Raw genomic sequence first — 72,089 nt, 5'->3', positions numbered from 1 at the left:
ATAGCGTGCCTGGTACAAAATGGTACTTTATTTGCCAATTAGTGTTTCCTGTACATTCTTGTTCTACCATATATGGTTAAGCCTAATCATCCTACAACTTACTATGGAGTTAGTTAAAGCAAACGATACAGCAAGTTAATACAACAATGTGCTCAGAAGTCATCTTAAGAAAAGTCTCAGGGTTATTGTTTTTCTAATAGTTTTTCCAATAGTCATTTAATAAACATTTAAAACTTTTCTAAAACCAACCTATCTAATTCTACTACATAATCCTTTCTTGTTAGAATGACAAGTCCCCCTCCGTTGTCGGCAGGCCGAACTACTGTATCCTTCCGTTTTTCACGTTTTTTTAATGCCCTGCCATACTCTATCTTGTTTGTTCGTTTGGGTTTAATACCCTTCATTTCCTTTTCTACAATTTTTAAAAAAAACTTCTATGTACTGGTTAGAGTTAGATTTTGGGTTGAATGTTGATTTGTTTCGCAACTGACTATGAGTATAGTTTGTGTTAGTTTCTTGTTATACTGCATCTCCTTTTTCTAAAAAGTGCTTTTTTTAAATTCAATTTTGTCACAAATTTTTGTAAGTGTATAAAAGCTTTAAACTGGTTAAAAAGTTTTGTTGGTGCGTATTTAATCCCTTTATCTAAAACTAAGGGTTCTTCCTGGGTAAAAGTCATATCTGTTAAGTTGAATATGCCCTCCCCTAATTTTCTCTTTTTCTTTTTGCTTCCCCCTCTGCAAGCTCTCCTTCTTGTGGGTTTTTGTTCCAACCACCCCTGCTCATTTGGAAGGCTGGCATAGGTGGCTTGTAGGGCTCCCTCCAGTCCCTCCATTCTTATTTTTATTTTATTTTTATTATTCGCCTCTTTTTAACAAATGAAACCACCAAGCTCCTCATTCAACTCCCTTCTCATTGGCCTGCCTCTCCATAGGCTCCTCCCCTCTTCATTCTATCATGAATGCTGCTGCCAGACTTCTCCACCTTACCAACCGCTCAGTGTCTGCCAACCCTCTCCTCCAATCCCTGCACTGGCTCCCAATCACCCAGCGAATTAAATTCAAAATACTAACCACAACATACAAAACTATTCACAATTCTGCCCCGAGCTACATCACCAATCTTGTCTCCAAATATCACCCAAATCGTCCTCCCTGCTCTTCTCAAGACCTCCTACTTTCAAGCTCTCTCATCTCCTCCTCCCATGCTCGTCTCCACACACATTCACTTATATTTGTTTAGTACAGGGTTAGCGCGGTTTATCCATTAAAAACAGCATGAAGCAAGTGGTTAATACCTATCCTTCCACTTGCCACTTCGTTGAGGGGAAAACCCTGGCTAAGAAAAGTTCAGAAACCGACATTTCCAGGCAGTGGCGGCTGGCGCTAAAATTTTTTTTTAGGGGGGGCGCAAACAAACTGAGAAAAAAACCCATCAATTGCAGCCACTGTGCCCATCAAGCACAGCCACTGTGCTCATCAAGCGCAGCCACTGTGCTCATTAGGCGCAGCCACTGTGCCCATCAAACGCAGCCACTGTACCTATAAATTGCCGCCACTGTGCCCATCAGTTGCCGCCAGTGTGCCCCATCAATTCACTTACCTGTCTCGGGTCACGGTGCTGTCCTCCATGCTCCGAGTCCTCGATGTTTTCTCCCATCCTCTTGCCGTCCTCTGCGATGATTGAACGCCTGATAGGCATCCAATTACAGCGCCTGTCGCTTCAGCCAATCAGGTGACAGGTAACCAGACCCAAGCACCTGATTGGCTGAGAGGTGGGTCAGTGTTAGGAAAGTGATTTATTTAAGCCTAGTAGAGTCTATGGCTCTAATCAGGATGCCTATTAAAGCCGACAGCTCAGGCGCTTCCAAAAATACCCCGGGTGCCCGGCGCCCGACAAGGGGCCATACACCTTTAAAGGGGGTGGCAGCGGCGACCATAGATAGATTTATGCAATGCCTGTATCTATCTATTGGTGATAGACAGGTGCAGGAGAGAGGGGGCGGCACTCCTGCGCCCTTTATGGACGCACCGCCACTGTTTCTAAGTGTCAGAAGCCTGGTCCCATACTGCTCTGTGTGGTTCCTTCCGCCGGGTCCTACATATCATGGCTGTGGTCAATTATATTTGTTACACTTCTCTAGATGCAGGAGGAGTGGTTGCCGACATCACCTGTATATGAAACTGCCTCCTGAAAGAAGAGTTATTATACTTGCCTTTCTAGCAGCCTGTGCCATAAAATGCCGTCACTTTGCTGGTCCCAGGCTGCTGCAGATATTCAAAGGTTTGGGTGGGACCTGTTTTCCTCATTGCATGCTGTGGTTCCTCTTGCCAGCTCATTTTCAGTCATTCATTTCATATTTGTTCTTATTTATAAATTTAGTCTATATATATATCTATCACCCTTTAGATATGCTGATAGGAATTATCAAATGGTATGTATCTTGATGAATTTATAATTTGTACTTTTTAGTGTAATTATTTTGTGTAGTGATCACAATAGGTTATTTTATTTGATGTCACCCTTTATATAGTTATTAATCAATTTTTTTACCATTTATTACAAAATACTATCATAGATATGTTGGTATGCAGCCATTCACTCGGATTAGATGACATTTTTATAATTTTTATGAATTTTCTGTAATCATGCCCATTTTCATTTAATCTATTTTATATACTTTTTAATACTTTTTAGCTCATTGCCCGCTGTGCTATAGGTACACTCAGGGGCGGACTGATAACTCATGGGGCCCCCGGGCAATAGGAGATTATGGGGCCCCCAGGCAATCAGAGATTATGGGGCCACACAGTATACAATCACACAGTATACACATACATGTACACACAGTATACACAGACAGATGTAAAAAAAAAAAAACACAGATTTATACATACTGTCCCTGGTTTTACTGAGGCTGGCAACCCTGATGGGGCCCCCTAGTGGCCCATGGCCCTCGGGCAGTACCCTAATCGGTCAATGGTCAGTCCGCCCCTGGGTACACTTGTGCCATGTTATGACAGTTATACACAATAGAGATTGGATCGCAGCTATAAAAGCTGGCTAGTATTACCCTGTTGATCGGGCGACTAGCCATGCCCGGTCTCCGTGCTGATTGGCTGTTTTTTGATTCCGTACAGACAGTATAAAGTTTCCCCTCTGGAGGGGGGCAGGTTTGTCTATAGAAGGAGGTGGCGCCTTGGAAATGCGTTGCGGCCTGCCCCTTTCCTAATTTGGTCTCTTGTCAGCTCTGTGAGAGCCGGAGACGCCACCAGTTTTATACCTCCATATGGCGGGTCCGAGCTTATCCACACAGCAGTCTTCTCAATCCTTCTGACAACTGGCTGCTTGATTGATGATCCAAATCCACCCTGTGTGCGTTTGCAAGATACTTTTATGTAAGTGTATCTAAATAAAGTGTTATGCTGCGTACACACCGGCAGACTTTTCGACCGGACTGGTCCGACGGACTTTCCAACGGACTTTTGCGTCGGACTTTCTTACGAACGGACTTGCCTACACATGATCACACCAAAGTCCGACGGATTCGTACGTGATGACATACGACCGGACTAAAATAAGGAAGTTGATAGCCAGTAGGCAATAGCTGCCCTAGCGGGGCTGGACTCGAGTCCGTCGGAATGATTTGAAACATGTTTTATTTCTAGGTCCGTCTGACTTTTGGGAAAAAAAAGTCCGCTGCAGCCCACACACGACTGAATTGTCCGATGGAGTCCGGTGCGCCGGACCAAGTCTGCCGGAAAGTCAGCTCGTGTGTACGCGAAGTGAGTTGTTTTTACTATCACACTCACCCAGGCACCCTCTTTCTGCTGTTTGTTTATATACTCCATGCTGTTTAATGACCACAATCCCAAATCCAATTTAGCTAGCCATAGATGGGAGCAAGGGCTATCTATAGACCTCTTGGATAAGGAGTGGGAAAGCATTTACACGTGTATCCATAAGGGGTCAGTTAATGTGTCCACACAGGAAAATGCTTTTGAAGCCTTTTCAAGATGGTACAAGTCCCCGCTTAAACTACACAAAATCTCCCCTGCAATTTCCCCCCGATGTTGACATTGTAAGGAGGAGATGGGTTCGCTTTTACACATATGGTGGTCATGTCCATCGAGTTACCAACCAAATTACCACCTACTCGCTTAATTATTCACTAGCTCAATTTCGGCTACATCATTCAACCACTCCAACATCTGGTTATTTGCGATCCCTAGCCATGCATCTTGTGAATGCGGCCAAGATGTGCATACCGACATGATGACATGCATCTGCCCCACTGACAACAGCAGCGTGGTGCCATCGTAAACAGAAGATCACAGAAATGGAAAAACTGGTACACCAAGCTAGGGAAACACCCTCTAAGTTCAGAACACATGGGCTTGTTTGCATCACATTGTAATGACATATGCAGACATATGGAATTTAATGCAGGGTAAGTGAGGAGCGGGGGTGGACCAGGCTGACCGTTTCCTGGCTGAAGCGATTAGCCAGGAAACTGTCAGCCAGAGGGCACCGCTTTGAGCTGAGGCTGCAGCGCTCCCCTCCCTCCCTCTCTCCTACTCCTTGTCTTGTGTATCACACACACAGCGGGAATGTCCCAGTGTGTGTCGCGGAGCTGTCTGGGTCTGTGTTTGGTGCATGGTGTAACAAGGTCTCGCCCCCCCTAGACCGGTTTTCTGCCAAGAAAGTTCCCCTCGGCGGATAAGGACCCCCCTCTACTGTGCAGGCGCAGCGCTTGCGCAGTAGGAGCCGGCGGAAATAGCCGAAGCCGATCAGAATAGAAATCAGCTGTACACGGCGCCTGTAAGAGGGCCCCTCGTGGGCTCGCTTCGCTCGCCACGCTTCCGGCGCGGCCTCGCTTCGCTCGGCACTTTTTTAATCTCCCTCTAGGTCCGCTTGGATGGTGGGGCTTGAACCTTGACCTAGGGCGCAGACGACGTGTACAGCTGATTGAAGTTTTTCAGCTTCGACTATTTTCGGCGGCTCCTAGTCGTTCGTACTGTATCAGTGTTCCGCCTATGAAACAAGCCGGTCTAGGGGGTGGGACCTTGTTACACCGCGCGCCGAACACAGACCCAGCCAGCTCCGTGACACACAGCGGGACATCCATCCAGGGGAGTCCAGGTGAGTCTCTATTGATGATGGAGCACAGTAAAGCTGCATTAATGGGGCACCGCATTAATGGGGCACCAAAAAGCTACATTGATGGGGCACAGTAAAGCTGCATTAATGGATCACAGTCAGTCTGCATTGATGGGGCACAGTGAGGCTGTGGGCACAGAGAGGCTGCGTTCACAGGCACAGTGAGGCTTCGTTCACAAGCACAGTGAGGCTGTGTTAATGGGCAGTGAGGCTGCATTAAGGGGCAGTGAGGCTGCGTTCATGTACACAGTGGGGCTGCAATGATGGGCACAGTAATAGGGCGTACACACGGTCGGACTTTGTTCGGACATTCCGACAACAAAATCCTAGGATTTTCTCCGACGGATGTTGGCTCAAACTTGTCTTGCATACACACGGTCACACAAAGTTGTTGGAAAATCCGATCGCTCTAAACGCGGTGACGTAAAACACGTATGTCAGGACTATAAACGGGGCAGTGGCCAATAGCTTTCATCCCTTTATTTATTCTGAGCATGCGTGGCACTTTGTCCGTCGGATTTGTGTACACACGATCGGAAATTCCGACAACGGATTTTGTTGTCGGAAAATTTTATCTCCTGCTCTCCAACTTTGTGTGTCGGAAAATCCGATGGAAAATGTCCGATGGAGCCCACACACGGTCGGAATTTCCGACAACACGCTCCAATCGGACATTTTCCATCGGAAAATCCGCCCGTGTGTACGGGGCATATGAGTGCATTAATGGGCATAGTGAGCCTGCATTCATTGGCACCGTAAAGCTGCATTTGATGGGCACAGTGAGGCTGCATTGATGGGCACCATAAAGCTGCATTTGATGGACACCATAAAGCTGCATTTGACGGGCACAGTGAGGCTGCATTGACGGGCACAGTGAGGCTGCATTGACAGGCACAGTGAGGCTGCATTGACAGGCACAGTGAGGCTGCATTCATGGGCACAGTGAGGCTGCATTCATGGGCACAGTGAGGCTGCATTCATGGGCACAGTGAGGCTGCATTCATGGGCACCATAAAGCTGCATTTGATGGACACCATAAAGCTGCATTTGAAGGGCACAGTTAGGCTGCTTTGACGGGCACAGTGAGGCTGCATTGACGGGCACAGTGAGGCTGCATTCATGGGCACAGTGAGGCTGCATTCATGGGCACCGTGAAGTTGCATTTGATGGGCACAGTAATGCCCTGTACACACGGTCGGATTTTCAGACGGAAAATGTGTGATAGGACCTTGTCGGAAATTCCGACCGTGTGTGGGCTCCATCACACATTTTCCATCGGATTTTCTGACACACAAAGTTTGAGAGCAGGGGCCCAAGTTTCCCTTCTTTCTCCACCCCCCACCCTTCCTCATTTCTGATTCTTCCATTCTCCCCCTCCCACCCCCTCTTCTTTTCTTGACCCCTTTTTTTACTCCCTCCCTTTACATCGGAGTCTTCTGTTTATCTACTTGAGGATTCCCCAATATACCATTTAACCTCATAAGTAATTATACTATTTACCAGTTTCCACTTAACAATCAATATACTGTACATCCACATTCTAGATCAGGGGTCTCAAACTCAAATTGCCTGAGGGCCACATGACAAGTTTTCATATCCCATGGGGGGCCGCATGCAAACTTTTAAAACTTCAAAAGCAATAAACTATACCAGCAATAATATACTATACTATACCCAGAATTGGTGTCAGCAAACGCATTATTAACCCAGCACTGGTGTCAGCAAACGCATTATTAACCCCCAGCAGGCCCGGATTGGCCATAGGGCAAACCGGGCATTTGCCCGGTGGGCCGCGGCCGCTGGGGCCGCCAGGCTGCAAGTCCTTGCATGGCCCAAGGCTTGAGCTTGTGCCGCTCATCCAGCCTCTCCGCGGCCGCCCGGAGCTCAGCCATCGGCGCCGGGGGGAGGAGATAAATGAGACGCCTTCGGCCTCACCACGGCTGCACGGCCGCACGTATAGGTCAGCCGTCAGTGCCGGGGGGAGGAGCCAGAGCAGACACCTTGGAGCCGGTGTTATGTCGAGAGGTGCCGGAACAGAAAACGTAAGTTCAGCCTCCCCTGTGAACTAGATAGGAGGATCGGTGGGGGTGGCTGCATATAGAACAATTATTTTCTCCATCTTCCTCCTGCAGTCTCGGAATGCCTGTGAGAGGTAGAGGAGAAGCAGGCATTCCGAGACTGCAGGAGGAAGATGGAGAAAATGATTCTTCTATATGTAGCCACCCCCACCGATCCTCCTATGCTGCTTCTCTCTGCTGCTCCCGCAGGGCTCTCCACCGCACCCATACTCTCTGCCAACCCCGTGCTCTCCACATCACCCCCATGCTCTCTGCCACCCCCCATACTCTCCACCCCCCCATACTCTCCACCCCCCCCATACTCTCCACCTCCCCCCCATACTCTCTGCCACCCCCCATGCTGTCTGCCTCCCCCCATGCTGTCTGCCACCCCCCATGCTGTCTGCCACCCCCCATGCTGTCTGCCACCCCCCATGCTGTCTGCCACCCCCCATGCAGTCTGCCACCCCCCATGCAGTCTGCCACCCCCCATGCTGTCTGCCACCCCCCATGCAGTCTGCCACCCCCCATGCAGTCTGCCACCCCCCATGCACTCTGCCACCCCCCATGCACTCTGCCACCCCCCATGCACTCTGCCTCCCCCATGCTCTCTGCCACCCCCCATGCTCTTTGCCACCCCCCATGCTCTTTGCCACCCCCCATGCTCTTTGCCACCCCCCATGCTCTCTGCCACCCCCATGCTCTCTGCCACCCCCCATGCTCTCTGCCACCCCCCATGCACTCTGCCACCCCCCATGCACTCTGCCACCCCCCATGCTGTCTGCCACCCCCCATGCTGTCTGCCACCCCCCATGCACTCTGCCAACCCCCATGCTGTCTGCCACCCCCCATGCTCTCTGCCACCCCCCCATGCTCTCTGCCACCCCCCCATGCTCTCTGCCACCCCCCATGCTGTCTGACACCCCCCATGCTGTCTGCCACCCCCCATGCTGTCTGCCACCCCCCATGCTGTCTGCCACCCCCCATGCTCTCTGCCACCCCCCATGCTCTCTGCCACCCCCCATACTCTCCACCTCCCCCCATACTCTCCACCTCCCCCATGCTCTCTGCCACCCATACTCTCCACCTCCCCCCATGCCCTCTGCCACCCCCCATGCTCTCTGCCACCCCCATACTCTCTGCCACCCCCATACTCTCTGCCACCCATACTCTCCACCTCCCCCCATGCTCTCCGCCACCCCCCATGCTCTCCACCTCCCCCCATACGCTCCACCTACCCCCCATACTCTCCACCTCCCCCCATACGCTCCACCTCCCCCCATATGCTCCACCTCCCCCCATACGCTCCACCTCCCCCCCATGCTCTCTGCCACCCCCTCATAGTCTCCACCTCCCCCCCATGCTCTCCACCTCCCCCCATGCTCTCTGCCACCCCCCATGCTCTCTGCCACCCCCCATGCTCTCTGCCACCCCCCATGCTCTCCACCTCCCCCCATACGCTCCACCTCCCCCCCATGCTCTCTGCCACCCCCCCATACTCTCCACCTCCCCCCATACCCTCCACCTCCCCCCATACGCTCCACCTCCCCCCTATGCTCTCTGCCACCCCCTCATAGTCTCCACCTCCCCCCATGCTCTCTGCCACCCCCCCATACTCTCCACCTCCCCCCGATGCTCTCCACCTCCCTCCATGCTCTCTGCCACCCCCCCATACTCTCCACCTTCCCCCCATACTCTCCACCTTCCCCCCATACTCTCCACCTTCCCCCCATACGCTCCACCTCCCCCCCATGCTCTCCGCCACCCCCTCAAACTCTCCACCTCCCCCCATGCTCTCCACCTCCCCCCCATGCTCTCCCCCTCCCCCCCATGCTGTCCACCTCCCCCCCATGCTGTCCACCTCCCCCCCATGCTCTCCACCTCCCCCCCCCGTGCTCTCCACATTACCCCCACGCAATCCGCTTCCCCCTGTGCTCTTCACATTCCCCATGCTCTCTGTTGCTCCCCCCATGCTCTCCACCTCCCCCTATGCTCTCCGCCACTACCCCCTGTGCTCTTCCGGTCTTCCCATCACCCCATGCTCTCCGCCAGCCCTCCTGTGCTGTCCACATCCCCCATGCTCTCCGTTGTCCTCCCTGGGCTCTCCACCTCCCCCCATGCTCTCCGCTGCCCCCCTGTGCTCTCCTCTTCCTCCCTGTGTTCTCTGCCTCTCCCCTGTTCTCTCGCCCCACCCCATGTTCTCAAGGTTCTTCCCTGTGCTCTCCAACCCCCATGCTCTTTCCTGGTCGCACCCCCCCCCTCCACACCTCTGCTGGGTTCCCCCCTCCCCTCTCTCAGGGGATCTGTCAGGGTGGAGAGTGGGGAAGGGGCCGGTTAACATGTCATGGGCTGCTTAATCCAAAATGCCCGGGCCTATTTTTTGTCCCAGTCCGGGCCTGACCCCCAGCATTACCCCTCCCACACTGCACAAATAGCCACACACTGCACAAATAGCCCCACACTCCATAATTACCCCCACACTACACAATTACCCCCCACACTGCACAATCACCCTCCACACTGCATAAAATACCCCCCACACTGCACAAATTTCTACCCCAGTCACCCTACTAAGGACTTTGCCTCAGTGTGATGCTCACTCACCTCTCCTGGCAGTCAGGATCATCTGCCTCCCGAGTCCTCTCCTCCTAGCTTCCATACAGGCCTAGTGACAGGGGACCCAGAGAACACAATCTCCCGCCCTGAGGTGGCAGCAGGACCCTGGTTTGGGGCTCTGGCACCTCCCCCTCTGCGGTGCCTGGGTGCAGTTCAAAAAGACGTCCTGGATAGAGGTGGACCGATATGAGTTTTTATCTGGCAGATGCCTATATTTAGAAATCGGGGCGGCCGATGGCCGATATATGATGCCGATTTTTGTGGCCGATATTTTAGGCCGATTTAAAAAAAAAAAAAAACCTCACCCACTCCACTCCTCCCTGCTTGCTCCTGTCACTCTACCACACACTTGATGTCCTCAGTACAGATGGCACTGGTTGGCTGTGGCAGGTGGCACTGGTTGGCTTAGGCAGGTGGCACTGGCAGGTGGCACTGTCTGTCACTGGCAGGTGGCACTGGCCTGTGGCATGTGGCACTGATTGGCAGGTGGCACTGATTGGCACTGACAGATGGCACTGATTGGCAATGGCACTGGCAGGTGGCACTTATTGGCAGTGGCACTGGTTGGCACTCGAAGGTGGCACTGGCAGGCATTGGCAAATGGCACTGGTTTGGAACTGGCAGGTGGCACTGGTTTGGAACTGGCAGGTGGCACTATTGGCACTGGCAGGTGACACCGATTGGCGTGGCACTGGCAGGTGGCACTGACAGGTGGCAGCAGGTGGCACTGGTTGGCACTGGCAGGTGGCACTGATTGGCGTGGCACTGGCAGGTGGCGGAAGGTGGCACTGGTTGGCACTGGCAAGTGGCATCGATTGTCAGGGGCACTGGTTGGCGGTGGCACTAGCAGGCACTGGTTGGCAGTGGCAGGTGGTACTGGTTGGAGGTGGCAGGTGGCACTGGCAGACTGGTTGGCACTGATTGGCAGTGGCACTGGCAGCTGGCACTGGCAGGTTTCACACTGACCGGAGTGTAACTGTGTGTGAAACTGACAAGGAGCTGTCCACACTCAGCGCTTGATGCTTGTGTGAAGCTGACACGTAGCATAGAGGAGAGAAACAGAGGGATCTGTCAGAATTGAGGTTGATGTCGGGGTGGGCGGGACCCGGCCGGGGTGGGCGGGATCAGCAGCTGTCAAACACCAGCCAATGATTGGGCTGCTTAAGAAAAGGGGCGGGCCACATATACGTAGCGGCCCGCCCAGATCCCATTGGCTGGTGTTTGAAATTGGCCGGGTCCCGCCCACCCCGGCTGGGTCCCGCCCACCCCGACATCAACCTCAAATCTGACAGATCCCTCTGTCTCTCTCCTCCTGTTACATGTCAGTTTCACTGAGTGTGGAGAAGGGAGGAGGAACGGCGGCCAGTGCCAAATGGCACTAATCAGCCTAATGGCCAAATATCGGTCGACCTCTAGTACTGGATCGGCCCTGCCTGCGGGCCATTTTTAACCGGTCCGCGGGCCGCAAATGGCCCGCGGGCCGGTACTTTGAGACCCCTGTTCTAGATACTCTCAGATAACACCCTGTACCTGGCAGATCACCAACTGGCCGGATGGTTGAACCCCCGTAATTGTTCATTTCAGGCAAGTTAGCCCCTATCACTTGGGGATTCTCATGCTGATTAGGTTGATAGCACACTAGAACACCATGCTGGCCAGTAGAGGGCGCTCATTAGGGGCACACGGGTGCCGCCCCCCTAATCCATGCGTCTGGCCCCTAATCTACATGCAGGGCACCGGATGCATGGATTTCAATGGATTTTTTTTCTTTTTTTAGCGGCATATGATTAGAGCCTGAGGCTCTAATTGGCTTCAAAAAGGGAGGGCTTGGACGCAGAGCACTGCATGCCCACAGGAGCACAAGGATACGGCCTTTCCTCAATAGATATGCGGATCAGGAGGCTGCTCGGTTGTTAGGAGTGGGTTTGTCCAAAGGCTTTCACATACCTTGTTCCCTGGCCTCTGTTCCACCAGTGTCCCAGAACTTGCATTCGGCCTTGCAACATCCTGCAGTGGTTTCTGAGAAATTGTGGAAGGAAGTTGCGTTGGGCCGCATGGGTGGCCCTTTCCCCTCATAGCCTTTAGCGGATTTAGTGATCACGCCCCTGGGGGTCATGTTTAAGAAGGAGCCCAATAAGTTTCATCTCAATTACCACTTTTCCTTCCCGAAGGGTGGGTCGGTCAATGATGCGATTGACTCAGAGGCGTGTACGGTATCTTACACTTCCTTTGATGCGGCTGTTTTCTGGGTCCGACATTATGGGCAAGGAGCTCTTATGGCCAAATCCGCATTTAGACTTCTTCCTGTTCATCCGGGATAGTTTTCGCCTGCTTGGTTGTCATTGGCAAGAGGATTACTATGTGGATCGATGCCTTCCGATGGGCTGTTCTATTTATATGTGCATTGTTTGAGACGTTCAGCTCCTTTGTAGAGTGGGTAGTTCAGGATGTCTCATGGGTAAATTCCATGATCCATTACTTGGATGACTTCCTTTTTGTGGGCCCATCCTCCTCCAAGATATGTGCAGTGCTCCTCGGTACATTGGAACACATTGCTGATCGTTTTGGTATCCCCTTGGCCCTGGAGAAAACAGAGGGGCCGACCACCATTCTTAGTTTCCTGGGCATTGTGTTGGACTCCTGCGCTATGGAGTGTCATCAGCCGGAAGACAAACTGGTGGCCTTTAAGGCCGAGATTCGTGGGATCCTGGGATTGCGCAAGGTTCAACTTCGGAAACTGCAGTCGTAGTTGGGTCGGCGGCAATGATTTAGCGCTAAGTTCCATGTTGGACATCATTCGTGATGTCAAGTTTGATTTCCTGCAGCTCCGCTTGGCCTCCCCGGATATGCTCCTTGTGTGGTCCAACATCATTGCTCAGACGGCTTGGCGTTTGGCTAGGTCGGTGGAGTGGCTCAATGAGGCCCGCAGGAAGTTCAATAGGGAGGTAGGCAGATTTGTAGTTAGGAACAGGGGCCTGGTTATCCGGCATTTGGAACTGGAAACAGATGCTTGGTGATACCTTCGAGGTGACGGGGTACACCTCAATGCGGTGGGAATTGATTTGTGGGCCCTGGGGTTGCAGGATGGTATTCAGAGCTTTGAGGGTGTGGAGGGGCACTCAAGGGTAATGTATTCCCCTTGTGCGCTGTGGCGGAGGTTGGTCTTTGCTGGCGAATGAAGAAACCTCGGATAAGGAAGCGTTCGGGACCCATCGGTGGTATGGGTCCCTCTGGTGTATTCCAGTTAACGGTGGTTTAGCTGGAATTGGTTAATGGGTGCACTGCGGATAGTGGGTTGTCACCGAGCCAGGATGTCGGCTGGAGGCCTAGTATAGTAAAAGGTACCGCGGTGCATTCTTCATACCTCACAACTTTTGAACTTCAGAATGAGGGACACTTGAGGAAGGAAGTAACCTTGCATAGCGTGCCGTGGCAAATGTGGGTGTGGTCAAACTCATGACAGTGGGAGGAGCTTAAGGAGCGTCAAACAAAACTCGGGCTTCCTTGTACCTATAAAATATGCTTTTATTATTTCACAAGCAAGAGTCTCATGGATACATACAAACCCCAGCACATTCATAAAAAAGGATAAAAGCATGCAGCGTTTAGAGTGCATTACAGACAGAGTGCAGGGTTCTGAGATGAGCTGCGTACAGAGTGCAGGGTTCTGGGATGAGCTGCGTACAGAGTGCAGGGTTCTGGGATGAGCTGCGTACAGAATGCAGGTTTCTGGGATGAGCTGCGTACAGAGTGCAGGTTTCTGGGATGAGCTGCGTACAGAGTGCAGGTTTCTGGGATGAGCTGCGTACAGAGTGCAGGTTTCTGGGATGAGCTGCGTACAGAGTGCAGGTTTCTGGGATGAGCTGCGTACAGAGTGCAGGTTTCTGGGATGAGCTGCGTACAGAGTGCAGGTTTCTGGGATGAGCTGCGTACAGAGTGCAGGTTTCTGGGATGAGCTGCGTACAGAGTGCAGGTTTCTGGGATGAGCTGCGTACAGAGTGCAGGTTTCTGGGATGAGCTGCGTACAGAGTGCAGGTTTCTGGGATGAGCTGCGTACAGAGTGCAGGTTTCTGGGATGAGCTGCGTACAGAGTGCAGGTTTCTGGGATGAGCTGCGTACAGAGTGCAGGTTTCTGGGATGAGCTGCGTACAGAGTGCAGGTTTCTGGGATGAGCTGCGTACAGAGTGCAGGTTTCTGGGATGAGCTGCGTACAGAGTGCAGGTTTCTGGGACGAGCTGCGTACAGAGTGCAGGTTTCTGGGACGAGCTGCGTACAGAGTGCAGGTTTCTGGGACGAGCTGCGTACAGAGTGCAGGTTTCTGGGACGAGCTGCGTACAGAGTGCAGGTTTCTGGGACGAGCTGCGTACAGAGTGCAGGTTTCTGGGACGAGCTGCGTACAGAGTGCAGGTTTCTGGGACGAGCTGCGTACAGAGTGCAGGTTTCTGGGACGAGCTGCGTACAGAGTGCAGGTTTCTGGGACGAGCTGCGTACAGAGTGCAGGTTTCTGGGACGAGCTGCGTACAGAGTGCAGGTTTCTGGGACGAGCTGCGTACAGAGTGCAGGTTTCTGGGACGAGCTGCGTACAGAGTGCAGGTTTCTGGGACGAGCTGCGTACAGAGTGCAGGTTTCTGGGACGAGCTGCGTACAGAGTGCAGGTTTCTGGGACGAGCTGCGTACAGAGTGCAGGTTTCTGGGATGAGCTGCGTACAGAGTGCAGGTTTCTGGGATGAGCTGCGTACAGAGTGCAGGTTTCTGGGATGAGCTGCGTACAGAGTGCAGGTTTCTGGGATGAGCTGCGTACAGAGTGCAGGTTTCTGGGATGAGCTACGTACAGAGTGCAGGTTTCTGGGATGAGCTGCGTACAGAGTGCAGGTTTCTGGGATGAGCTGCGTACAGAGTGCAGGTTTCTGGGATGAGCTGCGTACAGAGTGCAGGGTTCTGGGATGAGCTATATACATGGTGCAGGGTTCTGAGATAAGCTATATACAGGGTGCAGCAGAGGCGTATTTAGAACCTTTAGAACCCTGGTGTAAGAAACCATGAAGGGCCCCCTGACCTCCGGCCTGGGCCATTCCCTCCGAGCCCAGAGCCCTTCCCACTGATCCCATCACCCTTTATGGTCCCACAGCGGATCCCTTTCACATGTTGTGCAGTCCTGCAGTCTTGGGCCCCGCTATGGTGACAGAAGACCAGGGCCCAGTCGCAAGTGCAACCTTTGCTGGTAGTTCCGCCAGTGGTGTCAGTGTGGACTGTGAATAGTGTCAGTCAGTAGGGCAGTGGACGTCGTCAGTAGGGCAGTGGATGTCGTCAGTAGGGCAGTGGACGTCGTCAGTAGGGCAGTGGACGTCGTCAGTAGGGCAGTGGACGTCGTCAGTAGGGCAGTGGACGTCGTCAGTAGAGCAGTGGACGTCGTCAGTAGAGCAGTGGACAAGGTCAGTAGAGCAGTGGACAAGGTCAGTAGAGCAGTGGACAAGGTCAGTAGAGCAGTGGAGGGTAGTATGATGGGAGGGAAAGTAGTGGAGGGCAATATGATGGGAGGGGAGGTAGTGGAGCGCAATATGATGGGAGGGGTGGCAGTGGAGGGCAGTATAATGGGAGGGGAGGCAGTGGAGGGCAGTATGATGGGAGGGGAGGAAGTGGAGGGCAGTATGATGGGGTGGAGGGCAGTATGATGGGAGGGGTGGGAGTGGAGGGCAGTAAGATGGGAGGGGTGGCAATGGAGGGCAGTATGATGGGAGGGGTGGCAGTGGAGGGCAGTATGATGGGAGGGGTGGCAGTGGAGGGCAGTATGATGGGAGGGGTGGTAATGGAGGGCAGTGTAATGGGGTAGAGGGCAGTGTAATGGGAGCGGAGCAGTGGAGGGCAGGATGGGAGGGGTGATAGTGGAGGGCAGTGTAATGGGAGGGGTGGCAGTGGAGGGCAGTATGATGGGGTGGAGGGCAGTATGACCGGAGGGGTGGTAGTAAAGGGCAGTATGATGGGAGGGGGCAGTGGAGGACAGTATGATGGGGTGGAGGATAGTGGAGGGCAGTATAGGGGGACTGTACAGCATGACTGGAGGGGGGCAGTATATGGGAGGGAGCAGAGTGACCATGAGCGTCCTCAGGGCACTGCAGGTGCATTTCTCCTACCTTTCTTCCAGCAGCAAGAGCAGCCTTCAGACAAGACCCGGAGTTGGGGGCGGAGCTTAGGCGTGAGGAGGAGGAGGAATCCTCCTCCAGCTCGCTCTGAATGCTGGGGCTCTGCTCTCCTCCTCGTCATGACGTCACTGGTTGCTAGACGCCAGACGGGCCGCCTCTAGCAACCAGCTGTATGGGCAGGGAGCCAGGCAGCGCCTGGGGGTGAAAAATAAAGCGGGTCTCGGCCAGCAGTACACCGGGCAGCGAGGGACAGTGGCAATGCAGGTGCATTTTTTGGGGAATCAGATCGGACAAGGGGGCAATTCCGGGACATTGTATTGTCCCGGAATGAAGGTGCCCGGGAGGTGGGACAGACCTCCCAAGGCGGGACTTTCACGGGCAATCTGGGACGATTGAGAGGTATGCATTCTTGAACATACGATAGTTTTGGGTTCCTGCAAAGACCAATGAGATTAGTGACAGATGGGTTTTTGGTTTAAGAAATGTTTTTTACAGTTTATGTTCATTTAAGTTTATTTGTTAATAAAGAGGCTGCTACGGCCAATTTTTTTTGGTCTTTATGGGATTTAATGGTACAGGTGGCATGGAGTATGGGGTTGGCCTGGCAGTTATTGGCTAAGGATGGAACATTTGTTCTATAATGGTCATGTCTTTTCCAGAGTACAGTAATAAAGTGCAGTGCCCGGAACAGTGGGAGGAGCATTACATTAAGGAAAGCCAAGCTGAGTATAGATTCTGTAAGTTCGGTATGTAAGATTTAATAATGAAATGTAAAGTCAGTGTGGTTTGGCAACATACAAGGCACAATATCTCCAAAGCCAAAGCGGCACAAACGCGGCACAAATGAATGGCGTGCTTGTTTTTAAAATTCAGCAACATGGGGTGCAAAGTGGGCGGGGCTTGCATTAAATTCAATGTTTAACCACTTAAAGTGGTTGTAAACCCTTACCACTTTTTGCTACAGGTAAGCCTATAATAAGGCTTACCTGTAGCTATCCTGGATATCTCCTAAACCTAAACAGTTTAGGAGATATCCCCCTGTATCTGCATGTGCCGAAGTCATTGGCACATGCACAATGAAGCAATGGCATGTCGTGCCGTTGCTTCAGTTGGACTGTGCAATTTCTGGCGGCTCTGGCGAATCACAGAGCCGGAGTCTGTGGCCCCAGAAGGAAGAGGGGCAAGAATATGGACGCAGCCTGCACAGAGGACAGCGCTGGATTCGTTTGCAGGTAAGTGTCACATAATGGGCTAGTATGCGATGCATACTAGCCCATTATGCTTTTCATTGGCAGGCTTTGCAGGGAGCAAAAGAGGAAGTAAAACCCATCAGGGTTTACTTCCTCTTTAACCGCTTGCTGCCCGCCGGCTGTCATATGACGGCCAGGCGGTTCGGCTCTCATTCTGGGCAGGCATCATATGACATCCTCGTCTTCCCGGCCCACCAGGGGGCACTCACGCGCACCTGCCGTATCACGGGGGACCTGATGCACGTGACCAGCGGCCGCAATGTCCGCCGGGCACCCACGATTACCCTGTAACCGAGCAGGACCGTGGATCTGTGTGTGTAAACACACAGATCCAGGTCAGTCAGGGGAGAGGAGACCGATGGTGTGTTCTCAGTACAGAGGAACACCGATCGGTCTCCTCCCCTTGTGAGTCCCCTCCCCCTACAGTTAGAATCACTCCCTAGGAAACATAATTAACCCCTCGATCACCCCCTAGTGTTAACCCCTTCCCTGCCAGTCACATTTATACAGTAATCAGTGCATTTTTAAAGCACGGATCGCTGTATAAATGTGAATGGTCCCAAAAATGTGTCAAAGGTGTCCGATATGTCCACCGCAATATCGCAGTCATGATAAAAATCGCAGATCGCCGTCATTACTAGTAAAAAAAAAAAAATAATAATAAAAATGTCATAAATCTATCCCCTATTTTGTAGATGCTATAACTTTTGCACAAACCAATCAATATACGCTTATTGCGATTTTTTTTTTTACCAAAAATATGTAGAAGAATACATATCTAAATGGAGGAAAAAATTTGTTTAAAAAAATGGATATTTATTATAGCAAAAAGTTAAAAATATTGTGTTTTTTTCAAACTTGTCACTCTTATTTTGTTTATAACGCAAAAAATAAAAAACACAGAGGTGATCAAATACCACCAAAATAAAGCTCTATTTGTGAGGGAAAAAATGATAACAATTTCATGTGGGTACAGTGTTGCATGACCGCGCAATTGTCATTCAAAGTGTAACAGCGCTGAAAGCTGAAAAATGGCCTGGGCGGGAAGGGGGTGAAAGTGCCCAGTATTGAGGTGGTTAAGAACCGAGCCTCTTTCTGAGATTTGGTGTTTACAAGTTAAAAACAGGTTTTTTTGCTAGAAAATTACTTAAAACCCCCACACATTATATATATATATATATATCTTTCTAACACCCTAGAAAATAAAATGGCGGTTGTTGCAATACTTTGTCACACCGTATTTGCGCAGCGGTCTTACAGGCGCACCTTTTTTGGAAAACATTCACTTTTTTTAATTAAAAAAATAAGACAACAGTAAAGTTAGGTCAAATTTTGTTTTATATTGTGAAAGATAATGGTACGCCAAGTAAATTGATACCCAACATGTCACACTTGAAAGTTGCGCCCGCTCGTGAAATGGCAACAAACTTTTACCCTTAAAAATCTCCATAGGCGACGTTTAAAAAATTCTACAGATTGCACGTTTTGAGTTACAGAGGAGGTCCAGGGCTAGAATTATTGCTCTCGCTCTAACGATCACGGCGATACCTCACATGTGTGGTTTGAACACCGTTTTCACGTATGCGTTCGCTTCTGCACGTGAGCTCGTCGGGACGGGGCGTTTTAAAAAAATATATATTTTTTGTTATTTAATTTTACTTTTAATTTTTTATTTTGACACTGTTTAAAAAAAAAAAATTGGGTCACTTTTATTCCTATTACAAGAAATGTAAACATCCCTTGTAAAAGAAAAAAAGCATGACAGGACCTCTTAAATATGAGATCTGGGGGTCAAAAAGACCTCAGATCTCACATTTACACTAAAATGCAATAAAAAAAAATAAAAATAAAATGTATGTCATTTAAAAAAAAAAAAAAAGTTTCCCTTAAATGCGTTTTGACGTCGCTTCTGCCCTGCAATGATATGGAGATGGGTGGGGGCCATCTTCCCCCCTCACTTGTCTCCATGTCAGCCCAGAGACAGGACTCGATCGCCTCTGCCGCTGCCGGCGGCTCCGGTAAGCGGTGAAGGGCATTGGAAAGCGGTGGGACCCCTCTCCCACCGCCAATAAAAGTGATCTCGTGGCTAATCCCTCGCAGAGACCACTTTTATCGGAAAGTGGACCGCCCGCTCTTGAAGAGGATACCGGGGTTGCAACGGTATTCCTCTTCAAAGTAGCGACGTAAACCTGTGGCGGGTGGTCTGTAAGCGGTTACTATGTCAGAAACCGAACCGGCACAAGTGTTTGTTTTTGCTGCACAAATCAGCACAAACATGGCAGAAATGAATGGTATATTTTTATTCAGGTTTTACAAACATAGGGTGCCAACTTCACACAGCTCAATAACTCATGTGCATTTGGATGTACAGTGGAACCTCGGATTACGAGCATAGTCCGTTCCAGGAGTATGCTCATAATCCAAAGTACTCGCATATCAAAGCGAGTTTCCCCATTGAAGTCAATGGAAACGAAAATTATTTGTTCCGCATTGACTTCAATGGCATGTAATACCGCATGAGGCCAGAGGTGGGAGGGGGCGCTGGAGAGCCTCGGAAACGGCTGGAAAGGCCTGAGGACACCTCGGCAAACCTCGGAAAGATTCCTTTCCCGAGGTTTTCCCGAGGTCAGCCGAGCTGTCCTCGGGCAAATGCGGTACTGCACCCGCTTTCGCCTGAATCCTGCTCGTTTTGCGAGACAACACTCGCAAACCGAGTTACGATTTTTAAAAATACAGTGCTCGTATTGCGAAACGCTCGTTAACCACGTTACTCGCAATCCGAGGTTCCACTGTATTTGTATGTTCCAAATAAAGAGGTACAAAGTGGAACAAAAAAAAAGTGCGTAAATTGATGGCGCTATATAAGTACCTGTAATAAAAAAAATAAGGGGTCTAGGGGAAAAGGTCCAGACAATCAAGAGGTTAACCAGTCCTTTTTTCTGGTATGAATTTGTCTGTGTGACGGGGGGCGTCTCGTTCACCAACATACTTTATACTTGTGTAGCAATAACTCTCGGTGGAGCTGCTGGTTTAAAGTGGGCTGTTACCTTCACGTTCTCCACCTCTGTTTCACCGGCACCGGGTCTAGGGTCTGTTGAGTTTACCTCTGGACGATGTAGGCAACAAACACTTGAGTATGTTTTCCAATGCTTTAATGAACAATGAATACAGGAAGTAGCAGGAAAGAGGTAGAAGGAAAGTTGCAGGGAAGCTCAAATACCTTTCCTTAGTATTCTTTAGAACATTATTAGGAATTGAACACTTGTAGTTGAATGCACTCCCCTTGTGGGATTCAATCTTTGCCCACCTGGATAGGCCTCTCTCACTTGCCTAGCAGCCAGTACGTAGCACGAACAAAAGTCTCTGCCACAGACTTGTTTGGAACAAAACCCGTACGATCCTCTGCCACAGGATGTAATGGTTTACGATGAATTTCAGACACAGTACTTGAACCTTTAAGCCAACACTGCAGTACTATGCAGTAAGATTACTTCAGGATACGTCCTCCAACTGAGTCACCAGGCCCCTCTCCAGACCAGCACTCTGCATGATCCTTCCATGACGGGTCCTCCCCTGGGATCTTCTCGGTTGTCCAGCTTCTTCACTCTGGATAGACAGCTCAGAGACAGCTATCTATCCAGCTCAGGACCATTCCTCTGCCACTGTGGTAGGCCCCACACAGGTTTCTGGGCCCACCCACACGCCGCAGCGACATGGGCCTCCGGAACAGAGGATCAAGAGGTGGTATTCCTAATGCATACCTGTCGGCCAGGAGGGCCAGCAGGTGGATGAAAACGAACCCCAAAATATGGCGTCTGTCCCATAAATACCCTCTCCCAGAATGCAACTCGGAGGACCACCTCCACCGAGTCGTCTCCGGGACAGAAGAGCACTCATAGGCTTCAACACGTTGCCTTTCCAACACCGGCCCAGTGTGGAATCACAAGCAACTCAGCCAAGCTGGAACAGAGGCAAACCTATCTTCACCTAACAAGTAACCCACAAGATTTACCTATCAGCAGTAGATTAAAAATGTACCAGCGCTACACTTGATTACGTCTTTTTCTCTCATTACAGAAAGTTCTTATGTATGTAATAATGAACTTTGACCATGATCTGAGCAGCCTGAGACATTTTGCAGTGAGTTATCTTACAAGCTGGGAGGACTGGAAGAACAGCTTCTGCCAAGAGGAGGAACACAGACTATGACCTCCCTTCTTCTCATGATGATTTGAGACAGGGTGTGTTTCCTCTACTAAGCGCCATTTTGCGATCAGAACTGAAAGGGACTGAAAGGTGAGGTCTATAGGCAGCGAGGTCTTTGTCTCCAGTGGGGGGAGATCCATAAGGGATCCAGACCTGGGTTGGTTCTGATAGCTCTGTCCCTTGTGTACACATTGCTGGGACCCCCACAACAATTCTCTGTCCGGTAAGTAATTATTTCATTATCTTTATTTAGCAATCAGTGGACTGAGCAGGCTGAGGACTAAATACACTGAGATCAGATTATATACTTTATATATGTATTTAGTACATATACCTTTTATATTTAGCTTTGCTGAGCTTACAATGTATAGGTTCTGTTTAATTTAGATGAACTTTTTTTGTACCCCTTGACAGAGCGACAATACTTTATCTTTTAAATATATATTATATTATTATTATTATACAGGATTTATATAGTGCCAACAGTTTGCTCAGTGCTTTACAACATGAGGGCAGAGAGTACGCTTACAATACAAATCAATACAGGATATGTATTTAGTAAATATACTTTTACATATAGCTTCCCTGAGCCTAAAGTAATTCTAGTTACAGTTTAATTTGGAAGAAACATATATTTTCTAGCGTTGATAGTCTAGCGAGAGTTTCTTTTTTGTTTAACTTTGTATAAAAATATGAAAATTCAAGCACCAGCTACTGAAAAGGAAGAAACTGACACGTACATTAATCTCTATGGGGCATAGTGCTGAATTGTGGCCTTGCGCCCTCTAGCAGACCGCAATGGAACTGCTTTGTGTTATCGGTATTTCGTCAAATTAGGTGATCCGTCAGAATGTGTAACAGAAGTGACGTTTTCGTCGCCGCCATCTTACTACAACCCGCACTCCTCCTTAGTAAGGATACACTGAGAAGGGGGCAAGCGGACATATTGTTACACCCACCGGAGTTTTGCATTTTACATTTATTTTTAACAGTAAAGTGAGTCCGTATTTTTAAAAGCAGTGGACTTGTGTCCAATTAGCAAACCTGTGAAATCCGCATGTTTGCCGCAGCTTTTAAAATTTAATATCTAAACAGTAATGCCCTGTACACACGGTCGGACTTTCCGACGGAATATGTGCGATCGGATTGTGTTGTCGGAAATTCAGACCGTGTGTGGGCTCCATCTGACTTTTTCCATCGGAATTTCCGACACACAAAGTTTGAGAGCAGGCTATAAAAAATTTTCCGACAACAAAATCCGATCCTTTAAATTCCGATCGTGTGTACACAAATCCGACGGACAAAGTGCCACGCATGCTCAGAATAAATTAAGAGACGAAAGCTATTGGCTACTGCCCCATTTAATGTCCCGACGTACGTGTTTTACGTCACCGCGTTCAGAACGATCGGATTTTCCGACAACTTTGTTGTCGTGTATACAAGACAAGTTTGAGCCAACATCCGGCGGAAAAAATCCATGGATTTTGTTGTCAGAATGTCCGATCAATGTCCGATCGTGTGTACAGGGCATAAGACTGAGTTCTAAGTACTGTATTTCACAATATAAACTCAGTTTACTGTTAAAGAAACGTGTAAAATGCAAAACTCCGTGGGTGTAACAAGATGTCCAATTACCCCTTCTCAGTGAATCATTACTATAGACGAGTGCGGGGAGTTAAAGCAAGATGGCGGCGACGAAACGTCCCTTCCGTTACACATTCTGACAGGTCGCGATTCCGATGAAACAGCGGCAACAAATTGCATGACCTTGACTGCTGAGCTGAGTCATTTCCTTCTCTGTGAATCGCATGCTGGCTTTTAACCCTTTCACTGCCAAAGTAATTTTCTTCTTTCACGTCTAACATGTCCATTTTAGGCCCAAAGATTGCTTGCACCCCCTCAAAACATGTATTTGTTGAAAGCAGGGGCCCTGTAGAAAAAAAATCGGTGGTAGTTGCAATTATTGTGTGTCACAATAATTGCGCTGCTTTTTATCCTCTTTTTTTTTTTTTTCAGCAAGTTGAAAGGGACCTTCATCCTAAATGAAGTGTCATATTGCTCTGCTCCCCCCCCCCCCCAACACCCCCTCCCCAGATTTGGGTTCTGAGTAAGCCATACACGCCTGTGCACACAGGGTTTCCCCTCCACTAAAGAAGGGATTAAAGTTCCTCTTTAATTGTAATGCACACAATATAATACCAATTGTTTTGTTTTGTTTTTGTAAAATATAAAAGACGAGGTTGCACTAAATAAATACTGTACATAGCAAATTTGTCAAGCCTTTAAAGTTGCATGCACTGGTGAAGAATGGCGGCACTTTTCCTCCAGGGTTTTTCAGATTCACTTTGTCTTACTGGTCGCACCTTTTGTATTTTGATGGCTTCATGATGGCTCCACAGTCTATCCTATGGGTTGACTTACCAATTTTTTTTTACTGAAATAATTTTAGGCTTGGTTCACACAACTATGCAGTTTGTTTTTGGCCCCTTTATGCTACTCAAAATTGTTCATATGCGACACCTTAAACGCATTTACATCCCCATCAGTTTAATATTAACTGTGAATAATGGCCATAGAATTTTTTGCTCTCACTCTGGTGTGTGTGCGTTGGATTTTTAAATTTAAAGTGATAGTAAAGCTTCAAATTTTTTCTTTTTTTAAATAACAAACATGTCATACTTCCCTCCACTGTGTAGTTCGTTTTGCACAGAGTGGCCCCGATCGTCCTCTTCTGGGGTCCCACGGCGGCTCTCGCAGCTCCTCCCCGCAATAGGTGACCCCCTCTGGGAAGCGCTCTCCCGAGGGGGTTACCTTGCGGGTGTCATACACTCGGCATCCATAGCCACTGAGTGTATGACTCAGCCCCGGCGGCCGCGTCATTGGATTTGATTGACAGCAGCGAGAGCCAATGGCTGCGCTGTTATCAATCTATCCAATGAAGACCAGAGAAGCCACGGAGAAAACGACGCGGGATCGCGTCCACGGAAATTCGGGGCTCAGGTAAGTAAAATGGGGGCTCGGGGGGGGGGGTTGGGCAGTGACTGCAAGGTGTTTTTTTACCTTAATGCATAGGATGCATTAATTTGAAACAACAACCTCTTTAATTTTCTTAAACTTTACATTTTTAAACATAAGCCCCCTATTTGATAACATAGTGCTTAAAGCTGAGTTCCACCTAAAAGGGGTAGCTTCTCTTGTCTGTCCCCCCCCCCCTTTCCGTTGCCACATTTGGCACCTTTTGGGGAGAGGGTACCTGGTTTTAACAGGTACCCACTCCCACTTCCGTCCGAACTGACCTGGAAGTTCAGCCCCTTTTCCCCCCCCCCCCCCCCCACAGCCTTCTGGGACACTTCACAGGTCCCAGAAGGCTGCAGCCCATTCACAAAGTGCAGCACACTTTGCGCATGTGCAGTAGGAAACCAGCTGTGAAGCCACAAGGCTTCCCATAGTCAAGGGCAGGAAAAGAATAGCTGATTGGAAAATCTGCTTTGGTGAGGACACCGCTGGATCCCTGGACAGGTAAGCAACCTAATATTATAAGTCAGCAGCCACGGTATTTGTAGCTGCTGAATTTTATTTTTTTCTGAAGCAGCCTGGAGCTCCTCTTTAATCAGCCTCATCCCCAGCCAGAATGGCCGGGGTTTGATATCTCTGAACCCAGAAGTGCTCAAAGCTGAGCGTATCCAGGTTCATAATACCCAGAAGAGATCATTGACCTTCTGCTTCTCTCTATCCTGACACTCACCATGGAGGTCCTTGATGCAGCTGAACGCTCTCCCTGCCACTGCAGCTGTCAGAGACAGCACAGGACTTTATTACTGGCCGACCTTTATGTTGGATGTGGTAAACAGAATTTAACACTCCACGGGGAAGAATAAATGTTCACAGGCACAGCAGATACGTGATCTGTCTAATTATAGGAAGATGGGGCTATATGCACTTAGTTTATGAAGGTGTCAGTCACATTTGGGTGAAATTATATTTATAAGCACATTCATGTATTTTTTGGGGAATTTTTTGGGCAACAAGTTGGATTATATGCACTTAGTCTAGGTTTACACCTATGCATTTTGTGGTATGCAGAAACGCACTACAGTCCATTTAACATGGGTTTCCTATGGGACACGTTCACATCTATGCGTTTATCAGCCGCTGCATTTATGGAAAGGGTCAGGGACTTTTTTCCCGCAGCAGATTGTGTTTGCCTGTAATAGACTTCAATGGACCTGCACCAAAAATGCAAGTGTTGCATTTTTGATATGTTTTTACATGCATTTTGTGTGTTTTGGATTTTTCTTTTCTCCTTAACAGTGAATAGCCAGTTGTTAAGGAGCTGGTCCCCCCCCCCCCAAATCCATACCAGACCCTTATCCCAGCATGCAGCATGGAAAGCCAGGAAAGGAGGGGGACTAACGAGCGCCCCCCACCTGAACCATACCAGGCCAAATGCCCTCATCATGGGAGGGGGCTTTGGGGCGGGCTCTGAGATGATTCCAACATTGGGCGGAAACAATTCAGTCTCGGGTCACTCAAGAAGACATGTGACCACTCAATGAAGTTGAACAAAAAACAGTTTACCCTTAAAATGCTTAGGGAGTTCTTTACTGTTAGAGCGGTAAGGATGTTGAACTTCCTTCCGCAATCTGTGGTTTCAGCGTGAAGTGTCACTAAATTCCAAAAACTTTTAGATGGACATCTTATTGAACACAATATACAAGAATATGGGAAATGGTATGGAGACATAAATACACCCACACAGGTTGAACTGGATGGAGTGGCGCCTTTATTCAATCTTACCAACTATGAGACTATGATTTATATATTGACAGATTAAGAACCACCTAAATATGTTGCATGCTTTGGTATAATTACTGAAACTGGCAGCATTCTATTTATTTTTTTAATCTGGTGCATACAACCAGAAAAGTGGTGCAAATGCTTTATTAAAGGGGTTGTAATGGTTCATGTTTTTTCACCTTAATGCATCCTATGCATTAAGGTGAAAAAACATCTGATGTTTTCGGCCCCCCCGGTTTACTTACCTGAATCCTCGAAAGTCCAACGTTGAGAACGCGCTTGATCTCGGCCCGGTCTTCTCAGCTCTTCATTGGATAGATTGATAGCAGCGCAGCCATTGGCTCGCGCTGCTGTCAATCAACTCCAATGACTCGGGGGCGGGGCCGAGTCCTGTAGTTGGCGGCTATGGACGCCGAATACAGGACTCGGGAGCACGCCCACAAGGTAGCCCCCTTGGGAGAGAGCTTCCCAGGGGGGTTACCAGAAGCGGGGAGGAGCCGAGACAGCCGCCGAGGCACCCCAGAAGACAAGGATCTGGGCCACTCTGTGCAAAACGAGCTGTAAAGTGGAGGTAAGTGTGACCTGTTTGTTATTTAAAAAAAAAAATGTAAAGCTTTACAACTACTTTAAGTTACCTACATTGTGTGTTATTTTTACACAAGAACCTTTCTGGTGCGCCAGCCTTTTTTTTTCTAAATACTTCCCACCTAAGGACATCATATGAAGTCCTGGTCTTTGAGTGAAGATGCGTGCAGCTACAGGCATCATTCAGATATCATTTTTTTTTTTTTTCGTTCTCTGCTGGCCATTTTCCTACAATGTAAAAGCCATCAAAGCGGCTGTTTAGCTGCTTGATTGCTTTTACAAGCGGTGGGAGGGGCTATTCCCCCCCTTTCTTCCACCCTTCGGTGCTTCTCCAGGCTCGCCCGTGCGATCGAGGAGCTGAAGAATGAAACTGCTGGCAGCAGCGGTTTACCATAGAGCTGGCTGTGGCCCAGATGGTCCCCGGACAGCTCTATGACCCTCGAAGGCCAGAGGCAATGTCATGACGTCACTTCCAGTGTCAGCAGATGTAAACACTACTTCAGTGCTCTCCAGTGACCCCCAACAGCATATGCGCTCACCTCTAAGCGTGTGACACAGTAACTAAACTATGTCTGAAAACGCATGGGAGCCACTCCTCGGTTCTGATTGGTATGCAGACGCTGACCTCCAATATGCTCATATATCACCACGATTCATGAAATAGGGAAACAGAAAAACTCCATAGTGTAATATGTCCAACAATTTATTATAAAATAAGCACTTCCCTTCATAGGGATACTCACATTGTGTAGGTGCGTGAGTGCACCATCCTAATCAAGGTTATACAATGTATGGAACAATGGTACGGCGTGCGGTGCGGTATATCCTTCTAATCTGCTCCTTACTGCTGACAGCTCCGTCCTGGCCCCTCCCCTACGCGTGTTCGGCACAGGGATCACGTGCCTTCATCATTGTTCCATACATTGTATAACCTTGATTAGGATGGTGCACTCACGCACCTACACAATGTGAGTATCCCTATGAAGGGAAGTGCTTATTTTATAATAAATTGTTGGACATATTACACTATGGAGTTTTTCTGTTTCCCTATTTTATGAATCGTGGTGATATATGAGCATATTGAAGGTCAGCGTCTGCATACCAATCAGAGCCAAGGAGTGGTTCCCATGCGTTTTCAGACATAGTTTAGTTACTGTGTCACACGCTTAAAGGTGAGCGCATATGCTGTTGGGGGTCACTGGAGAGCACTGAAGCATGCTTTATATCCCTGTACACATGATTTTGGATGAGCACGATGGATAACACTGATGATGGACATTATATCCATGCACTTTGAGTTCTGTCATTTATGAACTTTGCGTTTATGAACCTTATGGAATTTATACATCACTTTATTGGAGGAGTGAACACATTTTTTGATATTTTATGAGCACATGGATTTCAGATTTATGCATGTTGGCACTTTAATTATTTATCACTGATTAATAGTATACATGATTGTTATATTTTTATATTTTTCATATATATTTTAATTTTTTAATCTTTATGCTTATATTTGCTTTTTGCACATTATTATTGATCCTTGGTTTAGCACAGACACAGTTTTTTTTATTTATTTTTATCACTTACACGGATATGAAATGTGGTTAGTGTTTGCTGCTTGCCTTTATTAGGATATTTACCTTTAAGGCATTAACCCATTTGTGGCTCGCAAGACTTCCTTATATTTTTCTAGATGTAAACACTGCTGTTTTATTGCTGGAAAGCCTGAGATCCATTTTGTTTTTTTATCTCAGGCTTTCCAGCATAGTGGGGAGATGTGGGGACTTATAGACCCCCCGATCTCTCTATAAAGAGGACCTGTCATGCCCTATTCCTATTACAAGGGATGTTTACATTTCTTGTAATAGGAATAAAAGTGATCAAACAATAAAAAAATTAAAAGGGAAGTGTAAAAATAAACAATAAAAAAAAAAAAAAAAATTTGAAAGGGCCCCGCCCCCTCATGCTTGCACGCAGAAGCGAACGCATATGTAGGTCGTGCCTGCTTATATAAATAGCTTTCAAACCACACATGTGAGGTATCGCCATGAACATTAGAGTGAGAGCAATAATTCTAGCACTAGACCTCCTGTGTAACACTAAACTGGTAAGCTATAAAAAAATTAAAGCATAGCCTATGGAGTTTTCTAAGTACCGATTTTGGTGTTTTATTCCACGAGTGCACAATTTTAAAGCATTACGTATTGGGTATCTATTTACTTGGTGTAACATCTTTCACATTAAACAAAGAAATTGGGGTAAATATTGTCTTGTGTTTTTTTTTTTAATTCATTAAAGTGTATTTTTCCCCAAAATAGTCAGGTTTTGAAATTTTATTCCCTAGGGTCTCTGCTAAAAAAAAACATATATTTGATTTTTACATGTAGAAGAGATGTGTCAGAATTGGCCTGATATGGCAGTGGTTAAACGACCAACGATGAATATCGTTTTGCTTCATATTCCAACATATTCCAACGACTTTATCAATTTCCACATAAATCCTAATTCAAGGTGAGTGTTAAATTACCTAAGTACACACCATTGCTGATCTGTTGTATTTATTTACCTTTTTCCCCTGTCCTAAGGTAACAACGCTTACTGTACTATATTTATGGATGAGTAGTGTGGTCACCCTAGGACAGGAAATGTGTTACAACCATGTTGATGGGGACAAGGGCCTCTTCTCGACAACCCTAGGCTGTGGTTGTCTGGGTCTGCAGGCGGGGGGCTTATCAGAATCTAGAAGCCCCCTTTAACAAGAGGGCCCCCCAGACCCCCCCCCCCCCCACATGTGAATGGGTATCGGGTACATCGTACCCTTACCCATTCACCAAAAAGTAAAAACCACAAGAAACCGTTTTTGACAAGTCCTTTATTTAAAAAAAAAGTGTCCCCCGATGTAAATCCATCATCAATCACGACGCCCGCCGGAACTGAAAAATAGAAAAAATTACCGATCAGAATTCTAATTGTTCTGAAAAGTTGGAATTCGTTAGAAAATTAATGAATTAGACTAATTTTAATGAAAATTTAACGAATTCCATAACAAAACTAAATTGGTAACATAATAAATCTATCCGAAAGGAAACACATTTTTCCGTTCTGCACATGTCTAGTATCTGACCCTTCTTTGAAGAAGTACAAACAAGTAACCTTACCAATGCAGATTCTTCATTTCACTAAATGCCAGACTTTAGATTGCAATCTCCTCCCTACAGTGGACACCTGGTATTGCAGCCTGACCAGTTAGCAATGCATTCTATTGAAAACGATTTTTGAAAATATATGACAGCCAATTACATTTGCGTGACAAATAAGGGCAGCAGATTAACTTTTGCTCAATCAGCCTGTGGGTACGATTTTATTTAAAAAAAATTTTTCCCTTCAAAAAGGTCAGACTTAAGGGGAGTTCCACCCAAAAGTGGAAATTCCGCTGATTTGTCTACCCCCTTCCCCCCTCCGGTGCAACACTTGGTACCCTTTGGGGGGGATACCGGGAGTCTGGGCCGCGGCTCATTATGCCAGCGGCTCGGCTACCTCCTCCTTCCCCCCGCTGCCGGGCCAGTAGGAGAGAGGAGCGGGGCCTCGGGAATGCCCAGTAGGGTTCCAGCCGTGAAGCCATAAGGCTACACTGTGGGGTTCCCTTACCTGCAATGGCGGCGGCAGCACCCGACAGTTGATGGAAACATCAGCTGCGGTACTGACATCGCTGGACTCTGGGACAGGTAAGTGTCCTATTAAAAGCCAGCAGCTGCAGTATTTGTCTGCTGGCTTTTAATTTTTGGGTGGACCTCCGCTTTTAAAGTTTATCTACTCTTTATAAAAAGTTAAATTTTAAATAGAGTAAGGAATGGTTAACCATTTCAGCTCTGGAAGGTTTACCCCTCCTCCCCCCTTCATGACCAGGACATTTTTTGCGATGCAGCACTGCCTCACTTTAAGTGACAATTGCGCAGTCGTGCGGCACTGTAACCGAATAAAATTTTTGTCCTTTTTTTTTTCCCCACAAATAGAGCTTTCTTTTGGTAGTATTTGATCACCTCTGCAGTTTTTGTTTTTTGCGCTATAAACAAAAATATGTATTCTGCTACATATTTTTGGGAAAAAAATCCCAATAAGCGTATGATTGATTGGCTTGCGCAAAAGTTATAGGGTCTACAAACTATGGCCTAAATTGATAGAATTTTTATAAATTTTTACTAGTAATGGCAGCGATCAACAGCTTATAGTGGGACTGCGACATTGCGGTGGACAAATAGGACAATAGGTGACACTTTTGGGGACCAGTGACACTAACCTAGTGATCAGTGCTAAAAATATGCACTGTCACTGTACTAATGACACTGGCTGGCAAGGGGTTAACAGGGGTGATCAAAGGGTTAACTGTGTGCCTAGTTTGTGCAGGGTCTCCACCCTACCTACTGACAGAATGGCAATCGGCCTTGTTTCTGTAGGCAGACCGCCGTTCTGCTCGTGTCCCGAATGATTGTCGAGTGCAGTGGACCTCCTGAGTCCAATCACAGCGGGAGTGGGTCATCGGCGGCGCGTGTACGCTCCCCAGACCCAGAAGTGCAGGATCGCGTACTAGGTAGTCGTACAGAGTCACCTTGCCACCACGTATATATACAGTATACAGTTGGTAAGTGGGTTAAACGCCTTTCATGTTTTTTTTTCCCCATCTGTATCCCATTGGGGAGATCTCCCTGCATTGCACATACAACAGAAAATGAGAGGGAATCTCTCCAAAGTGAGCAAAATAACCTCTTAGGCTCGATTCACATCTATGCATGTTGCTTTTGAGCGTTTCTGCAGTGTTTTTTGTGGTGCTTGCCGCGTTTTTGAGCTTTGCGTTGCGTTGAGTTTTGCAGGTGTATACAGTCTAAAAAAAAAAAAACGCCAAAAACGCAAAACGTGTCAAAAACGTGTCAAAAACACTGCAAAAACACTGCAAAAACGCTGCAAAAACGCTGTACTTGCGTTTTTGATGCTGGTCCATTGAATTCTATTACATGCAAAACGCTGCATTTTGCATGAGAAAAAGTCCCCGACCCTTTTCAAAAATGCAGAGGTACAAAAATGCATTGATGTGAACATGTTCCATAGGAACCCATGTTAAAAAAATTCCCATGTATTTCTGCAAACTGCAAAATGCATCAAAAAACGCGTTAGTGTGAATGGAGCCTTAGTTGTCCCTGAAACAAGTGTCCCCACTGAAAGATTTCTTTCTATTTCTATTTGTTTAGGTTGCAACAACTGTTTGTTCAGGTTATAACTCATTTTCAGTCCCGGGGAGACCATGTTCCCTTTAGCAAATTGTGGGAGAACTTCACCAGCAGGTAAAAGACAACAATTTAACCCTACCCCCACTCCATCCAACACTAAGAAAAAACAACATTTGGTTTTAGATCCACTTTAAAGAGACCCTGTCACCAGGTCATTCATTTCAACAACAATCTTCCCACAAGGTTATATGCGCATTTAACCAGTTAAATACAGGGGCACTTCCCCCCTTCCTGCCCAGGCCAATTTTCAGCTTTCAGCGCTATCGCTTTTTAAATGACAATTGCGCGGTCATGCAGCGCTGTACCCAAACAAAATTTATACCATTTTGTTCCCACAAATAGCGCTTTCGGTGGTATTTGATCACCTCCTGGGGTTTTTATTTTTTGCTAAACAATTAATAAAAGACTGAAAATTTTGAGGAAAAAAAAAGTTTTTCTTTGTTTTCTGTTATAAAATTTCGTAAATTAGTTTTCTCCTTCACTGATGGGCACTGATAAGGCGGCACTGATGAGGTGGCACTGATGGGCACTAATATGGAGCACTGATGGGCACTCATAGGTGGCACTGATAGGCGACACTGATGGACACTGAAAAGCTGCACTGATGGGTACTTATGGGTGGCACTGATGGGCATCACTGATAAGCTGTGTCCAATCACAGCTGATCACGGTGTGAACAGGAAAAGCCATGTATCGGCTTTTCCTCTATTGCGTCTGACAGACACCAGTAGAGGAGAGCCGATCGGCTGCTATCCTGACAGGGGATGGTCTGCGCTGATGCACTGCACTGGCAGGCATTACTGATGGGCACTGATTGGCATCATTTGTGGACACTGATTGGCATCCCTTGTAGCCATGGGTGGCATACCTGGTGGTTATCAGTGGTGGGCATCCAGGGTGGTCCTGGGTGGGCATCCTTGGGGGACTAAATCATCAGCGCAGACCAACCCCTGTCAGGATAGCAGCCGATCGGCTCTCCTCTACTGGTGTCTGTCAGACGCAATAGAGGAAAAGCCGATACACGGCTTTTCCTGTTTACACCGTGATCAGCTGTGATTGGACACAGCTTATTACGTGGTAAAGAGTGTCCGTCAGAGGCTCCTTACCTAGATCGGAGTTGCGGTGTGTCAGACTGATCGCCACGCTGCCCGCCCCCCGCAGGTTGGCTTTCCTGAAAGACGTCATATGACGCCTAGTCAGGATAACAGCACCACCGCCCGGCCGTCATTCTGCTATAGGCCGGGCAGGAAGTGGTTAAAGTATTTTATGCTCTCCCTTGTGAAGACCCTAAAAAGCCCTGAGACTGCTGCAGGGTGCCGCCATTTTGGATGTTATGCCAGCAGTCCCAGCAGACTAAGGCTCGGCTCACACTGCTGCGACTTGTCATGCAACTTCAGAGTCAAGTTCAAAGTCGCATGACAAATCGTACCCAATTAACTGCAAAAGAACTGTTCTAAGCAGTGCCACTCAAGTCCAAGCGACTTAGAAAGAGGTTCCTGCACTACTTTGGGGTGAGTTCATCACAACTTGCATTGACTTCTGTTAATGAAGTCACAAGCAAGCCGCAAAGAAGTAGCACAGGATGTCGGCTGTCAGTCGCGTAGATGTGAACTCTGTATAGTATTTATCTTTGATGCTCTCTGGCAGTACATAGGTAGGGAGGAGGGGAGGAGCAAAGCATCTGGGCCAGCACAGCAGCAATTTGACACTCCTAGAAGAGGAGAGGGCTATGACCTACAAGGAGGGAGGAGCTCTGCTAGATAATTGACTCTTCCTGTAGTAGTCAAATTGAACTTTTTACTTTTTTTCTTTTAAAAGTTTAGAGGCACATTGCAAGCAAACAATACTGCAAGTAAGCATTTAAAATACTTGATTTTTTTTCTGCACTTTGAAGTGTTATCTCACCTATAGAGAAAAAAATTAAAAGATGAACTAACACCCTACACCCTCCCCACCTTCCTGGTCCTTGCTGCACTTATCCCCTTAGGTGCAGCAGTCCTGGGGTTTCACTAGGGATGTCAGGACAGACCTGAGTGGTCCGATTGGCTGTGCAGTCACATGCTGATGCTGACCAATCAAAACAGCTCCGATCCTTCCTGGCGTCCTCAGGGAAAGAATAGGAAGAACAGTCGGGTTTTCGAACCCCAGGACTGCTGCACCGGATAATGAAACTGTATCCCCCACCTTTTTTCTGAAAAAGGTGAACACTTTATTCTGCATTTTGTAAAGTTGATGATGGGTCTCTTTAAAGCCAATGTCACTACTATGTCCCCCTCGGTTCCCATCAGTAATTTGAAACTGGCTGCAGATTGAGCCTCAGAGTTGATTTTTATATCATGGAATACACAATGGCTTGTATTGCGGTGCAGCAGAACTAAACCCTCCAATACTCCCCTCCCTTCCTGCGATGCAACATTTGCTCCCTCCCTCCCCAGCGCTGACCTTTTCTCTCTGGTGTCCTCCAGGTTTGGGGGCCTCGCCAGCCTTGATTGGCTAGGAAGAGGTAACTCCCACGCATGTGCACAAGATGAATTAATCCTGGCACCGAGTTGTGGGGAGAATGTACACTGAGCACATAGGTAGCCCAGTAGACGTTCCAAAGCATCTTGCGAGGAGCAGGGTAAGAAACTTCTTTGCAGAGTAGACCTGGTATGTCTCTTCTGCCATAAAAATCCATCCAGGTCACAGGTTTTGCAATTTAGGGATAAGTTCTGCTTTAACTATCGAGCCACCCCTGTTCTGGTGATTAATTGGAAGGAAAAAAATACATTCTTTAACATCTTTTCTACAATAGGAAAAACGAGTTTACCCAACAAACCGCAAAGAAAAAGAAGGTGCAAGACTCTCCCCCGATTCAGGACCAAAACAAAGAGGCCATCAAGCTCAGTTGCAAGCTGGAAAATAGGCGTAAGTCAAGGTGGCTTCTGTTTAGTGGATGGGGTGGGGGGGGGATAGTTATCCATCGGCTTCCCATCCTGCAACCATTATGATGCCGGGTAGTCTAATTTCTTTATATATGTATACAGTGTATGTGTGTAGTCCGTAGGGTTCAATATTGAGTTGGCCCATCCTTTGCAGCTATAACAGCTTCTGGGAAGGCTGTCCACAAGGTTTAGGAGTGTGTCTATGGGAATGTTTCACCATTCTTCCAGAAGCGCATTTGTGAGGTCAGGCACTGATGTTGGACGAGAAGGCCTGGCTCACAGTCTTTGGTCTAATTCATCCCAAAGGTGTTCTATCGGTTTGAGGTCAAACATTCCCATAGACACACTCCTAAACCTTGTGGACAGCCTTCCCAGAAGACAGATTTTCTTTGATCAAATCACATGCAATAAGCTAATCACACATTATACAATCTCCTTTATATTCTACCATCAACTATGTAGTGTAAGGGCCTGCTTTATTAAATACAAATCAAATGGATTGTTTAGGTGTGTCCTTATATTATATAGTTTTGGGACATTTAAAGGAGATTGTACAGAGATTGAAGAATTCCCACACATTTACTTTCTTGAATTCTGTGACATGTAGTTACTATGCCCTGTGAGTAGGCACTGCTGTCACACATTTCACAGAGCCTGCCTTCTGAACTACAGAGTTGCTGAGAGGAGGAGATTTAGAAGGTGGAGTCAGTACAGGAATCACTGCTTGAAGCAGGGTACCATGGGATATGTAGTCCTTGTAAATTGAAAGTCTAGTATGGTGTGGCGTTGGATAGTGCCATCATCCCTAGCATATAGAAAAAAATGTAAAGAACCCTCTTGGAGTGGGACTATAGCAGCACATGCTCAAAAAAACATAGTACAGGAATAAAAGTATAAAAAAAGCTTTATTAGTACAAAAATGTGTGAAAACAATTAAAGTGGATGTAAATCCAATGTCATCCTTTCTAAACTACTGCCATAGGGGTTATCTATAAGGATATACAGTCCTCCTGCATGTATCTTTACCTGTCAAATGTCTCCCCTCTGTCTGTTATGAGACCCGAAAAACTGCAGATTCTGTGGGTGGGTCTGTTGTCTGGAGCTCGGTGGGTGGAGTCGTGATGTCAGTAGACTCCCCGCCCACCTATACACTCCCCTTGTCAATATGCATTTTCTCCTGTGTATTTCTTACATTGAACTTCTGCTATGATCTCTAACATCCAGTGAAAAGACAGGAAAGTAACCACATGACTTCAGCATGCGAAATCATGGTGTGGTGTGGAACAGCCAATCCTTGCAGAGCTGCTGAAGAAAGGAGTGGGAGGGAATTAAAAAACAATGAATGTCTTAGGCTAGTGCACGAGATGTAAATTACCTGTCACTCACAGCAAGGGGGAGGATTTGACAAAGTTTTTCTCAGTTTGTCAAGATTTATCTCACTGAACAATAAAAGAGGATTGCTCAGAGATGGTTTAACTCTGTGTGGCAAGACTGGGTTCAAATGATAGGAAATCTTATACTCTACATTATGACATACACATGCTGAACATCTCACAATAATGGAATACAACTGGTTGGTTTTAGTCTTCAGGTTAAAAAAATATGCTACAGTTTTCATCCTTAAATGAACGAATGAAGTACACAATCTGCCTGTCCTGCTATTCTCCTCAACTGCGTTGTGTATACCATTCAATGACTATTTGCCTTAAAGAGAAGATCCACTAAGGCGCATTTAGGGGCTAGTGGCAGAGACCTATCCCTGCTGTTCATTACCTCCCAGAGAGTTCTCTGCCCACCCCTAAAAAGCAGTGCTTTAGCTGAGCCACCATTGTCACCAGTTAGAAGGAATTCAAATCCACTAGTGGCCAGATGATGTAGCATGTATGGTCTAGAGTTCCCCTCTAGTGTATGTATAATTAAGGCTGGTGACAGTAGTAGCTTAGCCTGTCATGGCTTTGGAAGGAAGGGATAACAGTAAAGACCTGGCTGGCGATCAAACCCTGACACCCCCCCCCCCTCGAAGTGTTGGCCCTTATGGAAATTCCGTGAAATTCTGTGTAGGCTCCATCGGACATTTTCCGTCAGAATTTCCGGCAAACAAAATTTGAGAGCTGGATCTCAAATTTTCCAACAACAAAATCCGTTGTCGGGAATTCCGAGCAAGTGTAGACTATTCCGGCGCACAAAATGCCACACATGCTCGGAATTAAGCAGAAGAGCCGCACTGGCTATTGAACTTCCTTTTTCTCCGCTCGTCGTACGTGTTGTACGTCACCGCGTTCTTGACGTTCGGAATTTCCGACAACATTTGTGTGATCGTGTGTATGCAAGACAAGTTTGAGCCAACATCCGTCGGAAAAAAAAAAAATGGATTTTGTTGTCGGAATGTGCGATCGTATGTACGCGGCATAAGAGGAACTGTCTGTAAGTCGGTTATACAGAAGAACCGTAAACCAAGACGCTTGAGAGGGGATATGATTTACAATTACAAATACCGTACTGGTGACCCCACAATAGGGCTAAAACTTTTACACGGAAGGGAGTCTAACAAGACACGTTGCCACTCATTAAAATTAGAAGAAAAGAGTTTTAACCTTAAACTTTGTAGAGGGTTCTTTACTGTTAGAGCAGCAAGGATGTGGAATTCCCTGGGCGGTGGTCCCAGCAGGGGGCATCGATGGTTTCACTAAACTATTAGATAAGCACCTGAATGACCACAACATACAAGGATATACAATGTAATACTGACATATAATCACACACATAGGTTGGACTTGATGGATTTGTGTCTTTTTTCAACCTTGCCTGCTATGTAACTATATGTAACACAGGGGTCTGTCCAAAACTAATATTTAATATATTCTTGGACAGCTTGGGGTGAATTATCCATGAGCTACTTGGCTCTTCCATTTTCTAGATGTAGCCAGGAGCTGGCTAAATTGCGTGCATTGTCAGGGGACGCTTTACATCATCTGCCACAGAGGCTGTTCCCCCTAGTGCTCAGCCAGGACTCTGTTTTGTCACATCCTGAATGCACAAAAAGTGAGAACTTGGAGAAGAGCGTACGATCTTGGGACATGTAGTCCAGTTCACACTGGGTACTGATCATTGTGGACTACAAATTCCAGCCGGCTGGAGGGAGAGAACAGAACGCTTCAGAGAGGGAATAAATAGCCTATGTTGGGGAGGAGTCGGTCTCTTGGTACCACGGCCTTCACCTGGCAGCAGCGATCCAGGCATTCAGGCAGCGGGAATCAGAGCTGTGGCCTAGGCAGCCAAGCGGGAGAGAGTGCTTCCAGTGAGCGGGTGCGGAAACAATTGTTGTTCGGCAGTGTCTGATCATCATCGACACTTGCCTTGCAGATCCAGCGAGCTGCAGCCTTGAAGAGAGTTTGGTCAAGCATGATCGATGAACATGGCATCTGCATGAACCTGCATCAGGATCTCCCCATAATCCCTGGAGCTTGATATTGTTTGGTCTGGTGAGCAGGCATCTGCCCACCCTCTTTGTACCTAGGACACTGCATGCAGACACCTTTACATTGCCCCATCTATTAGAACTCTACGAGAAGATATTTGTCGTATTTGGAATATAAATATTCCAATACTACTTTGGGCCCCAACATTAGATTTAGTTGAAGATTCAAGACACTTGCTTCAACATCAGGACTCCTTTGGCTCCTTTGGTATCATTGCGTTATTTCCAAACCAGAAATGACACAATGCTCAGCGCTAAACCTTTTGGCTTTCAAAATGAAACATCCAAACAGCATCACAGATATTAATACACTATATTTATTTATATAGGCTCACTTTATTGCTAAAATTACTCTGAAATTCAAGACGTAGCTGGGTGTAGTAAGATGTCCACTGCCGCCTTCTGACTGCAGGTGTTCTGTCAGATAAGCAAACCTGGTAGTGGTGGAACGCATGCGCAGCTGATGGAGTGTCACTTCCGTTTCCCTAATCTGATGGGTCACCTATTCTGACGGAACACCGGGAATAGTTTGACTTCAGAATTAGTTATTGTGACCTGCAGCCATAGTTTATGCAAGAAGTTACGGCGGATCTTTTGTTTGCCTGTTCATTTAAAGTGTACAATACTAACCATATCTTTCTGGTCTTATCCATCCTCACTGAAACTTTTCACTGCAATGATTCTAGGTAAAATTATTTTGGTTTGCTTTGAACTATTCTGTGTCTGCATTCACACTTATTAACTAAAAAGTCTGAACCCAGGGTGTCAGACTTGCAAAGTCAGGGCAACCATTGGGGTTCATTATCTTCAAACCGTCCTCATGGGGTAGCGCTACATATATCAAAGTTGTTTTTTTTTGTGTTATAGAAAACGCAATTGGGAATTAAGAAGTTCTCTACACCTGAACAATGGCACTATGTTCCCACTAACCTCAACCCTGCTGATCGCGGCAGTTGTGCAGTACCTACTACTGCATTTATGAACACATCATGGCTATCTCTACCAGTACTTTAGAATGATAAACTCATCTCAAGTTCTACAGATTCTAACTTTCAAATGGTTCATCCAGAATCTGACACGGAAATCAGAGCTGTTACCATCACACTCAACACCTCTGTGAAACCAAGGGTAAGGCTGATTCCTCACCTGTCAGACTTCCACGTAGCAGACAGGCGAGCCCGATGTAGCAGGGGAAGGCTTCCCTTACGTATCTGGTTCCCGGCCCCTGGTAGTGTGGACAGGAGGCACGGGAGCAGAGAATGGTATGAGAGCCTGGTGGTTAGCTGCAGAAGGATCCCGGTAAAGGTGGTTATGGAGATCTCCAGTAACTGAAGCACAGGCAGCAGATGCAGAGCAGGAGTGGAGCAGGCAGGTCGGGTCACAGGCAGAGGTCGGCAACAGGCAGGCAGCGTAGTACAAAGGAGCAGGCAGATTCGTAGTCAGGACAGTCCGGGATCAGTGGCAGGCAGCAAGCAAGGAGGAATCAAAGACAGGCCGGTGGTCAGGAGATCAGGTTCAACAGGAAACAGGAAGCAGGTGCAGGGATACAGGGAGCTGAAGATCGGACAGCACCGAGCCCCCTGTGCAGACGGCCTAAATAGGCAGGTTGGCGCCAAACACCGGACGTGCGTGCACGCCGACGCGCGCCAACGCACCGCGATGCCCACCAACAGCGCGTCTGCCCAAGGGAGCTCTCTGACATCACCGCTTTGAATGCTTTTCTAAGCGGTCCTCTGTTGTACGAGCCATTGCACATCTTATTCACAATGCTAATCAATTTGCAAACCACTCTAGCACTGAGAGTGTCACAAGTGGCACATCTGTAAAGGCCCCCCCACAATTGAGGAAGTCTTTCAAGCAGAAAGGGTTATTATCCAATGTGTCCAAAATGAAGCGTACTGACAAGAGATTGCTAACGTATTAAAATGACTCAACCTATCTAAGGATAGCCCTCTTTACAAATTTAAATCCAATAATTGATCACAACACGTTACTTCGAGTTGGTGGTCACATTGGAAGGTCGAATTTGTTCAGTGGAGAGAAAAATCCCCTCATTATTCCAGGACGTCATCACATTACTGCTCTGTTAGTTTGCCATTTCCATGAGCAAGTTCAGCACCAGGAACGTCACTTCACAGAAGGAGCAGTAAGGTCTGCAGGTTTCTGGATCGTCGGGATGAAAGGGTGTATATCGTCCATACTCCACAAATGTGTCAAGTGACAAAAACTAAGAGGAAAGCACCAACAACAACAGATGGCAGAGCTACCGGCTGACTGATTAAGCACTGAACCTCCGTTTTACTAATGTTGGCATGGATATATTTGGCCCCTAGACTATTGTTACACGCAGAACTCGTGTTGCTAACAATAAGCGATGGGATGCGCTGTTCACTTGTTTGTGCATCCGTGCAGAGCACATCGAAGTGATAGAATCACTGGACTCTTCCTGTTTTATTAATGCCTTCAGAAGATTTGTATCTGTGCAAGGATCTGTAAAGTTACTTAGATCTGACTGTGGGACTAATTTTACAGGAGAAGAAATGATCGTGAACTTCTTGAATGACAAGTGTAAATGTGAATTCAACCCAGCTCATTCCTCTCACATGGGAGGCTCCTGGGAATGCATGATTGGAGTTGCAAGGAAAATCCTGGACTCTATGGTACTGGACCAGAAAACCTCCCAGCTTACCCATGAAATTTTAGTCACTCTTGCAGAGGTGTCTGCTATAATCAATGCAAGGCCTCTGGTCCCTGTGTCCTCAGATCCAGAGTCTCCAGTATTGCTCACTCCAGCCACTCTTCTTACCCAAAAAATTGGGATAGCTACTATTCCCACAGAGGAACTTCATTATCCTAATGTTTACAAGCATCAATAGAAACAGGTTCAACATCTTGCTAATGTGTTTTGGAACCGCTGGAAGATGGAGTACCTTTCTAACCTTCAAGGTCGCAGTAAATGGCAAACTAGTAAACCCAACCTAGAAGTGGGAGACATAGTTCTGTTGAAAGAGACAGATTCTCATCGCAACCTTTGGCCCATGGGTCTTATTATAAAGACTATGCCAAGTAACGACGGAAAAGTACAGGAAGTAGAAGTTAAACTAATAAAAGAAGGTTCTGCACACTTTTACTTCAGGCCTATAAAGGAACTAGTACTGCTTTTGCCCAAAGAGCAAGACAAGTCTCACAATTCATCAACTTGATTCAAAGGGAGTTACGAAGAATTGAAGCATGTTGCCGCCTTCCTTTCTGAAGATGGATATTTCCTTGTCACAGCCTGGACCTTCGAGACCAACATCTGCAAGTATATGTTAATGTTTGCATTGCTTCCCTTGTTCTTCCCTTCCCTCTTGTTTTGCAGGTGTTCTTGGAGAGAATCTTCATTACTTATATTTGGATTTGGTCTAAAGTTTGTTAAAAATAGAAATCATAGATTTCGACAGGGAGTGTCATGTTTCACATGCTTTGTGATATGCCTTTAAATGGCATATGTATTATTCTGTCCCTGGTTCCACCCCTTCCTTTCTGTATCTCAGCTTATCCTATATAGCTAGCTCCACCCTTTGTTCATTTCCCAGTAATGCATCTCAGCACATGCCTGGGCTGGATCACATTATGATCTTTTGACCTATCCGATGCTCATTGTTGTAAGATCCTAACAGTTTATGGATTAAACTTCACAAGATCAACAAGGTGTCACCTGGATCGAGTCACTGTCTGTTTATTCAAATAAGATTGGGGTTATCGACATCTCAACACAACTAAATTTAAGTTACGGAGATCACACTTTCAGTGCTTAGATTTGGAGAGGCAGAACAACTACCTTTAGTGACTGTTACAATTTCAGTTAAAAAAGGAGACAGCCGTCCTACCTACACAAACATGGCATCCGGCTGGAGGCCTTTCCCTGTATAGCTGTCTATCTATAGTGTCTCGGAGTCTGCCAATTACCATTGCATCCACCTAAGTTCTTGCTACAAGACAATAAATCTCTTGTTCGCATTCAAAAAGTGACTGGCGCCCATTATTGCATTACACCCACCATGCCTGTTAACCCACTCTACAAGGAAGGATGTCAGCTCTCCCTAACTATTGAGGTCACTATTGGGCCTCTAGAGGTCTGGGAGGTCGCTACACAAGTATCTACCCTAAATTGAAAAGTCAGTTTTTAGTTAGACTGGCCCTTTAACTCTTTCACTGGCGGAGCCTTTTTTTTTTTTCCACACATGCTAAAACATGAATATGGGCTTAAATCCATTAAACATTTTATATGTTGAAGGCAGTGGACCCATAGAATAAATCATGGTAGTTGTAATTATTTACTGTATGCTGCATGATATTGGTGCAACTGTTTATCAAGTCTATATTTTCAGTAAATAAATTCAAATTAATTTTAATGCACACAAACACAATTAAATCTCCTAATTTTCTGTGATATATAAAAGATGAGGCCATTGGGTAACTAGATACCAAATATGTTAGGACTCAGAACTTCGGACACTGCCGGCTCTGAACCCTGAAGTGCTCGGAGCTAATCATTTCGGGGGTTTAACACTTCACAAGAGAGAAGGAAGAATGGATATTCCTCCATCTCTCCCTGTTCGCTATCCCAATGTCTTTGCTTATTTGTCCCAGGCTCTCAGGAGAAGCAGGGGAGTTCAGGGACCATAAAAGCGATCCCATTGCTGTATAGCCACTGGATCGCTTTTACAATATAGCCTGCAGTCTGCTTTTTAAAAGTACACAAACTCATTATTGCCGTCACAGGTTTGTTTATATGCTGCTAATTCCCTGATATAGTAGTTATATCTATCTCAGCAAAAGGGTTAATACCTATGTAGGAATTGAAACACTCAGGAATTTGCATACTAATCAATATATTCATGTATTCCTTTTCTTCACCTGCAGCTGATAACCATGACCTCCTGGTAGATGACTTTGTGCAGAAATTCAGCGATGACCTAATACGTCCACCAGACAACGAAGTCACAAATAATTTACACATACGCATCTGTGGACTGGATGGCACGGTGTACTCGGGTGAGAACTATAGGCTTGAGAGCTGGGGACAGAATTTTCTGCCTAAGCCAACCAAAATGAAGGTTCTTGGCATCATAGAGAGTTCAAGCGGCATGCTTCTATTTCCGCAATGGATAGTTCTTGTGGCAAAAAATGGACGTGTGTATGGCTATAAAGAAGAAGTGCTTATTCTACATGCCAACAGTCTAGAATACCTTGTAAAAGATGGCATTAAGAAAATCGAAACCTACACAGATGACATCAGTGATGAGGTATAGTATAACACATTCATATTATCTGCTGCTCCCTAGATTCTATAATCTGACCACAGATTTGTTTCTGAAATTATATTCAGATTCTTAAAAGTGAAGTATGGGGTTTCAGAAAAAAAAATTATACTTATCTAGGTGGGTGGAGCATCTGTCCCCCACCGCTTCTAAAACTGAGAACTGAGCAATCAAACACCGCTGATTGCTCAGTCCTCAGCCTTCAGTGAGCAGAGTTCCAGTGATTGTCAGTCACCGGCTCTCTGCTTGGCTGTGGAGGGGGTGGGAACAGCTGGCTCAGTCTCCCAGCATCTCGCTAAGAGTCAGAGGCAACTGTCAGACCAGGCATCTGGGTGAACCCCTACTGTAAAGTTGGGATCTCTCCAGTCATGTCAGCCGACAGTGGACCTTAGCCTTATGTTGGCTGAAAACAGGTCATAGGAGTACAGAAACTAAGTGCACTCCTGTGACCTACAGGAGAAGCATAGCCAAAATAGCTTTGGCCATACCTCTCTTTTTAACAAGTCGTAAATGAGCTTTAAAATACACCCTCATTTATTGACTCCTCCCTATAGGTGCAGTTCACAGCAGAAATATTGAAGTTAATAAAGTTCACCCCCTCCCAGCAGTTAAGCTTTTTCTGCTTCCTCTTTCAGAACATCTGTTGGCGCTATATAAATCCTGTATAATAATAATAATAATAATAATCTGCTCTGCATTTACAATAAAGAATCAAAGGCTGCTGGAAGGGGAAACAAGATGAGCTGAACTGCTGGGAGAGGAAGCTGAGCTGATCGGTCACTGCTGGCAGGCGGAGCTGAGCTGCTGGTTTGCTGATTGGGAAGGGGAGCTGAGCTACTGGGCCACTGCTGGGAGGAGGTGGGGCTGAGCTGCTGAGTCACTGCCAGGAGTGGGTGGGTATCAGGGAATTTGAACTGCTGGGTCACTGTGATAGGAGGCGCTGAGCTTATAAGTCACAGCTGGTAGGGGGGTGCAGAGCTGCTGGGTTACTGCTAGGAGGGGAAGATGAGTTGCCGAAAAATATGACTTGAAGGACTTCAATGCTTCTGCTGTGAACTGTGAGGATGAAATGCTGCACTGCGGCTACGGAGGTCAGTGAGGGCCTGTTATAAAGCTTGTTAATAATATGTAAGTAATTGTTCATAGCCTGGCCACATGTTCACTTTAATGTCAATCTCAGAGGTTCTCCAGAGAAGCATTTGGGGGGCAGTCTGTAACAGCCCTGAGGGGTCAGCTATACTGAGGTTATATAGTACTTAGGGGTGTACTTCCAGACATCCTTACAGAAGCAAATATGTGTCAGGCTGTGTTAGCACAGCTAATGTCGGTGGGGATTTAAACTTTACACAGCCCCCTGCTGTTTAAGAACTCAGGGCTGAAACTAATTAAACGCCCCCATTTTGGGGGGAAAATATTCCCGAAAAAATCATTTTTTCATTTTTTTCATTTTTAAAACATGCTCGTTTTCTGGCTGTCACACTGGTCTTCTGATTTTAAGGCTGGGTTCACACTGCTGCGGTGCAGGAACGCAGCGAATTTACTGCGGGTTCCCACATCGCACCAACTCGCACGGCAGTTCACACTGCCATATGCGAACTGCTGGGGAGTGTCATACAATGTTAATGACACCCCCAGTTCAGCCCACATATCGCACTGCGAACTGACAATTCGGACATGTATCGGATCGCATAGGTGTGAACACCCATGCGATCCGATTCTGGTCCAAACAAAAAAAAGGGTCCTGCGCGAGTTTGGACCAAATGCAGTGCGATATCAGCCATACTATCTGTATGGCTGATATCGCACAGCACAGACATCGCATGTGATGTGAACAGCTGTGCGCTGCGAATCACATACGATGTCTGCCACCGCAGCAGTGTGAACCCAGCCTAAAACCTTTATGCAATGGCATGAAGACAATATTCCCAGTCTTTATGCTTGTTCTGGGTCAATTCCTATTGAAGCCAAATGACAGCCAGGGAGTGCAGCATTGATAAATCACATATGGCTTTTGCATGCATCTCCCTCAATGATAAATAGTTGGCCATGGCAATGTTGCTTTGTCAGCCTGAAAGCACTGTATTCTTTAGACAGATTCACTTTAGGCCGGGTTCACACTATTGCGAATTGGATGTGAGTTTCCTGCATCCAATTTGCATGACAGGAGAGTGTGAGCGGCTCTCAATGGAGACGGTTCACATATCTCCGGGGCGGCTGTGGAGCGCACAGCAGAAGAGTCCTGTGCATGTTTGGCTTCATTTCAGTTCCGAATTCAGCCAAAAATTCAGACCTGAAACGGTGAACGGGGGCGCACTGGACCCCCTTCTGTGACCTGCGGCCGCACATAGTGTGAACCCAGTCTTAAGGTGATCTCCTGACGTGACCCAAATTTACCACCAAACCTCCCTCTCTCCCTTTAAATGTCCTAACATGTTTATTTTCTTCTACCTTGGTTTCTTTAGTGAGAAACTGTTGTTATTTCCTGTGACATCACCAGACATGTAAACTTCTTGCAGGTGAAGCTACTGGGAGGTCACTACCTATAGATATAAACCCCCCCCCCAGAACTACATCTCCCAAGATACCATACCCTACACAAAAACAGGCTCTTGGGAGTCAAGGCAGCATTGTTTTTGCTGGGAAAGAAATCAATGTATGTGTGTGGAGAGGATCAGGATTAGTTCTGAATTCCAGCTGATGCTGGTTGAGGTGTAGCAGAGGCAGTGATGTCAGTTAACAGGAAATTAGAAACACACTGGATTTCTAGCAGGATCATCAGGTATTTTTCTGTATTTGCAGAGATTTTAGTGGGATAAAATACAGGGCATGTGCAGAGATGTGCTTTTGTATTTTGTTCACACATTCACACTTCAAGGTGATCGATCAACTGTATTTTGTACCCTTACAGGAAGAGGAAGTCCTTCAGAACGATAAAGAGGTCCAGAGACTAAGACAGGCTACCAAAGAATTCATTGACAAAGATGCAGATGAATTCAATGACTTCTATGCACAGTTTATTTAAGAACTCAAAGAACCGAATACAGAACAATTTTGATTTGTCAATTCAGCTAATGGTTACCTGTACTCCAGGATCATCCTGTCCAATATAATGACAACTTTACTTTGGTGCTTACTATACCACGCGCAGCTGGAAAATAATGGAAAAGAAGAAAGGAAAAAAAAATTATAGATTCCATCCACATTTCTCATACATCATAGGATGGTTATCAGTTTTTGCTTTGCGCTATATTGTCAGATCATAGTCACAATTTTTTGAGAGACTATATCATATGCAATGCCTTGGAGTCCATTGTGGGCTATCCTGTATAAAATGTTCTGTGAACACACCTTGCTACCGTGGCTTGTGAATAGGAAAAGGCATTTTTATGATGAAACAATGATCTGTTTTTGGTCAATGTGTTTGTTGTACAAATTGATGTAAATAAAATATATATATATTTTTTACCTGTACCTATTCAATGGAAAGCAAAAATGGCAAATGTGCTTTTGAACATACATGGCATATGATCTGACCACAGCCTCCCCCCACTGTCTTGCTGCTGCTTCCCCTTTTCTCCATTAGCCTGTAAGAATATGCAGGATAGTGAGCTCACTGAGCCTGGGTTCACACTAAAGCGAACACAGACATCGCATTTGCACTGCTGCATCAATCACATGCGATGTCTGTGCAATGCGAGTTCAGTTGTATGGCTGAACTCGCATTGGATTTGCACAAAAATGGGGCAGGGACTTTTTTTTAATACTCTTTATTTCATTTCAAAATGATATATGTTGAATATATATGAATTTCAAACAAACTTCTTTCACATTGTCTATATATATATAATATATCAGGGCTCAAAATTTCAAGTCCTGAGCTACTAGCCAGGCCTTAAGAGTTACTCGCCACCAGTTGCCCCACCCAACCCCTACAATGCCCCGCCCCTACACACGCCCTCATAAATTCTCATGAAATTACACTTAAATGTTTTATGCAGAATTAAGTTACACAAATAAATATTAACAACTTTATCACCCGTGCCCATCAGAGCAGCCTCACCCGTGCCCATCAACGTAGTGTGACCAGTGCCCACTAACGCAGCCTCACCTGTGTCCATCATTTCAGCCTCACCAGTGCAGCCTCACCTGTGTCCATCACTGCAGCCTCACCTGTGTCCATCATGCAGCCTCACTCATTAAGCCCCACCTGTGTCCATCATGCAGCCTCACCTGTGCAGCCTCAACTGTGTCCATCGTGCAGCCTAACCTGTGCAGAGTGGGCGGCCGGATCATTATAGCGGAAGACGTGTGGAGAAAGAGGAGATCCGGCTTGATCACAGAGTGGGGTTTGCCCACTGTAACAGCTTTACATTACAGTTGAAGTCCCCGCGCCGTCACACACAGCCCCACCCTCCTGACCCCGCACCTGTGACAGACAGAACACGCTCTGGCATTGGACCGGCGTTCTGTCTGTCACAGGTGCGGGGTCAGGAGGGTGGGGCTGTGTGTGACGGCGCGGGGACTTCAACTGTAATGTAAAGCTGTTACAGTGGGCAAACCCCGCTCTGTGATCAAGCCGGATCTCCTCTTCCCCCACACGTCTTCTGCTATAATGATCCGGCCGCCCCCTTCTGTTCCTCCATACTCTATCTGGGAGAATGGTTCCCATTCACCCCCCCCTGACAGCGGTGCTCGCCATCCCCCCCGCTCCCAGGCAGCCCAGGTCCTCGCCAGACCTCATTTTCCACTCAAAATGCGAGTAGAAAATTTGAGGGCTGTATATATATATATCTTACATTTCATACATACCTCTAACAACCTTCTATACACTCTCACTACTATCATATCCCAATCTTACTTATTCCTTTGGCTGCTGCCAGTCACCTATTTATCCACTAATCTTTCATTCCTCTCCACAGTTGCATGTGCAATATTCCATACGTCCCATATCTTATGATATTTTTGTATCCCTCCTCTATGCTCATACATTATTTTCTCGTAGGGAATCACTTGATTAACTGTTTTCATCCATTGGTTTACCCAAGGTGGTTCCACCTGCATCCACCTTACCACTATTTGCTTCCATGCTAAAAATAATGTTTCCTGCAGTAAGATTTTAATATATCTAGGCCATATCTCGTCTTCCAATAGCCCCAACAGGCATACTTCCACATTACATGGGATCAATTTGCCCACCACATTCAACAGCTTTCCCATTACCTGGTTCCAATATCCAATAAGTGCGGTCGCAATTCCATATTAAATGTAGGAAATCTGCTTCCTCTTGATGACATCGCAGGCAGTTCGATGTAGCCCTGCTCCCCATTCCAAATAGTCTACTTGGGCTAAGATATATCTGATGCGTCATATATAATTGAATTAATCAATTATTAGCCACTGGTGAGACTGTCAGATGTATAGAGCATATCTCCTCCCACTTCTCATCTGTCATATTCGGATTAATCATCTGCCATTGATCTCTTACTCTGCCTATTTTAGCCTGAATTAGATGTGCATATATAATAGATATTAGTCCCTTAGGGCCCTGTGATCCAAGTACTCCTATAAGGGGAAATCTAGATATCTTAGGGTTCTGGTTACCTAGTTGTGACTGTAGCACATGAGGAAGTTGTAAGTATTTATAAAAAAAATTATATGAGATATCATGCTGTTTACACAGATATTCAAATGAGTGTAATGTTCTATAGTTATATAACTGTGTCAATGTGACTATTCCCTTCCGTTTCCAGAACTCGCAGTCCATGAATATCTTTAAAGTGGTTGTAAACCCTTACAGACCACTTTTTGCTACTAGCTATCCTGGATATCTCCTAAACCTGCACGGTTTAGGAGATATCCCCCTGTATCTGCATGCGCCGAAGACATTGGCACATGCGCACTGAAGCAACGGCAGGACGTGCTGTTGCTTCAGATGGACTGTGCCGTTTCCGGTGGCTCCCACATGCGTGCGAGGGAGTGACGTCATGTGGCTCTGGCGAATCACAGAGCCAGAGTCCGCAGCCCCAGAAGGAAGAGGGCCGGGAATATGGACGCAGCCCGGGGACAGCGCTGGATTCGTTTGCAGGTAAGTGTCACATAATGGGCTAGTATGCGATGCATACTAGCCCATTATGCTTTTAATTGGCAGGCTTTGCAGGGAGCAAAAGAGGAAGTAAAACCCTTCAGGGTTTACTTCCTCTTTAACTGCTCCAGGTTTGGGTTATTCCAGATTTGAATCTCCAAAGGAGTATCAGTATATCCCACCACTTTTTCTGTTCCTCTCCATACTGATCGTGCCAGAGTTAATATGGGGACTTTTACCCCTGGTAATCTTGCTGCCTGTGCCTCTAGTCCCACTAACAGTTCATCTACCTCTAAGATCTTAAGCAAGTACCTCTCCACTCCCTCGACCTGCTCCTGAGCTATCCACTTCTGCAGGTGCTTCAATTGGGCCGCTAGATAATATAGATATATATCCGGGAGAGCCGCACCTGCCATGGTTTTAGGTTGTTGCAATGTTGTTAGTTTTGCTTTGCATCTTCCATTAGCCCATATGAATTTTATAAACTGGGAGTTCAATTTGTTAAATATTACTTTTGGTATTATTACTGGCAAATGTGAGAACACATATAAGCATTTAGGGACTATTATACTATTAATCAAATTTATTCTTTCTACTACTGATAACGGCATTTTAGACCATATCCCCAACTTTATTTAATGTGCTCTGTTCAGTGGCGTATCCAGGGTATGGCACATATGGCAAGTGCCATGGGCGCCATATGAAGGGGGCGCTCGTGAGCAGGGCCGCCAGCATTACAGTTCTTTACTGAATTTAAAAAGTAGAGCTTTCTAAACGTCTCCCTGTTCCTACTTGCTTATGGGGGATGCAATTACATTTTCCTGGGCCCCATCAGGTCAACATTGGGGCCCAGGAGGTGAGCGTACAGGAGGGAGTTTTTCTTAATTTTCAGGGTGCATGTACATCCCGCCGCCCCGCTACTCAATTAGTCCCGGCCGGTGGAGTGATTCGCTGCCCTGCTCCCGTACTCAGGTGCTGAGATGGCGGCATGCTTCTGACAAGGAACAGCCAGAGGAGAGCGTGGCGGCATGTGCCGAGCTCCATACAGATTAGCAGTGGAGACTGTCAGTCTGCAGTTGTGTCCTGGCTCAGGACTGCTGGCGCAAAGTTGTAGGAGCTGTGTGTGCAGGGAGGCTGGGATCGGAGGAATGAGGGGGGTAATAAAGCCGGGGTCTGACATCCCAGCACCCGGAGCAGCAGGACAGGACAAATCAGTGACAACACTGCCCAGTTTATATGGAGCTTGGCATCCCGGGATCCCTGTAGACGTGCCTGCTCATCACTCCCCCTCCACGGCTGAGGCTGCTCTGTGCATTAGGGGTGCGCATCTATACCTGCCTCATGATTCTATGCGATTACGATTATTCTGTCCACAATTCAATTTGATTCCGCGATGCATGACTATTACTGCGCACGGTTTTCCTCCAAAAAATTTAAGCAGTCAGAAGAATTCCATTTTGTTTTTATTTAATCTGTTCTTAAAAAAAAAAAAACAGACAACACTCCCTGCATGTAGCAAGAGAGGATCAGAGACTGCGGACATGATACAAGAGAGGATCAGAGACTGCGGACATGATACAAGAGATGATCAGAGACTGCAGATACAAGAGATGATCAGAGACTGCAGATATGATACAAGAGATGATTAGAGACTGCAGACATGATACAGGAGATGATCAGAGACTGCAGACATGATAAAAGAGATGATCAGAGACTGCAGACATGATACAAGAGATGATCAGAGACTGCAGACATGATACAAGAGATGATCAGAGACTGCAGACATGATACAGGAGATGGTTAGAGACTTCAGACATGATACAGGAGATGATCAGAGACTGCAGACATGATAAAAGAGATGATCAGAGACTGCAGACATGATACAAGAGATGATCAGAGACTGCAGACATGATACAGGAGATGGTTAGAGACTTCAGACATGATACAAGAGATGATCAGAGACTGCAGATATGATACAAGAGATGATCAAAGACTGCAGACATGATACAAGAGATGATCAGAGACTGCAGATATGATACAAGAGATGATCAGAGACTGCAGACATGATACAGGAGATGATCAGAGACTGCAGACATGATACAAGAGATGATCAGAGACTGCAGACATGAAACAGGAGATGGTTAGAGACTTCAGACATGATACAAGAGATGATCAGAGACTGCAGACTTGATACAGGAGATGGTTAGAGACTGCAGACATGATACAGGAGATGATCAGAGACTGCAGACATAATACAGGAGATGGTTAGAGACTGCAGACATGATACAGGAGATGATCAGAGACTGCAGACATAGTACAGGAGATGGTCAGAGATAGCAGACATGATACAGGAGATGATCAGAGACTGCAGACATGATACAGGAGATGGTCAGAGACAGCAGACATAGTACAGGAGATGATCAGAGACTGCGGACAGGAGATGATCAGAGACTGCAGACATGATACAGGAGATGATCAGAGACTGCGGACATGATACAGGAGATGATCAGAGACTGCAGACATATTAGACAAGACAGTCAGCAGGTAAACACGATATCTTTTTTTATTTTAAAGAAAAAATAATACCATTTAGTATCACTAACAAATCATTGAGTCTTTTGGCAGCAACTTGGATAGTAAACAGGTCAACATCAGTGCAAAAAAAAAGACATTCAATCAGCAAGAAATATACTGCTTGCAGATCAGTGGATGTTTCCAGAGGGGAGAGATGAAAGAAATTAGACAGAAAAAGAGTGTGCACTGTGCAGCCCCCAATGTGACTCAGTGCTCAATGAGTTAAGACCAGAATGAAGTCAATCCATGAAGGGACTGGACTAGATGACCAGTACATGTTCAGATGTAATAGGAATGATTAAAAAGATCCTATGGTATCACAGGAGGTTTTTTTGCATGTCACTTTTTCCAGTTGGCGTTCAGCTGCAATGGGCTCAGTTTACTTCAATTCAGTTGTCTATTCATCTCTCATCATTGCATGATCTGCAGTTTAGCACTGGTCAGAGCCGATCCGCCCTATACGCACACTACACAAGCTGCGTAGGGCCCCACCGCCGTGGGGGGGCCCCTAAGACCCAGCATCCCCCCCCCCCCCCCAGTGGCATACTAAGTGGGGGGCGGGCCGCCCCGGGTGCCGCACAATGGGGGTGTAAGGCCGGCACCCCCCCCCCAGACTAAAACAAGGACAGCGGGCGAGTTAAAGCAGTGGGAACGCGGTCACGGTGACACAGGCACACAGAGAGCAGTGGCGCTTTGCGTGGGAGGGGGGGTTTGCGAGCCGCAGCCGAGTGACATCCGTCCGCCGTCTGCAGACTCGGCACACCCGGGACCCGCAGCAACGATCCCCTTCTCTCGGACAGAGTGAAGCCGCCTCCCCCTCTATGTCTACACAGGGGGAGGGGACCCGACCTGTGCATGTCCCGCGCTGACGCTGTTAATCTGAGGTACATTATGGGTCTGGGGGGGTCTGTATTGTAGGGGGGTCTGCACAGTATGGGGGGGAGTCTGTATGGTGGGGGGGTCTGCACAGTGTAGGGGGGGTGTATGGTAGGGGGGTCTGCACAGTGTAGCGGGGTCTGTATTATTGGGGGGTCTGCATAGTGTAGGGAGTCTGTATTGTAGGGGGGGTCTGCACAGTAGGGTGGGGGTCTGCACTGTAGGGGGGTCTGAACTGTAGGGGGGTCTGTGTAGGGTTGCCACCCGTACGGGATTGACCCGGACAGTACGGGTTTGGCAACTTGTGCCCGGGTTTCTGTCCCCTGGAAACCCGGGCACAACTAATATCCAGTCCCTCTGTCTGTGTCCTGTCCTCCGCCTCATAGCTCTGTATTTATTATGTGGCCGGGGCAGCTGTGCGGCACTCCATATCACAGACCGCCGGTGTAGCCTGTCTGTGTAAGAAGCGAGCAGCCGCGAGCTCCGACCGACCTCACGGTCCTCATCTCATGGAGCCTCGGCCTCGCCCTCTTCCTGCTCCACCATAGCTGGGGACCGTGGGAGAAGAGAGGTGACAGGGGAGCCCGAGACCTTGTCAGCACAGCGGGATGCTGGAAACCAAAGGTATGATTGCAGCGGCAGCCCCCCCTCCTCTCTGTCAGCCCCCCTCTCCTCTCTGTTAGCCCCCCTCTTCCCTGTCAGCCCCCCCTCCTCTCTGTCAGCCCCCCTCCCTCTCTGTCAGCCCCCCTCTTCCCTGTCAGCCCCCCCCTCCTCTCTGTCAGCTTCCCTCCTCCTCCCTGCCCCCCCCTCCTCTCTGTCAGCCCCCTCTCCTCTCTTAGCCCCCTCCTCTCTGTCAGCCCCCTTTCCTCTCTGTTAGCCCCTGTCAGCCCCCTCTTTCTCTCTGTCAGCCCCCCTCTCCTCTCTGTTAGCCCCCTCTTCTCTCTGACAGCCCCCATTCCTCTCTGTCAGCCCCCTCTTCTCTCTGTTAGCCCCTGTTAGCCCCCCTTCCTCTCTGTCAGCCCCCTCTTCTCTCTGTTAGCCCCTGTTAGCCCCCTCTTCTCTCTGTTAGCCCCTGTTAGCTCCCTCTTCCTCTCTGTCAGTCCCCTCTTCCTCTCTGTCAGTCCCCTCTTTCTCTCTGTCAGCCCCCCTCTCCTCTCTGTTAGCCCCCTCTTCTCTCTGACAGCCCCCATTCCTCTCTGTCAGCCCCCTCTTCCGCTCTGTCAGCCCCTGTTAGCCCCCCTTCCTCTCTGTCAGCCCCTGTTAGCTCCCTCTTCCTCTCTGTCAGTCCCCTCTTCCTCTCTGTCAGTCCCCTCTTCCTCTCTGTCAGTCCCCTCTTCCTCTCTGTCAGCCCCCTCTTCCTCTCTGTCAGTCCCCTCTTCCTCTCTGTCAGTCCCCTCTTCCTCTCTGTCAGCCCCCTCTTCCTCTCTGTCAGCCCCCTCTTCCTCTCTGTCAGCCCCCTCTTCCTCTCTGTCAGCCCCCTCTTCTCTCTGTTAGCCCCTGTTAGCCCCTCTTCCTCTCTGTCAGCCCCCTCTTCCTCTCTGTCAGCCCCCCCTCCTCTCTGTAAAGCCCCCCTCCTCTCTGTAAAGCCCCCCTCTCCTCTCTGTCAGCCCCCCTCTCCTCTCTGTCAGCCCCCCCTCTCCTCTCTGTCAGCCCCCCCTCTCCTCTCTGTCAGCCCCCCCTCTCCTCTCTGTCAGCCCCCCCTCTCCTCTGTTAGCCCCCCTCTCCTCTCTGTCAGCCCCTCTCTCCTCTGTCAGCCCCCTTCCTCTCTGTCAGCCCCCTCTTCTCTCTGTTAGCCCCTGTTAGCCCCCCTTCCTCTCTGTCAGCCCCCTCTTCCTCTCTGTCAGCCCCTCTCTCCTCTGTCAGCCCCCCTTCCTCTCTGTCAGCCCCCTCTTCCTCTCTGTCAGCCCCTGTTAGCCCCCCTTCCTCTCTGTCAGCCCCCTCTTCCTCTCTGTCAGCCCCCTCTTCCTCTCTGTCAGCCCCTGTTAGCCCCCCTTCCTCTCTGTCAGCCCCCCTCTTCCTCTCTGTCAGCCTCTCGCTTCTTCTCTGTCAGCCCCCCTCTTCCTCTCTGTCAGCCCCTCTCTCCTCTGTCAGCCCTCCTTCCTCTCTGTCAGCCCCCTCTTCTCTCTGTCAGCCCCCTCTTCCTCTCTGTCAGCCCCCTCTTCCTCTCTGTCAGCCCCCTCTTCCTCTCTGTCAGCCCCCTCTTCCTCTCTGTCAGCCCCCCTCCTTTGTCAGTTCCCCTCTGTCAGCCCCCCTCCTTTGTCAGTTCCCCTCTGTCAGCCCCCCTCCTCCTCTCCCCTGTCCCCCCATACTACACCAGGAGACCTCCCCCCACCCCCCAAAATTACACTGGGAGGCTCCCCACCAAACATTACACAATACATATACACTATATTGTACATTACACACGCCTGCACTATATACACTATATTGTACATTACACACGCCTGCACTATATACACTATATTGTACATTACACACGCCTGCACTATATACACTATATTGCACATTACACACGCCTGCTCTATATACACTATATTGTACATTACACACTCCTGCACTATATACACACTATATTGCACATTACACACGCCTGCTCTATATACACTATATTGTACATTACACACCCCTGCTGTATATACACTTTATTGTACATTACACACTCCTGCACTATATACACACTATATTGCACATTACACACGCCTGCACTATATACACTATATTGTACATTACACACCTGCACTATATGCAATTGGCTACACCCTCTGTTCACCGCTGCGTGTGCCGCATTACTACTCCCCTAGGGCACACAGAGGTGTCCCAGGTATTTTACAATCTCATTGTGTATGCTACAAAAAAAATGCCAAGCCCCGCTGAAGTGTTCGGGTTTGGCTTGAAGAAAAGGTGGCAACCCTAGGTCTGTGTAACATGCAGGGGGTCCAGAACTCTTAGGGGGTGTCTGTGTAACATACAGGGGTCCAGAGCTGTGGGGGACTGTGTAATGTAAAGGGGTCCAGAGGTGCAAGGGCTGTGTAATGTAAAGGGGTCCAGAGGTGCAAGGGATGTGTAATGTAAAGGGGTCCAGAGTGCTGTGTAATGTAAAGGGGTCCGCAGGTGCGGTGCTGTGTAATGTAAAGGGGTCCACAGTAGTGGGAGGGTGCCAGATATAGGATCCGCCCCGGGTGCCAAATGCTCTAGGTACACCCCTGTCCCTCCCTGCACCTCTGACTGTCCGTTTAGAGTGCAGTGGGGAGAGGTGGGAGGAGGTGGAAGGCGGCGATCGGCAGCTCTATAGTGCCTGTGTGGACGGCGGGATCTCCCTGGGGCTTGTAGTACTCTCAGTGTATACAGTGGAGAGGAGAAGGGAGGGGCCTTTGACCCGGCAGGTGTCAGTTTCACTTTCACTTTGCTTGAACACTGTTGCTGATGCCCGGGTCAGAGGCCCCTCCCCTCTCCGCTGTCTACATTCGGAGATAGAACTACTAGCCCCAGGGAGATCCCCCTGCCTGTGGACACCATAGAGCTGCCGATCGCCGCCTCCCACCTCCACTAGCCAGGTACAGGGGAACCTCTGCAAGGGGGGAAGTCAGCTGTTTGGGGACCCTGATGTAAGAGGGGGGCTTTCTGGGGACACTAATGCAAGGAAGGGCCCCCCAGGGACACTGATGTAAGAGGGGGGCCTCTGGGGACACTAATGTAAGAGGGGGGCTCTCTGGGGACACTAATGTAAGGAGGGGCTCTCTGGGGATCCTGCGTAGGGTGGGGCTCTCTGGGGACCCTGGTGTAAGTGGAGGCTCTCTGAGGACCCTGATGTAAGGGGAGGCTCTCTGAGGACCCTGATGTAAGGAGAGGCTCTCTGGGGACCCTGATGTAAGAGGAGGCTCTTTTGGGACCCTGATGTAGGATGAGACTCTCTGGGGACCCTGATGAAAGTAGGGAGGCTCTCTGGGGACCCTGATGTAAGGAGGGGATCTCTGAGGACACTGATGTAAGGGGGGCTCTCTGGGGACCCTGATGTAAGGAGGGGCTTTCTGGGGACCCTGATGTAAGGGGGGGCTCTCTGGGGACCCTGATGTAAGGGGAGGCTCTCTGGGGACCCTGATGTAGGGGGAGGCTCTCTGGGGATCCTGATGTAAGGGGAGGCTCTCTGGGGAGCCTAATGTAGGGGGAAGCTCTCTAGGGACCCTGATGTAAATGGGGCTCTCTGGGGACCCTGATGTAGGGGGGCTCTCTGGGGACCTGATGTAAGGGGGGCTCTCTGGGGACCCTGATGTAAGTGGGGGGCTCTCTGGGGACCCTATTGTAGGGGGAGGCTCTCTGGGACCCTGATCTAGGGGGAGACTCTCTGAGGACACTGACTTAAGGGGGTTCTCTGGGGACCCTGATGTAAGGGGAGGCTCTCTGGGGATCCTGATGTAAGGGGAGGCTCTCTGGGGACCCTAATGTAGGGGGAAGCTCTCTAGGGACCCTGATGTAAATGGAGCTCTCTGGGGACCTGATGTAGGGGGAGGCTCTCTGGGGACCCTGATGTAAGGGGAGGCTCTCTGGGGACCCTGTTGTAGGGGGAGGCTCTCTGGGGACCCTGATCTAGGGGGAGACTCTCTGAGGACACTGATTCAAGGGGGTTCTCTGGGGACCCTGATGTAAGGGGAGGCTCTCTGGGGATCCTGATGTAAGGGGAGGCTCTCTGGGGACCCTAATGTAGGGGGAAGCAATCTAGGGACCCTGATGTAAATGGGGCTCTCTGGGGACCCTGATGTAGGGGGGCTCTCTGGAGACCTGATGTAAGAGGGGCTCTCTGGGGACCCTGATGTAAGTGGGGGGCTCTCTGGGGACCCTATTGTAGGGGTAGGCTCTCTGGGGACCCTGATCTAGGGGGAGACTCTGTGAGGACACTGACTTAAGGGGGGCTCTGTGGTGACCCTGATGTAGGGGGAGGCTCTCTGGGGACCCTGATGTAAGGGGAGGCTCTCTGAGGACCCTGTTGTAGGGGGAGGCTCTCTGGGGACCCTGATCTAGGGGGAGACTCTCTGAGGACACTGATTTAAGGGGGTTCTCTGGGGACCCTGATGTAAGGGGAGGCTCTCTGGGGACCCTAATGTAGGGGGAAGCTCTCTAGGGACCCTGATGTAAATGGGGCTCTCTGGGGACCCTGATGTAGGGGGGCTCTCTGGAGACATGATGTAAGGGGGGCTCTCTGGGGACCCTGATGTAAGTGGGGGGCTCTCTGGGGACCCTATTGTAGGGGGAGGCTCTCTGGGGACCCTGATCTAGGGGGAGACTCTCTGAGGACACTGACTTAAGGGGGGCTCTGTGGTGACCCTGATGTAGGGGGAGGCTCTCTGGGGACCCTGATGTAAGGGGAGGCTCTCTGGAGACCCTGTTGTAGGGGGAGGCTCTCTAGGGACCCTGATCTAGGGGGAGTCTCTCTGAGGACACTGATTTAAGGGGGGCTCTCTGGGGACCCTGATGTAGGGGGAGGCTCTCTGGGAACCCTGATTTAAGGGGAGGCTCTCTGGGGACCCTATTGTAGGGGGAGACTCTCTGAGGACACTGATTTAAGGCGGGCTCTCTGGGGACCCTGATGTAGGGGGAGACTCTCTGAGGACACTGATTTAAGGGGGGCTCTCTGGGAACCCGTGTGTAAGGGGGGCTCTCTGGGGACCCTGGTGTAAGGAGGGGCTCTCTGGGGACCTCATTCTGTCCTATATTGTTGTACTTATTCTTTGACTGTTTTGTTTAAAGGAGGGAGGATTGTATTGGGAGCACTGAAGTGTCAGGTGTGACTGTGTGGCAATGGCAAATGGTTTACATAGCTCACAGCATCACAGGTCAGGTAGAGGGCCCCTTAGCATGATTTTGCTTAGGGCCCCAGGGAGGTCAGGATCGGCACTGGCGAAACTTTTTTTCAGCCCCCAATGTCTTAGGCACACAGTACACACACACTGGATAGGTGTAGCAGAGGTGGGGGATGTGCCACTTCTATACACTCACCCCACACATATATCAAACATGACAGGCTGATCTCTCACCTCCAGAGCACTCCTACCATCCCCCCTCCTCTCCTCGCAGCTCATTGAAGCCGACTCTATGACTTATTCCACGGATGTGATGACAGCTACAGTGATCTGTGTCTCACTGCTCCGTGTGGCTCTGCACCCGCCCATCGGGGAGATGACCGGTGTCACTGTCCACAGGTACATATCCCGAAGAGGGGGAGAGCGTGGGTGGGGGCAGCATGCTGAGGCTAAATCATCCAATGATGGGAAACGGCGCCAGGTGCAATCGCCCGGTCGGTGGCTTGTCATCATCAGCAAAGACACTGCTGTGCGGGGGGGGAGTCTCAATTATGCATGGCGTCATGCATAATCGATTACGCTGGATACCGCATCGATGCTGAATCAGGAAGGGCAGAATCGTGATGCATCGATGCGCCGATTATTTTCAACACCCCTACTGTGCATAAGTGAGCATCAAAGTCATGTGTTTACATAGAAAGATCCCCCACCACAGATATGTCTGACCCAGGCATAGACCGGCTAGAACTCAGCTTCCTACAGGAGGTAGAAGCTAGCAGGATCCTGGAGGTCCTGAACTGAGGACAGAGAGGAATAGACACTCAGGTAGGCAGTGATAGGGTCAGAGCAGGGGAGTAAAGCTTACATTCTACCTCCCAGTCACTATACAAGTCTGTATAAATGAATTCCTGTTTTTTCACAATATTCACAGTATAATTTTTCAGAGAAGCCCCTTCCTCTCAGGTTGATGTCATGTGGGAGACTCTGTTGCTAGTGACAAAGCTTCAGTGGCAGAGAACCTTCCACCTACCGCTATGGAATTGCTTCCTCTCTGAATACTACAGAATCTTGATCACTAGCGATGGGAGTGATTTCAGAGGGACCAACTGGCAGCCTTGTTGCGATCCTGCCACTGGCAGTTCATTTTGACTGGCATAAAGGCGCGTGCATGGGAGGGAGGACGGCGATGGGGAGCTCTAGTGAGTGGCCGCGGTCAACAAACAGGAATGGTTAGGCCTGAAGGAGCTGAGATGCCGGAGCATGTCCTAGGCCTGAGCTGGCTCACAGAGAGTGGGTTACTGGAAGGAGACCTGTCACCGGCCTGTGCTAGGTGCTGTGTGTCATTAACATAACTTGTATTCTGTCATCAGATTATCTGTGCAGATCTGAGGAGAATGTGTTTGGGATTGACTTCACTCGCTTCTAGATTCGGGAGCTGGAGACTGGCACTTTGCTCTTTGAGATCTCCAAACCCTGCTTGGATACCTGTCATGGAGGGAGCCTTTCCTGGGGCATACTTCAAGTAGAACTAAAGTTGTTGGATGGAGTAAGGGAGGCTCATTGTTCCCAATTTGACATCCATTTGGCATTTGATATCCATTTGGGTGCGGGTGCATGTCCTTGAATGCACACTGTCTGTGATCGGGGGCATGTTCCTGCACCCAAACGGATATCAAGGTGAGAGCAGGGGCTGTGTTCATGCAGCTGCTGCGTCCCAATTGATTTGAATTGGCCTGCCTGCCCATGGATGTATATCCGTGTGCATCTCATGCACTGAAAACACGGCCCTGTACACTTAAAATGTTTTGACAGGGGTGCAGTTTCAGTGTTTGCCATAGGCGCCATTTTCACTAGATACTCCTCTGGCATAGGTGTGCGCAGCCTATTGCATTAGGTTGTGCAACTTTGTTTCATTGCTCGTTGTAGCTTTATAGGATATACCTTTTTATACACCATCTATATTTCCTTTTTTCTCCATTGCAAAATGTGCCCTCAGTTATTATTTATCTTTCTTACAATCCAATGTGGCGTAATCACGTGTGCCCGGGATGGCAAAGACGCTCTCCTTAGAGCGCTTTCAAGGAGTGACACCATACTACGCCTGAGCAGAGACAAGGGGAATATCCCGTTTGGCAACGAGATGATTGCGGTGTTCCCGGATTTCTCCACGGAGGTACAGCGCCGACGAAAGACCTTCTCTGAAGCCAAAAGATGCCTTTGCATTAAACATGTGAAATACGCCATGCTCTTCCCTGCCCGGGTGGAGGGGGAGGACAGGGTCCACTTTTGACGATCCGGAGGCAGCCATAGCCTGGCTTGAACATGGGGAAGCCCGCAGCTAAGTATACTTTCCATTTATGTCACTACATTGCCATTGCCCCTAAACCCGCAGACTGACTAACTTTTATTTTTCATTGCCCCCTATGCTTATCCTTCAGGCCTTCCTTGTACACCAGGGATCTCTCTCATCTGGAAAGCTTTTGGAGGTTTTATTGCTCAGGCATCGCACTTTCCCTGCTGTGTGGCTATACAGCCTTAACATGCAACACATCCCAGTCCTTCTGCTGGGATGCAATAGCTCCCCATTGCAGCTCTTCACATGTCTCCATACATGCTGTAACTTTGTCCTGATGTTCCATTTCTCCACCACTGGAGGTCACTATTGCTTTATTTTTGCTTTCACCTCTACTAATACTTCTAGGACCAGTTTGCATGGGAAACGTTTTGTCTGTCCCTCATATATATTTTTTTATACATATTTTTTTTTTTTACACTGCTTCTGGTGCCACTCAAGTATTTTTTCTCCTTTGCTTTAACCATGTTGGGTTAGTCGCATACCTTCCTTATGTTCGGCGGAAGCAGATGAACAACTCACTAAGCAGCTCGCTTGATAAGTGGGCTACGTCCTATGCTATGTTTCGTTATGCAGCGAACTTTCGCTCCCCCATGTTCTTTTGTTAACCTGTGTTGGAATGCATTCCTGCCTATCCTACATGTTATAACCTTTCTATCTACAGCCGAGAAATGCTTGCAGGCAATGTATTTTGTGTCATACACTAGGTGGATCCTTTGCATCCCCCACACGGGTTGGATTATGTTGCTATTATGTTGGCAGTTTGGGTACTATGCCCACACAAGTTGGGGACAGTGTAGGGTGGGGAGGGATGGTTATATTGGTTAAACATAAGTTACTACATTTCAAAAGTGTAACAGATATTTAGTGCTTTAAGAAATACATGGTGCTATTGTTTACCTGTATGCAATAAATGGATGGCAAGGAGGCATGGTGTCAACATTCAAGAATCCTGAAGCTTCACATGATCACTTTCTAGATATTTGGCCTCCCTGAAACTACTCACCTGGAACGTTAGGGGCATGAATGATGAAATCAAAAAATCAGCCGTATTCTCCTCCCTTAAGAAACAACGGGCTGACATAATTGTCCTGATAGAAACCCACATAGAGGGACGTCTGCAGATGGCACTCAAGAGCCCTTGGGTTGGGTGGGCGTATCACTCCACTTTCACTTCACATTCGAGAGGGGTCACTGTTCTGGTTGCGAAATCTGTCCACTTTGAACTTCAGGATTCTAGGATTGATCCGGCTGGGAGGTTTTTTTTTTTTCATGTGTAGCACTGACCCCCGAAGGAGTTGCTGATTTAAATCGGGTTGTTACTGTCACTCCTTTACCCGTATTTTCACCAATATCAGAACTTAGAGTCCATGTTGAGCTTTGTATCTGACAAGGTAGGCACCAGTCACTTTAGTATTTTTCCAATGCTTTAATGAGAAATAACTTGAAGAAGTAGCAGTAAAGAGGTAGAAGGGGAGTTGCAAGAAAGTTCAAATACCTTTTCTTTAGATCACTGAGGAATTGAAATTTTAGGGACGAATATACCTTCAGTCCAAAAAATAAGTCTTTGCCCACCCGGATAGCTCTCTCTCACTGACCTAGCAGCCGGAGCGCAGCACGAACAAAAGAAAGTCTCTGCCACAGACTTTAGAAGAGCAAATGTAACTGTACGATCCTCTGCCACAGGACGTAGTATTTTAGATGAACAGCAACACAGTACCAGAACCTTTAAGCCAACCCGGCAGTACTGTGCGGTAGATTAGGTTAGGATGCATCCTCCAATTGAGTCGCCAGGCCCCTCTTGAGACACCAGCCTTCCGCATGGTCCTCTCCAAGATGAGTCCTCCCCTGGATCTTCTCAATTGTTTGGCTTCTTCCCGCAGGACAGACAGCATAGGATCATCTCTGCAGTAGTAGGCCCCAGGCAGGCTTCTGGGCCTACTTGCACGGCTGCAGTGACGCAGCCCTCCAGCCTGGAGGGCCAAGAGGTAGAACTACTCCTAGCACATGGCATCTGTCCCATAAATACTCTCTCCCAGAATGCATAGTAGTGGACCACCTCTGCTGAGTTACCTCCGGGAAAGACGAGCACTTAATACACTTCAGCTTGTTGCTTTTCAACACTGACCTATGGTGACAATGACACCTACAGCCAACAGTGTGGAACTGCACGCAACACAGCCAATGCTGGAACAGAGGCCAATTTACCCATAGACTAAATCTGAACCATATACAGAACAGATGACCCACTAAATTTACATATAGCATCTGATCAAAAAGAGCAGGGCGCTACACATGCAAATGTGTATGGGGAACCTCTGTTAATATTGGCAATGTATGAACCCCCACCGTTTAATTCCACACTTATGAATGGAGGGTTTAGAATACATGACCTCACGCCCTGCTATCCCGGCCATTTGGCTGGGTGACTTCAATATGTCTCTTAACCCTAGTCTTGACAGAATGCAGGTGGCATCGCCCTCATCTACCCTGCCTTCATCCACCAGATTTGCAAAACTTGTTGGGAGCTTTGGCCTCTTGGACACATGGAGGTCCGTGCACCTGGATGCCCGGGTCTTCTTGTGTTTCTCTTCCTCACACCACTCAGTGTCCCGCATAGACTTGATCCTAATCTCACACTCCCTACTGCCCAGACTTCTGGATGCGGGCATCTTCCCGAGATCACTTTCAGATCATAGCCCCTGCTGGGCTACTTTAACGTTGCCATACAACCGTCCTCCTGCTGCTTGGAGATTAAATCCCTTCTGGCTTACATTGTTGCCGGAGGATGATGATCTCCTCGCAGCTTACAAAAAAAAGAAAGCTGTTCTGCCTTTGGATTCAAGGAGTCTGTAAGTGATCTGCAAAAAGGGTATATGAACCACGCCCTAACGCTCTCTCCTATCACTACTTTCAAGTTCTCATTAAAGCATTAAAAATATATAAAGTGACTGGCGCCCAAATTCTGTTCTCATTTCCCATTATAGCTAGGGATGAGCTTCGTGTTCGTATCGAACGCGTGTTCAACTCGAACATTGCCTGTTCAAATGTTCGCCGAATTACGAACGATATGGGCCGCTCGCACCAAATTCGAGTGGCGCGTCACGGCCCTTAATTCACTGCAGCTTCGCAGTGCATTGCTGGCTGATGATTGGCCAAGCATGCACTATGACCCGCATGCTTGGCCAATCACAGCGCCGTCTGAACAGAGAGCCGTAATTGGCCAAAGCCAAGGAGGCTTTGGCCAAATATGGCTCAGGGGGTTTAGTACACGCCCCTCACTATATAAGGCCGGCTGCACGGCGGCCCTGTGTAGTGTATTCCGACGTTCCTAGATAGAGAGAGAGAGACAGTGTCATTTGATTTAAGCTAGATAGAGTAGGCAGGTCGAGTCAGTTAGCTGCAGTTACAGTGCATTGTGTATATAGGTGTTGTGTGTGTGTGTGTGTGTATATATATATAATATATATATATATATATATATATATATATATATATATATACACTGTATTCAGTTTAGCTAGATCCTGTTCTTCTCTTCCTAATTTACTGACAGGCAGGCAGGTGTTTTTACAGTATTTCTAATTACTGTACTGTGTACCCTGCACAGTCTGACCTACAGTATAGCAACCTGTAGCCAGGTGCTTGTGTAGGCTCATTGAAGTATTTCCAGCTACTTTACTGTGTACCCTGCACAGTCTGACCTACAGTATAGCAACGGTGTCAGCTCCTGAGGAGCTGCGGGCAGGAGTTTTTAGGCGAGGCCGCGGCTTCGGCCTAGTCGGCTGCGTCCGGTCTCGCGGACTAGGCCAAAGCCGCGGACTAGGCCGAAGCCGCGGCCTCGCCTAAAAACTCCTGCCCGCAGCTCCTCAGGACCGGCGTGGTGAAAAAAAAAATCGGAAAAAAAACGATTTGCTTAAATTTTGAATCGATTTGAGCTCTCAACTCAATTCAAGATTTAAATCGATTTTTTTCCCCAGCCCTAACTGCCAGTCACATTTACACAGTAATCAGTGCATTTTTATAGCACTGATCGCTGTATAAATGTGAATGGTCCCAAAATAGCGCCAAAAGTGTCCGATGTGTCGGCCATAATGTCGCAGTCACGATAAAAATCGCTGATCGCTGCCATTACTAGTAAAAAAAAAATATTAATAAAAATGCCATAAAACTATCCCCTATTTTGTAGATGCTATAACTTTTGCGCAAACCAATCAATAAATGCTTATTGCGATTTTTTTTTTTTTCCACAAATATGTAGGAGAATACGTATCGGCTTAAACTAAGGAAAAAAATTTTTTTTTTATATTTTTTGGGGTATATTTATTATAGCAAAAAGTAAAAAATATTGCTTTTTTTTTCAAAATTGTCGCTCTTTTTGTTTATAGCGCAAAAAATAAAAACCACAGAGGTGATCAAATACCACCAAAAGAAAGCTCTATTTGTGGGAAAAAAAGGACGTCAATTTTGTTTGGGAGCCACTTCGCACGTCCGCGCAATTGTCAGTTAAAGCGATGCAGTGCCGAATCGCAAAAAGTGCTCTGGTCTTTGGCCAGCCAAATGGTCCGGGGCTGAAGTGGTTAATAGACCATGTTGTCAAACAAAAGTCTTTATTAGGAATCAGCACAGGGATAACCAGATAAATGTAGCTACACCAAGAAACTGGGACCCGACCATATGTCTTTATATCTTTAAAGTGAGATTTATTTACAGTGAATGAAAGATAATCACACACCAGCAAACAATAAACATGTGCATAGGTGTGTGCAGGGGGTGTGCCAGGTGTGCTTAGGTCCACCCTAATCACCCCCGTGTGGTGTAGAATCCTCCTGCTGCCTGAGTCTGTGTCATTTATGGGCCACTTCTTTTTTTGAATGAGCACAGTGAGTAATTGGTACAGATCACTCACTGTGTTCATTCATAACTGTGTCTACTCCAGTTCAGTTTGTGAATGAACAGGAAACCAATCAGTACAGCGCTTCCTATTCATTCACTGCCCTGTGCAGCTGCATAGTTACCAACTGTCCCGAATATCCCAGGATATTCCCGGGATTTAGACTTTTGTTCCGCTTTTAGCTTTTCCTGGCAAATCAGTGTTTTCCCGTTTTTTCGCTGCCTCTGGTGGTCCGTGGCCGGCAGTGAAATGTCTCCGCCAGCCGCCATTTTACAGAAGACCAGCTCTCGTATAGCCTGGTCACTCGCCGAGGGGAACAAGCAAGATGCAGAGCCGGCCGCATGGCTGTTAATAGAAATTGAGCTGCTGTCAACCCCCTGCTTCTTGGCCTTCCCACCTGTTGTGGGAAAGGCCGCGGGGCGGGGGTTGGTGGAAGCTCAATTTCTATTGATAGCCACACGGCTGGCTCCGCCTCTTGCTTGTTCCCCTCGGCAAGTGACCTGTGTTACACGAGAGCTACTGTAATGGCGGCAGGGACTCTGCTGATGGGACACCTCACCTGATGTAAGGGGGGCTCCACTGGGGGACACCCGATGTAAAGGGGGGGCTCCACTGGGGGACACCTGATGTAAAGGGGGGGCTCCACTGGGGGACACCTGATGTAAAGGGGGGGCTCCACTGGGGGACACCTGATGTAAAGGGGGGGCTCCACTGGGGGACACCTGATGTAAAGGGGGGGCTCAACTGGGGGACACCTGATGTAAGGGGGGGCTCCACTGAGGGACACCTGATGTAAGGGAGGGCTCCACTGGGGGGGGACCTGATGTAAGGGGAACACTGCTGAAGTACACCTGATGTAAGGGGGACACTGCTGAAGGACACCTGATGTAAGAGGGACTCCGCTGAGGGACACCTGATGTAACGAGAGACTCCGCTGAGGGACACCTGATGTAAGGAGGGACTCCGCTGAGGGACACCTGATGTAAGGAGAGACTCCGCTGGGGGACACCTGATGTAAGGGGGGACTCTGCTGAGGGACACCTGATGTAAGGAGGGACTCCGCTGAGGGATACCTGATGTAAGGAGAGACAAAAAAGAAAATTAACACCTACAAACGAACTCCCTGCCCCCTAATTATAAAAAGTGTCTCTATAAATGTTTTTACAATGTTGGCAACTATGCAGCTGACGCTGCAGAGAAAGGGGATGGGGAATCTCTGTCCTAAGGCCCCTTTCTCTGTCGCAAAAGTGAGACATCAGGGGTCTGTTTAGACCCTTTATATTTCACCAAAGATCCCAGTGGGGTTCCAAAAAGAATTGTAAATAAAAAATACTGTAAAAAAAAAAAAAAAAGAATAAAAAACTACTGACACTGCCCAACTGACACCATTCACATTTTAATAGATTTTTAATTGTTTGTTTACATTTATAAGTGTGTGTCTGTTTGTGTACATATATTTATTCAATTATATATATATATATATATATATATATATATATATATAAATATAATGACTGCGGAAATTAACAATTAATTCCTTGATTAATCGTTCATTTTTTTGATCGATCAAAATTCTTTTGATCGGTACTCACCTCTCCGCCGGCTTCCGGGTCTTCAGGGAGTTCCGTCGGAGATCCGGTGACATAGATGTCTGTGACGTCACCGGATCTCCGACGGAACTCCCTGAAGACCTGGAAGCCGGCGGAGAGGTGAGTACCGATCAAAAGAATTTTGATCGATCAAAAAAATGAACGATTAATCACTTCTCCCCCCTTACCCAAGTGCCTCCGTCCTGTTTTCTTTCTCCCATTGCACCCAGGAGAGAGGAAACAGGAAGTATGAAGAAGAGGACAACAGCAAGGTAAGTAGTACACTACCGCTGTGCTCCCGTGGAGAACGGAGGGGGGGGGGGGGGTGTTCGATGTGACACAGGCTGCATTTGGTGGACACAGATCTGTATGTGCGTTTATAATTAATCGAAATTAGTGGATTAATCGATTTTAAAAAAATGTATTAATCGAACAAAAAAATGTTAAACAGTAACAGCCCTAATATATATAGACACACACACACATTATCTCACAAAAGTAAGTACACCCCTCACATTTGTGTAAATATTTTCTTCTATCTTTTCATGTGACAACACTGAAGAAATGACACTTTGCTACAATGTAAAAATAGTGAGTGTACAGCATGTTTAACCCCTTCACGCCGACCGGACGCAAATTTGCGTTCATGGCTTCAAGGGGTTATACCGGAGTGATATGCAGCTGCAGGCATAACCCCGGTACCGTTCTTTAGAGCGGACAGTCGGCTCTTTAGTGATAACAACCGATGCAGCTAAAAGCCATTCGGCTGTTATCGTAAAGCAGCGGGAGGGGTCGTCCCCCTTCCCGCCACCTTCTGCCGCTTTTTCCAGGCCTCCCGTCCCAATGGGAGACCCGAGCCACCAGCAGGCACATCCGCCGGCTGTGTGGAGACCCAAAGGAAGCCGGATTCGACTCAGATTGGGTCTGTAAAATCCCGGAAGCGACGTCACGTCCGGTTTACTCAGCTGCCAATGGCGCAGATTTAAAAAAAATTAACAGTATTCAGAATCACCGTTTTTGGTGGTCTGAATACTTTTAAGTGCAAAGGAGGGATTTAGGTTTTTTAAACCCCCAATCCCTCCATAAAGACTACCTTTCACCACCTATTTCTTCCTTGTGACAGCAATAAAAGTGATCAGATTTATTTATTTTTTTCAAAGGGACAATGTAAAAAAAAAAATTGTTTTTTTTAAAGCGCCCCCGTCCCCGCGTGCTCGTGCAGTAAAGAAAACGCATACGCAAGTCACGCCTGCAAATGTAAACAGTATTCAAATTACACATGTGAGGTATCGCTGTGATCGTTAGAGCGAGAGCAATAATTCTAGCAAAAGACCTCCTCTGTAACTGGATAACTGTTGCCTTTGAAGATTTTTAGGTACCGTAGTTTGTCCCCATTCCAGGAGAGTGCACCATTTTAAAGCATGACATGTTAGGTGTCTATTTACTTGGCATAACATCATCTTTCACATTATACAAAACAATTAGGTCAACTTTACTGTTTATTTTTTTTTTTTAATTCATAAAAGTGTATTTCTTTCCCCAAAAAATGCGTTTGAAAGACCGCTGCGCAAATACCGTGTGACATAAAATATTGCAATTATCACCATTTTATTCCTTAGGGTCTCTGCTAAAAAAAATATATATAATGTTTGGGGGTTCTAAGTAATTTTCTAGCAAAAAATATGGATTTTAACTTGTAAGCAACACATTTTAGAAATAGGCTTAGGCATGAAAGGGATAACAGTGTAAATTTGCTGTCCCCTCAAAAAAACTCAACACACAGCCATTAATGTCTAAACCGCTGGCAGCAAAAGTGGGTACACCCCTAAGTGAAAATGTCCAAATTGGGCCAAAAGTGTTAATATTTCGTGTGGCCACCATTATTTTCCAGCATTGCCTTAACCCTTTTGGGCATGGAGTTCACCAGAGCTTCACAGGTTGCCACTGGAGTCCTCTTCCACTCCTCCATGACGACATCACAGAACTGGTGGATGTTAGAGACCTTGCACTCCTCCACCTTCCGTTTGAGGATGCCCCACAGATGCTCAATAGGGTTTAGGTCTGGAGACATGCTTGACCAGTCCATCACCTTTACCCTCAGCTTCTTTATCAAGGCAGTGTTTGTCTTTGGGGTCGTTATGTTGGAATACTGCCCTGCGGCCCAGTCTCTGAAGGGAGGGGATCATGCTCTGCTTCAGTATGTCACAGTACATGTTGGCATTCATGGTTCCCTCAATGATCTGTAGCTCCCCAGTGCCGGCAGCACTCATGTAGCCCCAGACCATGACACTCCCACCACCATGCTTGACTGTAGACAAGACACACTTGTCTTTGTACTCCTCACCTGGTTGCCGCCACACACGCTTGACACCATCTGAACCAAATAAGTTTATTTTGGTCTCATCAGACCACAGGACATGGTTCCAGTAATCCATGTCCTTAAGCCCCATACACACTATTACATTTTCTGCAGATTGCTGTCTTCAGATTTACCAAAACTATATAATATGAGGTAAAACCTTAAAGGGGTTGTAAACCCTCCCGGTTTTTCACCTCAATGCATTCTATGCATTGAGGTGAAAAACCTATTGTAGTGCACCAGCCCCCTAGTTTTACGCACCTGAGCCCGTTCCTTCCCACACCAGAGATGCGTACACCCTCTCTGGCCGGTGTCTCGGCTCTTGATTGGATAGATTGATAGCAGCACAGCCATTGGATCCTCCTGCTGTCAATCAAATCCAATGACGCGGGCACAGGAGGGCGGGGCCGAGTCCTGCTGTCTGTGTCTATTAATGCAGCGGCAGAGCACGGTAGTGTATGGGGTCTTAGTCTGCTTGTCTTCAGCAAACTGTTTGCGGACTTTCTTGTGCATCATCTTTAGATGAGGCTTCCTTCTGGGACGACAGCCATGCAGACCAATTTGATGCAGTGTGCGGCGTATGGTCTGAGCACTGACAGGCTGACCCCCCACCCCTTCAACCTCTGCAGCAATGCTGGCAGCACTCATACGTCTATTTCCCAAAGACAACCTCTGGATATGACGCTGAGCACGTGCACTCAACTTCTTTGGTTGACCATGGCGAGGCCTGTTCTGAGTGGAACCTGTCCTATTAAACTGCTGTATGGTCTTGGCCCCCGTGCTGCAGCTCAGTTTCAGGGTCTTGGCAATCTTCTTATAGCCTAGGCCATCTTTATGTAGAGATCCTCAGAGAGTTCTTTGCCATGAGGTGCCATGTTGAACTTCCAGTGACCAGTATGAGAGAGTGAGAGCGAAAACACCAAATTTAACACACCTGCTCCCCTTTCACACCTGAGACCTTGTAAAACGAACGAGTCACATGACACCGGGGAGGGAAAATTGCTAATTGGGCCCAATTTGGACATTTTCCCTTAGGGGTGTACTCACTTTTGTTGCCAGCGGTTTAGACATTAATGGCTGTGTGTTGAGTTATTTTGAGGGGACAACAAATTTACACTGTTATACAAGCTGTACACTCACTACTTTACATTGTAGCAAAGTGTAATTTCTTCAGTGTTGTCACATGAAAAGATAGAAGAAAAGATTTACAAAAATGTGAGGGGTGTACTCACTTTTGTGAGATAGTGTGTGTGTGTGTATAGTATATTATTAAAAATAAATACAATTATTCAACATCCCCCAGAATATGTCTCACGTCCCAACAGTGAAGATTGAATAATCTGGATGAGATTTACGGATGACATTTACGTTCACGTTTTTGCAATCACAAACGTGTGACAGTTATCATTGCCCCAATTTATACCCTCACCATCCCAACTTAATTTTATCTTAACTTTACTTTAACAATTTACACAAATCATCTCCAATCCCACCCACGTGCATCGCAATTTTGCGTCGAAAGTGGACTAATGCCCCGTACACACGATCGGACATTGATCGGACATTCCGACAACAAAATCCTAGGATTTTTTCCGATGGATGTTGGCTCAAACTTGTCTTGCATACACACGGTCACACAAAGTTGTCGGAAAATCCGATCGTTCTGAACGCGGTGACGTAAAACATGTACGTCGGGACTATAAACGGGGCAGTAGCCAATAGCTTTCGTCTCTTAATTTATTCTGAGCATGCGTGGCACTTTG

The 72,089-nt window shown here is 47.6% G+C and overlaps 1 protein-coding gene across 2 annotated transcripts; it reads left to right on the top strand.

Moving 5' to 3' along the window:
* Positions 1-21,461: 21,461 nt before the first annotated feature.
* Positions 21,462-47,269, top strand: LOC141113563 (uncharacterized). 2 transcript variants are annotated; one of them, XM_073606746.1, is made up of 6 exons: positions 21,462-21,652; positions 29,202-29,325; positions 32,058-32,150; positions 34,891-35,003; positions 43,407-43,789; positions 46,713-47,269. In XM_073606746.1, the coding sequence occupies exons 2-6, from the start codon at positions 29,207-29,209 to the stop codon at positions 46,824-46,826; spliced, it is 822 nt and encodes a 273-aa protein (XP_073462847.1). In that variant the 5' UTR covers positions 21,462-21,652; positions 29,202-29,206; the 3' UTR covers positions 46,827-47,269. The 2 variants fall into 2 exon arrangements, with proteins under 2 accessions (XP_073462847.1, XP_073462848.1); XM_073606747.1 differs by having other exon boundaries at positions 21,483-21,519.
* Positions 47,270-72,089: the final 24,820 nt, after the last annotated feature.

The sequence above is a fragment of the Aquarana catesbeiana genome, linkage group LG12 (assembly GCF_042186555.1).
Source record: "Aquarana catesbeiana isolate 2022-GZ linkage group LG12, ASM4218655v1, whole genome shotgun sequence".
Classification (NCBI taxonomy): domain Eukaryota; kingdom Metazoa; phylum Chordata; class Amphibia; order Anura; family Ranidae; genus Aquarana; species Aquarana catesbeiana.
This window is presented reverse-complemented; position numbering and strand designations above follow the sequence as displayed.

Coding starts and splice junctions, on each gene's coding strand:
- LOC141113563 (XM_073606746.1), top strand. CDS start 29,207: ATGTGTCAGAATTGGCCTGATATGGCAGTGGTTAAACGACCAACGATG. Junction 32,151..34,890: donor TGGGAGAACTTCACCAGCAG/GTAAAAGACAAC, acceptor TTTCTACAATAG/GAAAAACGAGTTTACCCAAC. Junction 43,790..46,712: donor CAGATGACATCAGTGATGAG/GTATAGTATAAC, acceptor GTACCCTTACAG/GAAGAGGAAGTCCTTCAGAA.